This window comes from Lynx canadensis, chromosome A3, assembly GCF_007474595.2.
Source record: "Lynx canadensis isolate LIC74 chromosome A3, mLynCan4.pri.v2, whole genome shotgun sequence".
Classification (NCBI taxonomy): Eukaryota; Metazoa; Chordata; class Mammalia; order Carnivora; family Felidae; genus Lynx; species Lynx canadensis.
The window spans coordinates 55,639,539-55,711,627 of NC_044305.1; positions in this window are offsets into that span (position 1 = coordinate 55,639,539).

Below are 72,089 nucleotides of genomic sequence, written 5' to 3' on the forward strand. Positions count from 1 at the left end.
AGGTTTTTGCTTAGTGATTTAATCTCTTTACTCAATATTGGTTTGTTCCAATTTCCTATTTATTTATGATTCAATCTTGGTAAGTTGTATGTTTCTCAAAATTTATCTATTTTTCTAAATTATCTAATTTGTTGGCATATAATTGTTCATAGTAGTCTCTAATGGTTCTTTTGTGTTTCTGTGGTATCCATTGTAATGTCTCCTCTCTCATTTCTCATTTTATTTATTTGAGTCTTCTTCCTTTTTTTTTTTTTTTTTTAGTAAGTCTAGCTAAGGTTGTCAATTGATTTATCTTTTCAAATGACCAGCTCTTAATTTTGTTTATCTTTCCTATTGTGTTTCTGCTCCCTATTTCATTTATTTTGGCTCTCATTTTGTTATTTTCTTCCTTCTGTTTACCTTGTTTGTTCTTGTTTTTCTACTTCTTTGAGGTTTAAAGTTAGCTTGTTTATTTGAGATCCTTCTTTATCCTTAATGTATGCGTTTATTGTTATAAACTTTCCTTTAACACTTCATTTGCTGCATGTGATAAATTTGACTTGTGTTTGCATTTTCATTTGTCTTAAGATATTTTCTTATGTCCCTTTTAATTTCTTTTTGACACATTGGCTGTTTAGAACTATGATATTTCAGGGCACCTGGGTGGCTCAGTCAGTTAAGCATCCAACTCGATTTTGGTTCAGGTCATGATCTCATGGTTTGTGAAAGTGAGCTCTGCTACGGGCTTTGCACTGACAGTGTGGAGCCTGCTTGGGATTCTTTCTCTGTCTCTTTGTCTCTCTTTCTGTCTCTCTCTCTTTCAAAAAAAAATAATAAACATTTTTTAAAAGTATGATGTCTAATTCCCGCATATTTGTAAATTTTCCAATTTTCTTCTTGTTCTTGATTTGTAGTTTTATACAGTTGTGGTGGGAAAATCATACTTGGTATGATTTCAGTCTTATTACAGATGTTGCTTTCTTTGAGACCTAAAATATGTTGTATCTTGGAAAATGTTGTTTGTTGGCTTAAGAAGAATGAGTAGTCTGCTGCTGGTGGATGGAATGCTTCATGTATGTCTAAAGTTCAAAACCAATGTTTCTTTATTGGTATTCTGTCTGAATAATCTATTGATTGTTGAAAGTAAGATATTGAAGTCCCCTACTATTATTATAATGTTGTCCTCTTATCCTTTCAGATCTGTTAGTATTTGCTTAATATCATTAAGCACTCCAAGTTGGTGCATATATATTTACAATTGTTATATCTTCTTGGTGAATTGACACCTTTATCATTATATGATGACCTTTTTGGTCTTTTGCTACACCTTTTACTTAAAGCCAATTTTGTCAGTTGTAAGTACAGCTACTCTTGTTCTCTTTGGTTTCCATTGGCATAGAGTACCTTTTTACATTCCTCCACTTCAGACTGTGCATGTCCTTAAAGCTGAAGTATATCTCTTATAGGCAATATAGAGTAATTTCTTGTTTGTTTGTTTTTATCCATTCATCCACTCCATGTCTTTTGATTGAGGAATTTAGTCCATTTACATTTAAAGTTATTAATAGGTAAGGAATGCCATTTTTTTTGTTTTGTTTCGGCTGTTGGTAGTTCCTTTGTTCCTCTTTTGTATCTTTCTTAATCCTTTGATGATTTTCTGTAGTTTTATGCTTTGGTTCCCTAATCTTTAACTTCTCTGTATAGATATTTGCACTGTGGTTACCATGGGGCTCCCATGAAATATCTTATAGTTATAACAGTCTATTTGAAGCTGATAACAACTTAATTTTGAAAGCATACAAAAACTTTACGCTTTTATTTCTCCCCATTTCATGTTTTTGATATCATCACAATTTACATCTTTTTGTATTTTATCCAGGAACAAATTATTATAGCTAGAGCATAATTAATTAATCACTAAGCTAATCAAATTTAAATTGAATTAATTTAATTAAAAATTAAAAATAGTATTTTTTGTAAACTTTATACTAGATTTAAACGTTTAACACAACACCATCACACAGTATTAGATATTATGAATTTGACTATATACTTATCTTTATCAGTGTGTTTTATATTTGTGTATGTTTTAATATTGTTACCTAGACTAAATTCTCCTTGTTATTTCCCTTGTGCATACATATAACTTATATTTCTGAAGAGTTGCCTGTGGATTACAATTAAACTTAACACAATCTTTTTCAGATTAATACTAATTTAGCTTAAATACTTTACAGAAACTTGTTCCAAGATTGGTCCATTTCCCCTCCTTTGTGCTATTATTGTCATGTACGTTAGATTTATATATATTATTGACTATTTAAACCATTTTTAAAATTATTACTTTATGCAGTTGTCCTTCAAATTATATGAGAGAAAAAAATATTACCAAAAATAGAAACATAAGGTTTACCTAATTAGTTACCTATATTAGTCCTCTGTATTTCTTTCTGTGTATTTAACTTATTATCTGGCATTCCTCACATTATACTGAGCCTAAATAATTACCTTTCGTTTTTCTTGTAGGGTGGTCTGCTAGCAAGAAATTCTCTGTTTTTATTTGTCTGGGAGTATCTTAGTTTACTGAATGTGGTATTCTTGATTAATATTCTTTTTCTTTCAACACTGAATATATCACCGTATTGCTTTCTGTTCTCCATGCTTTTATAGTGAGAAGTAAGTTGCTGATTTATATTGAAAATCTTTTGTGTGAGATCAGGCCTTTATTTACTACTTGCAATTTCCTGAAAACATTGGGGTTGATAATTTTGCCAGTGTTTATGTTGCTTTTAATATACAGATAGATTTATAAAAGTCCTCACTGCACATTACTGGATATCCTGCCTCCAAGCTCTGTTTTACATGGATGTTTATCAAGTGTTTTCATACACATGAAGAAGTTACTGACAAATCTTTCAAAATTTCCAAGTGCAAATCAAGTGGCTACAACAAAAAAAGGTAGAGTGGACATGGAAAGATATATCCCTCAACTCTACAGATTTTGTTACTTGATTTCTACGTGGCTACATTTTTTTCTAAAAAAATGAATTTTATGATTTGAATTCTCCATTATTAAACATCTTTATGGAGGTCATATGTTTTTTTCTTTGCATTTATTGTACATTGTGATGGTGGGAGTATTTCTAATATATAAATATTATTTAGTTATTAACTATTAGTAGGCAAAACTATTTCACATCTCTTTCATAAAATAACTTAAAAGAAAAACGTACAGGGTGCCTGGGTGACTCAGTCGGTTAAGTGTAGGACTCTTGATTTCAGCTTGGGTCTTGATCTCAGGGTTGTGAGTTCAAGCCCCATATTGGGCTCCATCCTGGGCATGAGCCTACTTAAAAAATTTATTTAAGTCCTGTTTTATAATAGCTAAATACTTCATGTTTTGCTCTTAACAGAACGTTTTATTTGCATTCAAAGAATTTAATATCACTTATTAACAAATACGGGCCAAGGCTTTTTGCAATTACATGGTATATAATAAATAAAACTAGGGCAACTTTAAACTACTCAATCTCCTTTATATTGCTTTCAAGAGAAAAGATAGAAAGTAAGGCATCAAAATACTTACTCCTTTTTGCCCTTTTTTCTCATCTTATAAGTCAAAAAACAACTATAATCACATAAAGACTTGGTAAATCAATTTGAGTTTATGTTACATGTTTGGAGCTGCAGAAGAATGTCTGAAGATGGCCATATATTTTCAGAAGGCATGTGCAGTCGTATGTTTAATATGTGTTAACAAAGAGAAGACATTTGGGTGAAGCTTCTATTTAAAAACTATTGTATCTGTCAATGGATATTTGAGCTGTTTCCATAATTTGGGTATTGTAGATAACGCTGCTGTAAACATCGAGGTGCATGTACCCCTTTGAATTAGGAGTTTTGGATTCTTTGGGTAAATATCTAGTAGTGTGATTGCTGGATTGTAAGATAGTTCTATTTTTAACTTTTTGAGGAACCTCCGTATTGTTTTCCAGAGTGGTGGCACCAGTTTGCATCCCCACCAATAGTATAGGAGGGTTCTCTTTTCTCCACATCCTCACCAACACCTATTGTTTGTTGTGTAGTTAATGTTAGCCATTCTGACAGGTGGAAGGTGATAGCTCATTAGAGTTTTGATTTGCATTTCCCTGATGATGAATGATGTTGTGCATCTTTTTATGTGTCTGTTGGCCATTTCTGTCTTTGAAAAAAATGTCTGTTCCTGACTTCTGCCCATCTTCTAATTGGGTTATTTATCTTTTGGGTGTTGCATTTTATAAGTTCTTTGTATATTTTGGATACTAACCCTTTATCAGACATGCCATTTGCAAACTCTCTTCTCCTATTTTGCATGTTGCCTTTTAGTTTTTGATTGTTTCCTTCACAGCTTTTTATTTTGATGAAGTCCCAATAGTTTCCTTTTGCCTTTGTTTCCCTTGCCTCAGGAGAAAAGTCTGGTAAGAAGTTGCTATGGCTGATGTCAGACAGGGTACTGCCTGTGTTATGCTCTAAAAATTTGATGGTTTCCTGTCTCACATTTAGGTCTTTAACCCATTTTGATTTTCGATGACTGGATAAGGAATATGTGATTATATATATACACACATATACATATTTATTATATATTTATTAATAATATTATAAAGTTTAATTTATATTTTAAAATATATTTTATTAAATATTGTAATCATATATTCATTAATTAATATTAAAATTAATTTTATATTAATAAAATTAATTATATTAATTTATCTTAATATTAACTGCACTCTACCTATTCCACTTACTCCTCCTTACCCTTACCCTTCACCTTCATCCTTCCTCTCTCTCATTCCCTCTTTCTCTTCTTTCTCTTTCTCTTTCTCTTTCTCTTCTCTCTATTTCTCTTCTCTTCTCTTTCTCTTTCTATTCCCTCCTTCCCTCTTCTCTCCCTCCTTCCCTCTCTTTCTCCTCGTCTCCCTTTTCCTTTCTCTTTCCTCTCTTTTCTTCCCTCTTTCCTCCCTTTTCTTCTCTTTATCTCTTCTCTATTTTCCTCTTTCTCTTACATCTTTTCTCTATATATCTATCTTATCTCACACTGTAATATTACTCAGCCAAATAAAAGAATGAAATCTTGCCATTTGCAATGACATGGATGGAGCTACAGAGTTCTATGCTAAGCAAAATAAGTCATTCAGAGAAACACAAATACCATATGATTTCACTCCTTTGTGAAACTGAAGAAACAAAATAAATCATCATAGGGATGAAAAAGAAAAAGGAAAACCAATAAATGGACTCTTAACTGTAGAGAACAAACTGATGATTTCCAGAAGGGAGGTGGGTGAGGGGATGTGTGAAATAGGTGATGGGGATTAAGGAGGGCACTTCTTGTGATGAGCACTGGGGGTTGTATGTCAGTATTGAGTCACTATATTGCACACCTGAAGCTGATATTATGCTGCATTTTAACTAACTGGAATTTATATAAAAACTTAAAAATAACAAAAATACTCACAACAACAACATTATATCTTATGCTTTGTTCTAATCAGTAGGGAGAAAAATTTTCCAGAGACACATACATAAGTCAAACTCTGTGATTTAAGATCAGTGGCTCATTTTATCATCAAAATAAAAAAAAAATTGGAAGCGCCTAGGTGGCTCAGTTGATTGAGCATCTGACTCTTGATTTTGGCTCAGGTCATGATCCCAAGGTTGTGGGATCGAGCCCCATGTTGGGTTTCACACTGAGTGTGGAGCCTGCTTGGTATTCTCTCTCTCTCTCTCTCTCTCTCCCTCTGCCCCTTTCCCCAGCTCACATGCTCTATCTCTAAAAAAAGTAAAATACGGAGAAATAAATAAAAAATAAAGAAAATGATTCTTTCAGGAACAAGTCACCCAAATTTAGAATTATTACCACTGAGTGAGCACAATCTTTCTTTTTCTTTTTCCCATCAAATTTGTTTAGGGATGATTTTACAGTAGGTTGACTATATTGCAGTTTATTGTTTTTACTATTAACAGTAATATAAATATGTTCTTTGACAGGTTGACAAGTGGTGTGGAACCTACAGTTGTAATTACTTTTTTATTTTTGAAGAATGGACTCCTTTAAATATCAGGGATGGTTCAAGTTATGTGTAAGAACTAAAGTTTATTACGAATTTTAAGGAAGAAGAATGTAAGAGAGATTGAGCAGAACTCTGGGAAATCTGGCTGCCATTTTTATGTCACACCAGCTTCATAGATCAAGGGTGGGTCTACTAGGTTAAAGCGTCATAAAAGTACAAGCACAAGTTCATTTGATTTTATGTTCATTCATTTTCATTGAATTTAATAGGTGTTCCAAAGATCCCATAAAGTATTTTCATAATATATCCCAATATATTAATATCAAATTTCATCATAATGTACTCTGTATCATGGAGGAGTCCTTGCTTTAGTAAATTTAAGAAGTTAATTCATAGAGAAAGAAATAATTTCCCTTCAAAATGTGACTATGTGGATCAGTGTGCACAAAATTCACTAAGTCTGTCTGATGTATACCGAGTGTTATAGTTGAATGGCCAATCTTATGTATAATTATAGGGTATCATCAAACAAGACTTTGGGATACATTATTGATTGAAAAAAAGAGACGAGACAAATTCTCAAATGTTAAGTAAGGAGAGAGAAAATACTATTGCTTAGTCTCCTGGTTCTTTGTGCAGAATATTTTCTGCTATTACATGTGAGTCTAAAGGCTTGTCCTCCCTTTATTCAACAGCACTTTGTTGTGGGAGGCACTCAGTGTGGCCAGGTTTTAACTGACATTATCACACTGTCAATACAGAAATAGAAGATAACATTATCGTTGCTTGGATGCTAGAAGTCTAGAGTGTAGGAATGAAATAAATAATTCATTGTAATCACTGTTATTATAGTGTTAAAAGGAACACCTTTTTATGGAAGGAGTATAGGGTGTGGGTAGATATATGTGACAGAACCCGGAAAGAAAGTGCCTGAATATGATGGAAAGCAAGGAATTTGATAAAATACTGGAATTCAGGTGAGCTAGCCATAAACATCTACAGGATGAGGGACCTGCTAACCATCCAAGGACTGATGTCCAACAGGCACTTACCTATGTACTTCCGAATGGAAAAGGCTTTGAATAGGCATCTAAATAAAGAATCCATTAGCACAGTAAAAATTCTGTCCATTAATTGTCTCCTCTATGGTGAGTACATTACGGAGAAGAGGGCAGAATTCTATAAATCCTCAGACTGAAGCAAAGAGAAGATAATGGTATATGGAGGCTCGGTAATGTAAGTTTCAAAGAAGAGACGATAACAAATAGAGAAAAACATCTGGTAGGTTAAGGACTGAGACAAATGCTTTGCATTTGGGAAGAGATGCATCGCAGGTTAGCTTTGGCAGAGCTGTTTTGGTGAGAGGGTTGAGTTAGAAGCAGTACCCTCAGGAAAAATGACATTGAGAAACCGGAGAACGTATTCTAGCTTCCTGTACCATATTCTGTTGGAACTTTTCCCGTTTTCCTCTTTCTTTGCTCCTTGCTTGTGTGCTGCCTTCCATCCCTCCCTCCTTTTTTTTCCATTTTATTCTACTTTTGTGCAAAGGGAGAAAGAGGTGGGTCACTTGAAAGGAATGTAAGAATCTTTAACCTTTTGAAGTTCACAGAGCTCTCTGAAAATATCATTCCCCCTCTACCAACAAAGAGGTACAAACACCCACAATTTTATCAGCAAGTTCAGGAAGTTTTTGACCACTTTGAAATCCATTCGTTAGGTCAAAAGTTTTCAGTGGATGCCCAGTTAAGAAGCTTTGCTAGCAAATCCTAGGGTCCAGGTGGTAGGGGCATGGATATATGGAGGTAAGTGGGTAGACCACTTTAGTATAAAGAAAATAAATTTCCTGCCATTCCTCTCTTTTTCTTTGCAATAAAATATAATGTAAATGATTTGGGCTCAGTAGATTGGGAACATGCATTCATTTATTTAACGGTTCCCAAGAACCAGGTGTTAGACTAGATGTCTGGAATACAAATGATAATAAAATGGCGCTATGCCCTCAAGATGCTCACAGCCTTACCAGGGAGATGAGGGGTCAACAAAGGAGGACAGTGCAACAGGAGGTGCTCTCTATCAAATCTACATATGGGATGCTTTCTCATACAAATGGAGAACTGTCTCATAGGATCACAAAGTTAGTTCTTTGATTTTGTTTTTTCGTGATTACAGTAAAGTTTTTAAGACTAACATTTTTGTAATACTGAAATGGTTTAAGCGTCAAAACTTGACCAAGGTCTACCTCTTCCCCCATGATCCAAGAAACAGGGTTGGGGTAATAGCTGTAGCTACCATCAGACCTGGATTCAAGCCCAGGAAGTAGGGTTGCCATCTGCATGACTTCGGAAAAACGTACTTTTTCAACACAAAATTCAGGTCTTTTACTTGAAAAGGAACGTTATTAACAGAAACATTGGTTTGCTGTGTATATTAATAAGCTAAATACATTTAAAGAACTCAACTCAGGATCTGACACAAAATCAAAAGAAGTTTGTAAGTGGTTATTATTATTATTACTGAGTATGTAACTGTGCTGGTTTTTAAATTTTTTTTAACATTTATTCATTTTTGAAAGGCAGAGAGAGACAGAGCACGAATGGGGGAGGGGCAGAGAAAGAGGGAGACACAGAAACAGAAGCAGGCTCCAGGCTCTGAGCTATCAGCACAGAGCCCGACACGGGGCTCGAACTCACGGACCGTGAGATCATGACCTGAGCCGAAGTCGGTCACTTAACCTACTGAGCCACCCAGGCACCCCTGTGCTGGGTTTTAAATTAGAAATGTTTGATATGGTTGGAAATCCCTAGATATATTATTAAAATACTCACATTATTTGAGAAAATCATGAAGCAAAATTAAGATGATGCCTTGTTGATAAGCTAGTTGTGAAATGATTAAGATTGTATATCTTTTTATAAGAGACAGTCAAGTGGAATGTAGGTTAACACCAGGACAGAGTGCTAAAAATATCAATGAAAATTAGAAAAATCCAAAAAAGTGCAAAGGAAAATAAGGAATTGTTTAAAAAGGCCATTATTTGGGGATTTTACTTTCAGCCAAGATGGAGTAACAGAGACTGGGTTTACTTTCCCCCTGAAGTAACTGAAAACAGAACCAAATATATGTAGCAATGATTTTTAGATATTGAACATTGGGCAACATAGGACAATGACTCCTGAGACAGGAGACAGAGATGAGGTGATATGAGCCCTATAACTGACTCAGGTACTGCCTAAAAAGCATTTCTAGGCTTCAGTACAAAATAAAAGAACCCAGTCAGAGCCTAGCAGACTACCTGAATTCAGGATCTACATAAACCACCTTATTGGACCACATCTTCACAGCATTTTTAATTGCCTTTCTGACAATGGCTCCTGTGCTCCTCTGATGGTGGCCATCTTGAAGAAAGAAGCTCATGTTTCCAGTGTGGAAACTTCATACCTGTTTCTGGATGGACTAAAACAGAAATTCTGTGCAAATTATTATTTGTCTGCTCTTCCTGGCTGGGGGTAATTGAAGGACTGATGCAAAACTCTTGACTATGGTTTTCTTAATTCAAAATTCAGTCAATGTGGAAAAGTGGCAAGCATTGCTCAAAGACATTTTTAGGGTGGATGAAAAAATCCTCCAGCTACTTGAAGCAAAAGACTATGGTTGAGAAAATAAATACCTGGCTATACTATAAGGCAAAATATAGATTTTAAGTCAAAAACTGTTAGAAAATATAAAGAAGAATTTTAGATATTTATAATAGTCAATTTCTCAAGAAGGTATGAAAATTATAACCATAAATGTACCAAACAACAGAGCCCTAAATACATAGGAAACAAACATTGACATACCTGAAAGGTAAAACAGAGAATTCTACTATTACTGCAGTTGGGGACATCAATACTCCACTTTCTGCAAACAGAACATCTAGACAGGACATCAGTAATGAAATTGATGATTTGAACATTATTATAAAGCAGACCTTACAGACATATATACCCACCCACCCAATAATAATAGAATACACATTCTTCTCAAGTGCACATGGAATATTTTCCAGGACAGAGCTCATGTTCAGCCACAAAAGTTTCAGCAAATTTAAAAAGATTGAAATCTTACAAACCTTCTTTTCTGGCCATGATGGAATGAAGCTCTAAATCGGTAACAGAAGGAAAAAAAAGAAAATTTACCAATTTTTGGAAATTAAGCAAGATACTCTTAAACAACAATGGGTTCCTGGGTGGCTCAGTCGGTTAAGTGTTGGACTTCAGCTCAGATCATGATCTGATCTCGTGGTCTGTGAATTTGAACCCTGCGTGGGGTTCTGTGCTGATAGCTTGGAGCCTGGAATCTGCTTTGGAATCTGTGTCTTCCTCTCTCTCTCTGTCCCTCCCCTGCTCATTCCCTGTTTTTCTGTCTCTCTCAAAAATAAACATTAAAAAAGACTAATTTAAAGTAAATAAACAAATGGATCAAAGAAAAAAAACAAGGGGAATGAGAAAATACTTAGGGATAAATGAAATGAAAGTCATATAAAACTTATAAGATGAGATGAAGATCGTGCTGGGAGGGAAATTTATAGCAATAAATGCTATAGTTAAAAAAGAAGAAAGGTCTCAAATTAACGACCCAACTTTACATTCTGAGGGACCAGAAAATTAAGAGAAAAGCATACTCAAAGGTAGCTGATGGAAGGAAAAGATACCAAGTAGAACAGAGATTCAATGAAATAGAATAGAAAACAATAAAGAGAATGAATGAAATTAGCAGCTAGTTCTTTGGAAACATCAACAAATTGACAAAATTTTAGCTAGACTGACATAGAAAAGAGAGAAGACTTAAATAACCAAAGTCAGAAACATGTGTAGAACATTACTACTCATCTTACCAAAATAAAATGGATTATAAAAGAATACTATGAATAATTATATGCCAACAAAACAAGATAACCTATATCAGATGGACAAATTTCTACAAACATATAATTTACCAAAATCAACTCAAGATGAAATAGAAAGTCTGAACAGATTGATAAAAATTAAAGACATTCTATAAGTAATAAAAAGCTTCTCAACAAAGAAAAGTGCAGAATCGGATGACCTTGCTTCTGAATTCTATCAAGCATCTAAAGTGGAGTTAACAAAATTCTTTTCAAAGTTTTCTGAAAACGGAAAAGGAGAGAACATTTCCTAACCCATTTTTATGAGATCAGCGTTACCCTGATACCAAAGGCATTTAAAGATATTACAAGAAAGGGGATATCAGAAATATCCCTTATAGATATATATGGGTATATATGCAAATATCTTCAGCAAAATGCTTGCAAACAGAATTTCAGAACGTATTAAAGGATTATACTGCATGACCAAGTGGGATTTATACCAACAACTCAAGGGTGGTTCAGTATAATAAAATCCATCAACATAATACATCACATTAACATAACAAAGGGGGGAAACACTTGATATCTCAAATGCTGCGTACAAGCATTTGACCAAATCAAAATTCCTTCCATAATAAAATACACAGAAAAATGGCAATAGAAGGAAAATTCCTCAACATGATAAGGGACATTTGTGAAAAAACCACAGTCCGTGTCATACTCTGAAAGTGGAAACTTTTCCTCTAAGGAGAGGATGAAGACAAAGGGGTCAATTTCAACTGCTATTCAACAGTCTAGTGAGACAATTCGGCAACAAAAATAAATACGTGGCTTCCAGATTGGGAAAAAAAATTAAAACTATCTCTAGTTGCAGATGACATTCTCATATATACAAAATCCCAAAAAGTCCCAAGCCACTAGAGAAAATAAACGAAGTCAGCAAAGTTTCGGGGTAGAAGTTCAATAGACAAATATTTTTTAAAAATTTTTTTTAACGTTTATTTTTATTTTTGAGACAGAGACAGAGCATGAACGGGGGAGGGTCAGAGTGAGGGAGACACAGAATCTGAAACAGGCTCCAGGCTCCGAGCTGTCAGCACAGAGCCCGACGCGGGGCTTGAACTCACGGACTGTGAGATCATGACCTGAGCCGAAGTCGGCCGCTTAACCGACTGAGCCACCTAGGCGCCCCCAAATAGACAAATATTAATTGCTGTTTCTGTGTACCAACAAAAAACACTCTAAAAAAGGAATTAAGGCAATTTTGTGTATAATGATTTCCAAAAGAACAAAATGCTGGGAAATAAATTTAACAAAGGAGGTGGAAGAGATGTGTGCACAGAACTACAGAACATTAGTGAGTGTGACTTCACATTGTTAAGATGCCAATACTACCCCGAATGATCTATTTACATATTTGATGCTATCCCTATAAGATCCCAACAGCCCTTTTGCCAAAATGGAAAACTTGATCCTCGATTTCATATGGATTTGAAGGAAACCCAAAGAGCAAAATGAATCTTCCAAAAGAACAACGTTGAAGGACTACCTTTTAACAGTTTTAAAACTTGCTGCAAAGCTACAGTTCTCTAGATATGGACACCAGTGGAATATAATTGAGAGTTCAGGATAAATCAATATACCTATAGCCAGCTGATTTTCACCAAAGATGCCAACATCCTTCCATGGGGTAAAATAGCCCTTCAACAAATAATTCTGGAACGACTAGACATTCACATGTAAAAGATCACAGTTGGACTGACCCTCACCTCACCATGTACAAAAAAAATTGTAGTGACATCATAAATACACAAGTGAAAATTATAAAAATCTTAGAAGAAAAAATATGCATAAATGTTCATGACTTAAATGGCAATGAACTCTTAGAGGCAACACCTAAAGTATGAGCAACAGAGTAAAAACAAGAGACTTCGGCAAAATTAAAACGGTTTGTACATCAAAGAGCATTATCAAGGGAAAAAAAGACACCCCACAAAATGGGAGAAAAGTTTTTCAAATCACATGTCTGATAAGGGTCTTATCAACAGAATACATAAAGGACTCTTACAATTCAACAATAAAAAGAGAAATTACGCCATTAATACACAGGGAATAAATAAATATTTCTCCAAAAATTGGATACGAATGACTATGAAATACGTGAAAAAATTCTCACTGCCACTAGCGATTAGGCAAAGGCAAATCAAAACCGCAAGGTAAGTTTGTGCATAATTTTTTCATTAAAATTCTTGTTTTGAGATCATTGTAGATTCACTTGTGAAAAAAATGACACAGATTTGCTGAGTACCATGTATATGGTTTCCTCTGGTGGTGCATGTGGACAACTATGGTAAAATGTGAATAATAAGATACTGGCATTGTCATGATCCACCTGTCTTACTCAGATATCCATACTTTACTTGCACGTTGTGCGTGTGTGTGTATGCGCGTGCGTGTGTGTGATGTGCATTTATGTGAAATTTTATTGGAAGTGTGGGCTCATGTATCCATCAACATGGTAAAGTTATAAAACAGTTACTTTCCCACAAATATCCCTCTTGTTATCCTTTTACAACCACATCCACCTCTCTCCAGCTCTTCCCCGCATACACATCCTAAATCCTTGACAACCGCTGGTATGTTCTCCAAACTCTGTAGTCTGCCTTTTAAAGAATAGTATATAAATGGAATCCTAAGAGTATATAACCTTTTGGAATGATCTTTTTTCCATTTAATATTATTTCTTAGAGATTCATCCATGCTGTTGCAAATAATAAGAATTCATTGCTTTTTCTTGCTGACTAGTATTCCACGGTAAGGGGATACCTAAATGCTTCAAAACATTTCCTTCTTGAAGGATCTTTGGGTTGTTTCCAGGTTTTAGCAATTAGGAATTACGTTGCGAGAAACATCCGTGTTCGCATTATAAGAAAGTGCCAACCTGTTTTCCAGAGTGACTGCTCCCGTTTATTCCCACCCACAATATATGCGTGATGGAATTTCCTCACATCCTGTTCTATGCAAATAAATACATAAATAAATAAATAAATGAATAAATAAAAATAAGTAAGACAGAGAATTAGATTACTTAGACATGATATCAAATGTGTTTCTAGAAAATACGAATTTGATAGATTTGGCTCCATCAAAATTTAAAAATAACTTTTCCTTTGCTAAATACATGGAAGAGACTAAAATAACAGTGTGAAAACTGCACATAATATTTACAAATCGCACATCCAACAAAGAACTTCTTTCTGGAATATGCATAAGAACACTCAAAATGTGACAGCAAACAAATAACACAGTTCATCTAGTTATGCTTTATCGAAGTATAAAAGACACTTGCCATCATTAGTCGTTAGAGAAAGGCAAACTTAAAAACCTGATGAGACAGCACTGTTCATATAGTCGAGGAGCTAATGTGAAAAATACTGACCATTCAAGTGTTGGTGACAATCTGGAGTAACTAGAACTGTCATACATTGCTGGTGGGATTAAAAAATCGTACAACTTTTCAAATATTGGGCAGTTTCTTAAAATGTGAAGCAGACATTACCTGTATCAGCCAGCCATTATATTCCCCGGTAATTACCCGAGATAAGTGGGAGATGTGTTCACACATCGTAATTGCCAAATGGCTCCATAAATTGTGGTGTATCTATACAAACAGCAGTTGGTAATAAAAAGGTGTGTACTACTGACACACATAGCAATATGAATGAATTTGAAAACCACTATTTTGAATGAAAGAACCCAGAGTCGGTAGTCTGTGATCTCGTTTTGCATAAAAATTAAAAAAAAAAAACCATGTAATCTGATCTATAGAACAACAGATAAATGTTTGTCATCTAGATACTAGATAAGCGGTTGCCTGGGGATAGGATAGGGAGGTTGAAGAGGGAGGGATTACAAAAGGGTGATCAATATATTCCTTATTTTGAATGTGTTGGTAGTTTCATCAGTGTGTGTGTGTGTGTGTGTGTGTGAGAAACCTTATCAGATTATTCTATACTATCTCTCTTTCTATCTCTCTTTCTATCTCTATCTCTCATTTCTATCATGTATATTTATATCTATTTGTATCATATATATCGATATAGATATAGATATCGGTATCGGTATAGATAAAGTGTATGTCAATTTTGTCTCCATGGAGCTGTGTATTAGAATTTACCAGAAGGGTAGGAGTGGTTAGTGAAGAAACTAATAAATATAAAATTTACACAGGCAATATGTATATGGCAGTAAGCATGGACATCATTAAAAGTGCCACTAGACATCAACATGTTTTATTTTTAATTTTTTTAAAAAAATTTTTTTAACGTTTATTTATTTTTGAGACAGAGAGAGACAGAGCATGAACAGGGGAGGGGCAGAGAGAGAGGGAGACACAGAATCCGAAACAGGCTCCAGGCTCTGAGCGGTCAGCCCAGAGCCCGACGCGGGGCTCGAACTCACGGACCGTGAGATCATGACCTGAGCCGAAATCGGACGCTTAACCGACCGAGCCACCCAGGCGCCCCAACGCCAACATGTTTTAAATCAATGATACATAAAACGGGTAACAGCAACAAAATATTACTAGTGGAAGAAGTGCTTGAATTATTTCACTCATCTTCTGAAAAGAGTAGTAATTAAGGGGAGTGTTACAAATGGTTTCAGAAATTACAAATGAGGGACGCCTGGGTGGCTCGGTTATGTGTCCAACCTCAGCTCAGGTCATGATCTCGTGGTTCATGAGTTTGAGCCTGTGCTGGGCTCTGTGCTGACAGCTCGGAGCCTGGAGCCTGCTTCGCATTCTGTGTCTCCCTGTCTCTTCCCCTCTCCTGCTCACACTCTGTCTGTCTCTCAAAAATAAATAAATATCAAAAAAAATTTTAAAACAGAAATAACAAGTGAATATGTTTTCAATTCAATGGAGACAAATAGTCTTTGCAACAAATAACACTGGAACAACTGAGCTTCTATATAAAACATAAAAAGAAACCTAATTCTCACATCCACTACATGCAAAAATTAACTTAAACCTCATAGTCATAAGCGAAAAGTTAATTCTTCTAGCAGAAAACCTAAGAGAAAAACTGAGCGAGGCAAACATTTCCTAAATATGAGAAAAAAAACACAATTCATTAAAGGGAAAAAAAATGAATTTGTGAAAATTAACATCTCCTAGTAATTGAAAGACACTGTTAATAACATGGAAAAGCAAGCCATAAACTTGAAGAAAACACTTCAAAGTACATATCTAAAAAGGGCATGTATCCCGAATGCATAAAAGAATTCTCATAACTCGATAATTAACAAATGAACAGCCCAATCAAAACAGACAAAGTATTTGAACAAACCCTTCACCAGAAAAAGTTCTGTGCATGGCAAATAGCCATGTGACAAAATGGTCAATATCGTTCCTCATTAGGGAAATGTAATTAAAAGCATAATGAAATATCAGTACATACCTACTAAAAAATAACGAAAACTGACAATATCCTATGCCAGTGGGGATGCAGAGCGAATGAAGCTCTCACACATTGCGGGTGTAAAGGCACTTTGCAATACGTTTAGGCAGTGGTTTATACAGTTAAACATGCACCTACCATATGACCCAGAAATCCCACTCCTAAATATTTACTTAAGTGAAATGAAAACCTGCGTGCACACAACATTTCTTCCAATGGGAACTCATCATCTTTAGGGTATGGCTCAATGGTTTCCAAACTTGCCTATTAGAATCATCTGGAGATTTCTTAAAAAAAAAAAAAAAATCCAAAGCTTAAACCACATCGCTGACCAATTAACTCAGAACCCCTGGACTTGAGATACAAGCAAGAGTATTTTTTGATGCTCCCTGTGTGAGTCCAGGGTACAGACAAACTTGGGAATCACCGGTAGAGCTTAAAAGGCATAATCACTATTTAATATGAATTATTTTACTGCAAATTATTGGCACTGTAACAGAATGAAAGTTAGGGGACAAAAAAGGAACCCACACAGAATTCCTGATGAAAAATATAGAAGGGACCAACAGATGCTTGAAATATGATGAGGCTTTGGGGTAAAGGGACAATACTCAATAACTGACAATTTAATTCTTAATAAATGATGACGTAATTCCCCTGCCTTATCACGATCAGTGTTTGCAATCATTCCTCAAGTCTATGGAAGTTTTATTTGATTGTTTGAAGTTTTCTTTGATTTTTTTTTTTTGGACACTCTCCAAAATTAGCACAGTAGAATTTACAAGATATGTTTAAAAATTAATTTGAACTTATCCCCTTCTTTTCACTCTAAAACAGCACACACACATGTATTATATGCTTTCACCTAGACACACTCATGATTTTTTTTAATGTATCAAACAGACACCTTTTAGTTGTAATTCATCTGGCATTCAGCATCACTGTTTGCATGATTTTGGCAATGATCAGTATTCCTTAGTGAGTGTTGCTTCTAAGCATTCTTGGAGACTCCATCCAAATCAACATACTGTTGGATATAAATACATCCTTGATCCTATTTTATTATTGAAATAGACTAGCCACAGAGATAACTGGGGGAGTCATTTCCATGAATTTAAGAGTGAGGTCATTCACAAATTAATTCTGCAATTTCCCTCTGGCCTGTCTGCAAAATACAATAGGCAGTCTAATACATTTCAGTTTTATTTCCTACCACCAGCTTTTATTAAATCGGTTTTCTACTTCTTTTCACTCAGAGAAGTTGAGCTGCTTCTTTCTTATATTTCTGCTCCCCTGGCCAAAGATTTTGGCTCTCCAACTCTTACAAAACACGCATGCACACACACACACTCGCATGCACACACGCATGCACGTATGCACACACTCACACATTCTCCCTCCAATCCTCCTCTCATAGCACTTCTAATAATACCCACTCTGCAACATCTGCCTGCTTGTAACTCTACCTCAGCACTCACATGAAGTACTTCTTTACCTTGCCTCCTCGTCTCCATTGTGATGGTTCATGCTATGTGTCTCAGTTTAAATTAATTTCTGTATAGTGTATTTATCACAGCAATCACCAGACGCCGTCTAAACCCTGAATGTAAAATGTCACCGATAGTTTATAAGACACATAACATGAAAACGTCATTAATCTACATTTAAAGAGCAAAGTGCTTTCTGACTTTATAGTGAGATCAGTTGAAGATATTTCACTATATGTATCGTATGTATCAAAAACTATATAAATATTCCCTGACGTCTGGTCTGTGCAGCTTAAACATTTATATTTTTTTAATTTTTTTTATTTTAACGTTTATTTATTTATTCTTTTTTGAGACAGAGAGAGACAGAGCATGAACGGGGGGGGGGGCAGAGAGAGAGGGAGATACAGAATCTGAAACAGGGTCCAGGCTCTGAGCTGTCAGCACAGAGCCCGACGCGGGGCTCGAACTCACGGACCGCGAGATCATGACCTGAGCCGGAGTCAGACGCTTAACCGACTGAGCCACCCAGGCTTCCCTTAAACTTATATTTTTAAGTTACTTTTTATATCTGTATACCTGTAAATATGTTTGTAAAGTAGTTTGAGTAGTTTGAAAATAAACCCAAGTTTGCATTTTTAAAATATGGGGGAGTAATTATGGTGATAACTAAGTCAATTAATTTGATATCATTGCTGAAATATTGGGGCGGAACCTGCACGTCTTTCTATGGATTGTATTTTATTGAATAGGTGAATTGGATACTATCTCTGCCATTAAGTAGAAGGGAAAAGATCAGGATAACTTTAAAAGGGAGAAAATCTTATTGGATGAAATGAGTGACATCCTTACCTAACTTACTCCACTTTGGAATTTTCCAGGAAAATTGTAACTGAAAAAGTCAATGTTGGATAAACATGTTCCTGTCATTTAAGACACCACTCTACCCTCCCTCCAGCTCCCTAAATACTTCCTACCCCTGGTGCATCCTGCCGTCCCTCAAATCATGACTGTGGCATGATCTTGCACAACCACTCCCAGTAGCGGTGACTTCTGATGCCGTCATGAAATGTCAGCAAACATGATGACTATGGGAATGTGTCAAGCACTAAATAAAGACCATGGACTGAATAAAGCACCTGGACACAGAAAACTATACATCATCTCCTTTGCTTCCTTTTTGAAAGTTGTCACATACAGGGTATTTTTAGCTGGAAGGGAATGCAATGATTTTGCTTAATGCTCGACAGCTGCTCATTAGGCAGATCAGAAGGAGATAAGCGGGATGAGATATTGGTTAAAACTGCAGCGTAGATGCTAGGGATGTTCGATTTCAAGTTGTGCTCACTGACCTTGAGTGACCTTGAAGGCTTATTTTCCTCTTGCTATTCCTGGCTTTCCCAGCCTTCGAGTTGGGGCAAGAACACTCTCCCAAAATCTCAGTAGCTCTGATCGGAATTTGTAAAGCCTTGGGATTCCTCAAGTCATAGGTTCCCCTTAAAACCACCAACCAAAAAAGATACCTCTGTCATTATCTCACTGAGATGCGATTCTCCTGAAATACAAAGCATGAGAGGCGTGTTGGGATGGCAGTGTTGAGAGAGCAAAGTTTGTTTGGTGAAAACCTATCCTTGGTGAGGTTAACGTTATTTTTAATCAAAGTGTCTTCATGTGGTTGGTTACCTTGTCATGAGTTAATTCTATTTCAGATCAACCAAATTGAATGTATCTGAATAGGAAAGGTACAATCAAATGCAAACATATACTTTGGTCAAATGAAGTAAAAGCAGGCAGTTGCCAAGTTCCTAACTCATGGTCACCTACAAATCTAAGTTTTTCAGTTAGTAATTTGTTCTGAGGGGGAAAGATTATGATTTCTTTGTTTTAGGTCGTGGGTTCTGAAGATAGTAAAGTTTTTGCTTATTAAATAATCTCAGGTGAGCAGACATGAATAAATGGAGATGTCAGTGTTTTCAAATATTTTTGGTCTAGGGGCACCTGGCTGCCTCAGTTGGTTAAGTGTCTGACTCTTGCTTTTGGCTCAGGTCGTGATCCCACAGTTCTTGAGATCGAGCCCCACGTCGGACTCTCTGAGCTGACAGTGAGGAGCCTGATTGGGATTTTCTCTCTTCTCTCTCTCTGCCCTTCCCCCAGTCGCTCCCGCTTGCTCTCTCTCTCTCTCTCTCTCTCTCTCTTTGAAAATAAATAAATAAACATTTAAAATAGAATAAATAAAAGAAAATACTTTTGGCCTATACAGAGTGAGTTTCCTTTCTGGGCCTTCGACCTCTAAGATGATAAGATAATAATAAGATGAGGACCCGCTTCTTCCAAAGGAATTACTTTGTGTTCCAGAAAAACCCGAGTTCCTAAGAATCTTGTATTGGTTTCACTAGCGATCACTGGGGTAAATGTTTCATGTTGGCCTAAATTCCTTTACAGTGCAATGTGATACTGATAGTATCAATTTAATTGCTGCAAGAAATGCAAAATTTGATTTTAGTTTGTTGGCCTATATTTTTGCAAGAGCTTTGGCCTCCGTCATGCTATTGATTTGAGTGAGATATATATATATATTTTTTAAATCGTAGTAATGAAAGCATGATACAGCTATAGCCTGGTCCGCCTAAGTGAGCTTTGTGAGCAGTCTATCACCTGGGGAGCCATGATGAGTCTGAACAGTCAGCCATGCTGATTATGGGCCCACTGAGAATAGAGGAGGGAAATACCCAGCCAACATTAGCTGCGGGTTTCCACAAATAAGTTGCCTATGGTCAGCATTTCTGATTCCAGCAAGCCTCTACTGCCAACGTTTGAGATGCCATGGGTCCATGCCAACGTTCAGACCGAGTCTGTGCCAGAGCTCCTCAGGGCCGTCCATGGCCAGATCTTTCTGTCAAAAGATCTGACTCACTGTATACATTTCCATTACAATGGGTGATAGAGGAATAAATCCATTTCCCCCCCGAATAGCTATGTTTGTAGAGCCTCTCCAATAAACATTTATAGTATAAAAATGCCCACGCATAACCAGTCTCCAACTCTGGAAATGTTTCCCCCAAATGCAGTTCAGTTTCCCAACTCACGTGAAGACAGAGGAAGAAAAAAGACTGAGAATTGCATGTGACGCACGGCTGACACGCAACCACCTGGTGGAAATGGTGTTGGATACATCGTCCTAGCCTGTGAATAAGTCATGGGTCAAATCCATTTTATCTTTAACTTCAAAGAGGTTTCGACTACTCAAGACCACCAAGGAGAAGCGCTTTAAAATTCCTAGCCCAGGGCCATATCATTTACTAATTAAGAACATTTGAAGACAATAAAATCTCTATTTTTGACAATATACTTTTTCTCCCCCCTCTGAGATCAAGTCAGTTAATAATTTGGAAATATTCAAGATTTCTCTAAAATGTTGAGCTTTATCTGATCTCAGTAAACGAATTCTTGCTGCAACAAGTCAGGCATTATCATGTTTTGCTCAGAAAAATCACATAGGATGTAAGCCAGCTTCTTAATGAAAATCTGGTTGTAGCTAACCACAGAGGGCAAAGGGGCCATAGGTAACATGAGTTAGCTCGTCTCTGCCAGATCCAGCTGATTTTTTTTTCTTGGACATGCAGACCCTACTACACGGAGCACTCTTCTCTCTGAAAATGGCTTCTCTCCAAGGCACAGTAAACTACTTTTTCCTCAAGATGAGCGCTGAATTATGTTTGGACTGAGGAACTTTGCTCTTCAGGGCAGACGTGATGGGCAGACAACACGTGGCCCAGGATGAGTCAGTTCATTGGCTGACCACATGTTAGTCGCCTAGAAGGAAGTCTCAAAGCCATTCCATGGCTCCAAGATATGGAGTTTAATTGTGTTCCTCTTGAGTGTGGTTGGGTTTGCCAACTCTCTCTACTGAATGGCACACATGACTTCTGACACTGATGAGATTAGGTCATAAAAAGCCTGTGACTTGGGTCTTAGAGTCTCTCTCTCTCTTCATCTCTTTCTGTCTCTCTGTTTCTGTCTCTGGGATATATCATTCTGGGGGAAGCCAGCTGTCCTATCTTTAAGCAGGTCGATTGTCAGGCTATGGTGAGGTCCTGAAAGCTCTGGTCAACAGCCATGAAGCAATGAGTCTGCCAACATCCATGGTAGTGAGCTTGGAAGCAGATTTCCCACCCTGGCTGAACCTTAAAGATAATTGTAGCCCTAGCTGAGAACATAACTGAAATCTTGTGAGAGACCCTGAGCCAGGACCACTCAGATAAGAAGCTCCTAGATGCTTGACCTTCAGAAACTATGTGAGATAATATATGCTTGTGATTTTAAGATGCTACCCTACACAAAATTTGGGGGTTATTTGTTACATGGCAATAGAAAAATAATACGGTTGGCTTCAGTGATGCATCATGGTAGGAGTACAAAATTTGCACCCTCATTTCTTGCCTGTGTTTTACCAGACCCTTCTGAAGTCCTCCCTATACCTTCCCCGACTTTAACAATTAGAATTTTTTAAGGCTTCATCCTTTGTCCTCTCTTCCTCTTCCTCTATAATCTTAGAAGATCTTTTCTTGACTCTATATCCTCAAATACCAGTAAAGAGCGTACACATTTATATATACTGTTTTATAGACTCGGGTTTTTCAACCTTGGCACTTTCAACATTTTGAATAGGTTAAGTCTCTGTTGGGAATAACCGTTCTGCGCATTGTGGGGTGCTTAATAGTATCCCTGGTGTCTACTTTCTAGATGCCAGGAACACCCTCCCCTCCCACAGTACTGAAAACTAAAACTATCTCCAGGCATTGCCAAGTATTCTTCCTGGGCTGAGAGATCACTGATGTGGCCAGCTGAGGACGACTGTTCTAGACCTTCATTCAGATTCAGATCCATGTATCCGACCACCTATCTAAGATTTGTCCAACGTGTCCACTTATAGCGTATAATCTCATAGGCTTCTCATATTTTTATGTTAAAATTTTAATTCATAACACCCATCTTTTCCCCCAACTTTTTGAGGAAAACCTAGTTACCTTGTGTCCTGTTTCATTAGCTGTCTACTCATCCTGCCAGCTGTCCTAAAAGGCAAACTCTTCACCACTGTCAACTGGGCTTTATGTACTCTATCACTCTTATGCACTCGGACAACCCGGCCCTTCCAACATTGCCCCGTAAATACTTTATTGTTAGAGCATCTTCTGTGCCAGGCTTCTTCCCATGGCATTGCCTTTTACATGTGTCTCCCCTGCCTGGAATGCAATCACTTTCCTCTTTACCTTGCCAATTCAAAAGGATCTCTCAAATGTCAGCTAAAATGTCACTTCTTCAAGGAAGCACTCCCTGATTGACACAGACTGGGGTTAGTCTTCTAATTATAACCTATGTCTCCTTTTCAGCAATTGTAATCACTTTTTAAAATTTTTTTTAATGTTTATTTATTTTTGAGACAGAGAGAGACAGAGCATGAATGAGGGAGGGTCAGAGAGAGGGAGACACAGAATCTGAAGCAGGCTCCAGGCTCTGAGCTGTCAGCACAGAGCCCGACGCGGGGCTTGAACTCACGGACCGTGAGATCATGACCTGAGCCGAAGTCAGACGCTTAACTGACTGAGCCACCCAGGCGCCCCTCAGCAATTGTAACTATATTTTGAAACTTTAATATCCCCCTCCTCCCATCATCGATAGTGTTGGCTTCATTTAGGAAGGTACCATGTGTGGGTTCCTTCGTCTCTGTATGACTTATACCTAGCTCAGTATCTGTCAAAAACAGACACTCAGAAAATATTTGTTGATTTTAAAAATAAACGGTTAAACTGTTAGTGAGAGGTAACAGGAATTTTACTATTCATTCTAGTCAGTTCTGGAGATGACTCAACAAGATTTGGTGAGGTCCCACGAATCTTTTAAATCTTTTTTGTACAAATATCTCCCATTTTTTTGTAATTTGGGAAATGTATTCTAAAACTCTAGGTATAAGCTTCGCTAATTCCTATAAGAGACAAAGAATATTATTGAACGCTTAATTATAAAACTGTTATTAGAATTCATAATAATTAATAATTAAATTTTAATATATTAATACAATAATTAATATATAATATACATACCATAAATAGTAATGTATAAATGGAGGGAAACTTTATTTTGAAATGTGTCAAAATACTTCAATTTTCTAAGTGTAAATGAAAATGCTCTCTTTCCAGAAATTATAATTTAACACAGATATACCTGAGCATCTTAAAAATTTCCTATATGGGTGAAAGTGACAATCATGTTTTTAACAGTTTAGAAAGCTGACAAATATATAGTAAAGTGTATTATATGCTTAAGCATCCTCACAAATTAATAAGAAGAAAGGGAAATAATTTGATGGAAATAATTGAGGACGAAGAGGCGTTTACAAAATTCGAATGGACAATAAATATCATTTGAATAAACAATAATGCATCCTGGTTTATAATAGTGACACACTGGAAACAAACTCTCTATACAACAATAGAGAACTGTTTAACTAACTATATCTTCCTAAAATAAGTTTCTATTCAGAAAATCAATGGGGATATAAATCTATATTTATTGATGAGGAGGTAAGTATGCATTTATGAATGTACACTCCTACATGTGATTTTCTTTCACATAAGGGAAAAAAGGAAGGTTACAGAATACAGACATCATGATACCGTTTTCATAAAAACGTGTATGTTATGTGTATGTCTACGGAATAGGCTGGATACAAACAAAATAGTGTGGTGATTATTTTTGGATGATGGAATTTTGTAACCACTTAAGCAATATGTTTTGGTCTGAATTGTTTACAATTCATATCTCTTTCTTTTACAATCGGGACAAAGCTATTTGGGGAAAATAATCCGAAAATTGACTTTAAAGATCTTAGATGTGGCCCCAGGGAAATAGAATATATTTTGAGAATTTTAGCTCTGTCTTTGGATCTGTTTCCTGGAAATAAAATTTATTTTAAAAAGTGTATCTTTGCCACCATAGACCATCTAAAGCTCTCTTCCACAGCTTCAAAACCTGATGTTAATAATATAATTAACATTTGATATTAATACAATTTTGCATTTTTAATGCACCTATCAAAATGGAATTTAGAATTTTAAATCTTCCAAAAACTCGTTCATTACATTAATTAGTAAGGAAACTTGGGACATGTCTTACTATCCCAAATGAAAATTAAAGCCATCTGCTAATTGCATACTTCACCTAAATGTTTTGCAAAATCTTGTTGTAACTTGAGTAAAAGCTAAAAAAAGAAGTGAATAGGGCCTCGGATCTTCTTTAAACTTTGGCTGAGGACCGTGCGATGGGGACCATGCCATCCGTGGAGGCATGGAGGGGAGGGGCTCCTTCATAAAATAAATTGTCTTGTTTGTTCCCAAGTTCTGATTCAGCTTCGTAATGGCTAGCAAATGAGCCGGGCTCCTCTGTTCGCTCGGAGGAAGGCTGGTAAAGCACGGTGTTGTCTTTCTTTTGCCACAATTTTGTGTTGAACCCTAAGGGCCAAATTTAGAAATGTAGGTAAACCAGATGCGCTCATAAAATTGAATGCATACCTGTGCTGCTTACCGAAAGCTCCCAAAAGTTTCCTCTTGCACGGTGTTGTGATTTCCTAGGGCTGCCTGTAATGGGTCCAGCAGGCAAAGTTTCCTCCCCATGTTCTGAGCAGGTTGGCGCCCCACCTCTGAGAAGCTAGTGATGAGGCCTTTGCACATAAGCACAAAATGCATTATGTCTACCTCAAATGAAGTCATGATGCAAAAACAAAACATTCATAAATTGATAGAAATTATAGAGCATCACATGAGACACAAGAATTTTATCTCCTCATTTGTATATTCTTGTCTCCCTGTCTATAAACATATGTTTGCACATGCTGTGTATTGACAGATTAACATATAAAATTACAACACTGCATTTGCAACACTGTAGTTAAGGTTGTCTTACATTTATATTTCTGAGGTTTTATATCTGAACCATAAACATCCTCTCTGGGCTGGAGCTTGGCATCTAGTGCAAAACTAGAAGAGGGTGCTCATCTTTGTCCCAAACATGGGGCACATTTCACAGAAAGGCTTAGGTCTTTTTGAACATTTTTGTTTTCATCGGCCTGATAAAACATCACTTTGAAATTTGACCTAGGGGCGCCTGGGTGGCTCAGTTGATTAAGCGTCGGACTTCGGCTCAGGTACTGATCTCACAGTTCTTGAGTTCAAGCCCCGCGTCGGGCTCTGTGCTGATGGCTCAGAGCCTGGAGCCTGCTTCAGATTCTGTGTCTCCCTCTCTCTCTCTGTCCCTCCCCTGCTCACACTCTGTCTCTCTCTCTCAAAAATAAGTAAACATTTTAAAAAATCTTAAAAAATGACCTATAAAATTGCACAAGTTAGAATTCCTCACAATGATTCAGAGCAGAAAATAGACAGAAAATTTATTTTCTATACTAAGGAGAATGGAGTAGGGTTTTTTTTTTTTTTTTAAATCTAATGATAACTTTAAAGTATTTTATGATCTTTGGCTAGACCAAAGTATTTAATGACGTTTCAAATTAAAGAACTAAAAAACCCAGAACAACATAAGAAACCTACTTAGCTTTTGGAGAGATGATGAAATATTGTGACATAGTGATTTAAAGTTGTTTTCTAAATGATGCTAACAAGATAATTATGGAGCCCATTAAAGTATATATTCACACTGAAAAATTATTTGAAATTATTTTTGAGGAAAAGAATTATTCAAGTACTGAGGGTATTAACATTATTTTGAAATTGAATTAGTTTAGTATTCTGCTTTGAAATGAATTTTTCTTTTTTTTTTTTTCAACGTTTATTTATTTTTGGGACAGAGAGAGACAGAGCATGAATGGGGGAGGGTCAGAGAGAGGGAGACACAGAACCAGAAACAGGCTCCAGGCTCCGAGCCATCAGCCCAGAGCCTGACGCGGGGCTCGAACTCACGGACCGCGAGATCGTGACCTGGCTGAAGTCGGACGCTTAACTGACTGCGCCACCCAGGTGCCCCTGAAATGAATTTTTTAAAAGATTGGTAAATTTGGAACAAAAATAAAACTTGAAAAGTCAAATTTATTTGCTGGTGAGATTATTTCCTGTACGTTACTGAAATTCTCATTATTGTCCTGGTGGTTCTGGACACTGATTACTTTAACCAAGCTGCTGTTTTGTTTGCATAGACTTGGCTTTCATTTATTAGAAAAGCATGTTTGGAAAATTAAATCTCTCTGTCATGACAATGGGTTAAATACAAGGCAAACGTTTTTCAAATCACATGTGTGTTTCATAAGTTAAAAATACCTTTAAGTCCTTTTTTAATACCTTCAAACCATTCTTAGAAGACCTTTCCTTTGCTTTCCTTCCCTTCCCTTCCCTTCCCTTCCCTTCCCTTCCCTTCCCTTCCCTTCCCTTCCCTTCCTTTCCCTTCCCTTCCTTTCCCTTCCCTTCCTTTTCCTTTCCCCTTTCTTTTCCTTTTCTTTCCCCTTTCCTTTCCCCCTTTCTTTTCCTTTCCTTTTCCCTTTCCTTTCCCTTCCCTTCCTTTTCCTTTCCCCTTTCTTTTCCTTTTCTTTCCCCTTTCCTTTCCCCTTTCTTTTCCTTTCCTTTTCCCTTTCCTTTCCCCTTTCTTTCCCCCTTTCCTCCTTTCCTCTTCTCTCCTCTCCTTCCCTTCCCCTTTTTTTTTTTTTTTTTTTTACATTTTGGAAGTGAGAAAGGTGAGTATTTTGTGGAGTGTTGGGTGTATGTTTACTCAAAATATGGGATACATTTCTCTTAGAGTACACACTTATAAACGTGCAGATTGGGAAACACATGGCTGAAATGCTTTGGGCGCTTGCACACTGAACTGGGCACACTGGTCATGATAATTAATGATCCTGATGTCTTCAGTGTTGACCACGAACATATTCCTGCAGGATACCAGGACATGGAAGATGAAATAAATGAGCGATTTTCCAGAGTTGGAAACGTGACCTTTTGACTCATTACCCTAATGTTGTTAAGTTGTGCACTCATCCCCAAAGGCTCTGTTTTCTTTTTTCCTAACTTCCACTACTGCGGTCTCCTGGGAGTTGAGAAGTTACATGGGCTCCACTGCCCTTGAGCCTACAATGTGTATGATTTCGTTAACTCTCCATTCGTTGCCACTCATCATGTTAAGCATTTGGACTCACTTACACTTCACTGCCTAGTAGCAAATGCTTCGTGTCATTCCCTGTGGACCGAATCAGAATAAGTCACTCACCATTCAAGTGGGAAAGCTAGTGATGGGTCTGTACCAGGAAGAACCCACAACCCTCATGCAGGGCAGAACAGTGATAGTATTCAAAATTATAGACCTAGACTTTATTTCCTATTCACTAAAATACACACTTAACACTCGGACCATTCCCCATGGGACACAAACATTTCTTTTTTCTGACTTCTAGGTAGCACTTTCCAGACGCAAATGACTCCAAACCTGGCATATTCATACCCTGAAGTTTTCAATAGCAAAAGTAGATGGTTTCTGGAACGTTTATTAGTCTAGTAGTAGTCTATTCTGCTGGTGGGGAAGAAGATATCTCCTTAAATGTAATAGGCTTGAAGTGCAGAAAATAAAGATCCTTACTCATTTTTTAACTTACCCTTCTACACCTGGTGAGATAAACAGATATCTGAAAACTAATGGTTGAATCCATTTCTCAGGAAAGAGTAATTTACACGGATATCCTTTCATGGACAGAGGATAAGGATTAATGATGTATCATGCTAGCTGAGGGCAGCACTAAGCGTATGTATAGTGTTTAACATGGTTCTTAGCACATGGACCCTCTGGTAGTAATTAAATGAGTGCAGGAATGAATCGGTAAATGCACAAATGAGGTATTGTTTGGGGGGAGATAGGTGGCCCCTTTACCTGTTAGTCTCCTGTAAATATTTCCGAGGCACACATCTTCAGGCCTTCAGACCATCATCCCCATTTTTCGTTGGAAGCCCTGAGGTTATTAGATGGTCGATGACAGATGAATAACAGTTGGTTCACGTCTCAACGTGCTGTCTCTTGTGTGGAGAACAGATTGCCTGGTCTCAGTTTATTTCTCATCACATCACTGCTGAACTTGAGGCGTGCAAATTAGCCCTCCCTGCTCTCTCTAACTCCTGGTCACTTCACCTGTTGACCCCAGACCCAGCTGCCTGTAGCATTGTTCATATTTAACATAGTACATACATTATCGCATTGCGTCATGGTTTACATATGCTTTATATTCACGTATTACTTAACATACTATATATGCGCTTGAAGGACGAGTCATGCCTCACGTATAGGATCATGATGCTGTCAGCGTCCCTTAATACCAATGATGGAAGTCATATTGTTAAAGTGGATCGTCACAGTGTAGCCATCCTCGCCTATGCCAGTCCCATCTTGCTCCCGCAGGAAGCAAGCAAATGAGTCTACTTGCTGCCTCCGACATCTTGAATTTACAGGTGGCATTTGTGAAGGCTCAGGGCAGAGTCCACATTGCGCTCAGCCCATCTCTGTCCCTAAAGTGGCAAACATGGTGGCTCCTATGGGGAGGATTTTCATTCCGCCACTAAGGGACAGTCGGTCTTAATGGCACTGTCCAGGAAAAAAAAAAAAAGAAGCCAAACAAATTCAATATTGTTCACAACTCAGTCTAATAGCGACTTCTTTCTTTTTTTTTTTAATTTTTTTTTTCAAATTTTATTTATTTTTGGGACAGAGAGAGACAGAGCATGAACGGGGGAGGGGCAGAGAGAGAGGGAGACACAGAATCGGAAACAGGCTCCAGGCTCTGAGCCATCAGCCCAGAGCCCGGCGCGGGGCTCGAACTCACGGACCGCGAGATCGTGACCTGGCTGAAGTCGGACGCTTAACCAACTGCGCCACCCAGGCGCCCCATAGCGACTTTTTTCTATTGGATACTGACCGAAGGCAGTCTTGATGCCTGGAGAGACTCCACACTGGATTCAGTCCCCAGTGGAGTTTCCGGTTCAAAGAAAACTGGAGACGATGTTACAGAAGCAAACCACCCAATGCAGTTCTCAGTCTTGGTCTTTGCTGAGGACGCGTCCTTCCCCCCCGAGCCAGGAGAGGGGACCTCCACAGCCCAATACAGAACTCCTCGTCTGGTGAGGATGAACTCCAGAAACCAGTAGAGCAAAGAAGAATGTGTTTTTAAAGGAACTTTGGATGTCTTATAATAAATCTGATGTGCTTAAAAAATCCCCGAGGAGTTTAAAAAAGTCTGGATGTGTTTCCTCAAATAACTATTTAAAGCATATTAGAGTTTTTTAATTGCACTGGGGACTTTTCAAAGCATATCAGGACAGAACAGTAGAGTATAGGCCCCAATATGCTAATTAATAGATAGCTAGACCCCTGAAATAAAGCTGCAACACTCCATTAATCAGGCAGTAATTGAATTGGCACAGTGCTTTTGTGCAAACTACATGATAATTGAAAAACCAAACCTGGCAGCAGTGAGGGTAAGGTTCTCCACAATGGCGGATCCGGGGCATTCAGCTTCTTGTCATCAGTGGGCAGTTGGCCTCACTGCCGGGGGGCGGGGGGGGTGGTGTGCAGAGGGAGAAAGTTGGCTGCTCTCTGAGTCCAGTGTAACTTTGCGTCCTGCCGAGACGGTCTTTTAGGTGTGCGATATCCAGTGGTCACAAGCATAACCCCACGGAAGTACGCGTAATGGCTAATCCGCTTCTCTCTGTTACCTAAAGACATCTGCCAATTAATGTGATTATAAAATAATAGTGAGGAACAGATGTTTCATTTGCTAATTTTATATCTGACTGTTTGAAAGCTAACTACCTGGGGATTCAACTGGCAAATAGTACTTTGCTTACGAAAAAAGAAACAATGCATGCGTTTTTTTTTCCCCACACAGCTGATGTGGTCTAATTCTGGATATTGGTTGCCTATACTCAGCACTCAGTGAGAGGGAGACTGATTGCTTCCAAATGAAGAGAAGAAAAATAGCATTTTAAACCCTTTTTTCCCTACAAACAAAACATTAAGCATATCGCCATACCAAAAAAAGGCTGTTGCAATAAAAGAGTTTAGCTTGTCATACTGTGATGCTAATGGGTGGGAAAGATGTGGATAAAATGAAGATTGACGTGAGTTTTCCATCGAGAACTTTAAAAGAAAATCATATGGAAAAGCTGGAAGAACTTTTACATTTGCCAGCCCCTCAACTGTACAGGTGGAGCATAAGGAATGGGAAAGAAAAAGCTTTGGGGATCTGGTGAGAAAGAGTGTAGGAAATTTAGCAGTTTAGAAACAAATACTTAAGTCGTGTTTTAATTATTTTCATTCTCATTCACTCACTTGCTTCCCCAGAGAAGGTGCGTAGGGTGGGAAATGTACCTGAGATGTGTCTTTCTTAGGCGGGTCTCTTATCGGAGTCAGACCCTTCCCACAGTCATGACCCTTTGCTGTCTCTGTGGAAAGAGGTCATCTCTGGGTGGGAGTTCCTTTTACTGCCTATGTTATTAACTAAAACCTAATAAAGAGTCAATAAGGAAAAAAGAAACACCCTTGGATTTGGGTACTGGATGTGCCCCCGACTATGTGATGTTAGGTAAGTTCCCTAACCGCTCTGACTTACTTCTGTTTATCCGTCCAAAGAGGAATCTGTCTAAGAGTAAAGTTTCAAATCCTTTCTAAATTTGTGCCCCCTTCCAAAAGTAGTACCTCAGTTTTCCTTTAAAATTTTCATATTCAGGGGCACCTGGGTGGCTCAGTTGGTTAAGCCACCGACTCTTGACTTCAGCTCAGGTCACAGCCTTCGGGCTCCCGGGATCAAGCCACGAATAGGGATCTGCGTTGACAGCGTGGAACCTGCTTGGAATTCTCTCTCTCTCTCTCTCTCTCTCTCTCTCTCTCTGCCCCTCCCCTTTCTCATGCTCATTCTCTCTCAAAATAAATATATAAACTTTAAAAAAATAAAATAAAATATGTCGTATTTATATACGTCGCACGATGTGAAGAAATCGCAAACCAAAGTTACACCCAAAAAGGGCTTTATTTTCAAACCTCAGCTCCTCCCAAGTTTTGGAGAAGTAACTTACATACTGAGACCCCGGCTGCCAGCCTTCTTGCCCGTGGATCAGGCATCGACAGAGCAAGCCCTAGAGCCAGCGTCAGGAGGGTTTGCACCGTGCCAGAGTGCCTTGTCCTTACAACCTCTTGCTTGCAAAGTGAACTTTGTTATCAGTAAATGCATGTAAACTTTTGCCTTACTTTGTATGTAATGTGATAGAACGTGAGCTAGCGTCCCCTCCCGACCATCAATTAAAAAAAAAATGTGCCAATACGCCATGGCTTCCTTCTGTAAAACAAATTTATACACCTGATGGTTGCTGTTCTTATTTGGAGCTCTTCTGCAGCCCCCAGGTGCGTGGTTTTACTTTTTTATCTCAAGGTTTTACACAGAGAGCTTTTATCATCCTGTGCTAACAAGCTTGTTTTGTCTTGTTTTGTTTTTCCCTCCGGTCGCAGGCTTTATTCCTCAACATCTGCTCCGGATCCCTTTTCTCTTAGATGCTGAGGGCATTCCCAGTCCTGCCGAAGAAGTTGCATGACTTCGGAAGGACTGTTCCTTCTCTAGCTTCACTGTTTCCAGGCGCCGCCAGGGCTGAACCTTCCCCACTCCTAGCCTTGACTTTTATCTCAAGATTGCCTTAGAATAGGTTTGGACTCGATTTCAAAACCTTGATTTCTCCTTTCGTGACTCCTTTGTTTGATTTCATTTTACAGCCAAGACCCCCAGCTTTACCTCCACAACATAACTCATATTTTCCCACTTCTCACCGTCTGTCTAGTCCCTACACTTCTGCAGTGGCTGCCCAGGGACTCCCTGCTTCCACTCGTGCAACCACTCAGGTAGAATCGATGTACAAACATAGATAGCCCTTTTGAAAATGTAATCATATCTCACCCCCTCATGCACCCTGCCCCCCACTGAAAAATCTACCACTTGTAGGGCGCCTGAGCGGCTCAGTCGGTTAAGCCTCAGACTTCTGCTCAGGTCATGATTTAATGGTTCCTGAGTTCCAGCCCCACATAGGGGCTCTCAGGGCAGAGCCCGCTTGGGAGCCTCTGTCCCCTTCTGTCTGCCCCTCCCCCGCTCATACTCACTCTCTCTCTCTCTCTCTCTCTCTCAAAAACAAATAAGCAGTAAAAAAAATAAAAATAAAAATATACCAGTTGCTTCCCATTGTGTTTAGAATACAATTCAAACTCCCCACTGTGATGTGAAAGACATTGAGTCAAGATCCGGTCCCGATTTTCCTGTCTTATCTCTCCTGTCCCTCTTACCAGCCTCCCTCTCAACAATGAATCTTGGCTGCATTTGCTTTTCCTTAAATGCCATCGGGCTCTGTGGGCCTGCAGATCTTGCATTAACTATGCCCTGGCATGCTTTTCTCTGGGCTTTGTGCATGGCTGATTTCTTCTGCCCTTCAGGCTGCAACTCAAGGTTCATTTCCTTTTCTCTCTCCATGCCTATCCACATGCCTCCCAACCTATACTGATTATATACATTATTGGTTAGCACAGTCTCAATTCTTTCGCTGCATCGGTTTAACTTTGTATTGCTTGTCTCCCCTTTCAAGAAGGTACCCTCCATGAGGACAGGGACTTTGGCTGTCCTTTATCCTGCCACACTCTCCATGCCTGGGACAATGCTCAATAAACCCTTGCAAAATGGATAAGAAAATAAGGTTCCCACTGCAAGCATATGCTTGTAGTCTGTGCAACTGTTGAGGAGATACTGGCCCAGTGGTAGACACAAACTAAGAATCTGGGTCTCTTCCAAGTGTTTTCAGGAAAAGAAAAATCAATACCTGCCCCCAAATTATCATTTCTTTGGCTAAAAAAAAAACAAATTCAATTTTTAACGCAAGTCTACGTCAATCAAATTCGACTCCGTGGGAACAGATAGAGGGAAATCAATCTATTTTAAGACAAGAATAAAAGAAAAATAAAGAAGCTTCTGTTTCGAGGGCTGGGCATAAAGGGCCAGAAAGTAGTAAATATTTTAGGCTTTGCAGGCTATATGTGGTCTCCGCTGAAACTACTACTCAGTTCTACCGTTGAAGTCAAAGAGCAGATGTAGATACATGGATGGGTGTGACCGGGTACCATTAAAACTTCATTTGTTCACACCGAAATGTGAATTTCACATAAGTTTCAAGTGTCATGAAATACTATTCTTGTTTTGAATGTGAAGCCATTCTTTCTTCACTCAAGGGCTGTCGTAAAAGCTGGCAGTGGGCCAGATCTGACCTGTGGGCTATCGTTTGCCAATCTGTCTTTTCAGAAGTGCTGAATGTCCCCAACTCCTTCTTGTTTAACTTGCTGAGAATTGATATTTGCCTTAACTCTGAGTTTCTAGTTGCTCAGTCTGTGCGTAGAGTCTGGGCCTTCCGAAGCCATTTGCATCTGTGACTTTGTTGGCTAAGAATCCTCTGTGAGTATCAAAGTCATTAATCCCTTGAAAAGCTAAAATGACTTTATTTCCTGATAACCCCAGAGAGTCTCCCTGGTGTAGGAATGGAAGAAATGCCCTTCTCTGTCCTCGCTTTCTCAATGGGAGGCATCTGTTTTCTGAAGATTATTTCCATAAATCAATATTAGCCGGCATGCATTCTACATCATTCTACCCTATGTTATTCCACACCATATCACACCATCTATCCTATTGTTCCTTCCCTCCTTACCTCTTTCCATCTGAGAGCAAGTTTACTCCTACTCCTTTCCCTGGCTAAGTGTGCCACCTGTGTTCTAGATCCCATCCCATCCGACAGTGTCCCCTCCCTTTCATTGCCTGAACAGCAACTGCCTCCCACACACCCTCAGTCTTTCCCTCTCCTGTATCTTCCTGCACATCCTTGCTCAAGACCCCAAATCCTGACAAACCTCCGTATCCATCCTGCCCTCCTTTCAACCGTTGTCCTATTTAAGTCATCCCTTTCATTCCCAACCTACTTAAAAAGATGTCATTTTATCACCCACTCTTTCCGTTACTATTGCCGCATAGCAAACCTCCCTGAAACCGACAGTCTTGAAAAACAAACAAACAAGCGTTATGTATCTTGCTTATGAACTTGCAATTTGGGCAGGGCCAAGGAGGGACATCTCCTCTCTACTCCATGGAACACCAGTTGGAGTAACTAAAGTAGCAGCTGGAGGGTCTGTCTTTAATGGCCAGGAAGTCAGAGCTTGGCATTCTGTGGGCTTCTTGGGTGACCACAGCTTGGTGTCTGTGTGCCAAGACCAGACATCCAAGAGACAGGAAGGGACGCTGCCAGTCTCTTAAGGCCTACAGAGTGTGAATACTGTGACGGGGGCAGCGTTGGGGCCATGTTTAAAAACCTCTCCTTAAAGTTCCTTTGGTAACAGTACTATTAAACACCAACTTAACCAGATCCAGTGGCTTCTTCTCAGTATTTCTTCTATGTGAGCCCTTCTCTTAGGGGATAGTCTCAGGCCTCTTCTCTCTCTGCGTCCTCATTTCCTTTAGAACATGGGATACCATTTCATCCTTACCCTCTTTTAACCCTGGATGTGTTTCCCCGCTTGTCAATTTCACTTCCCTTCCTCGGTCACGTATCTTGAATATCGGAATTCTCCTGCGTTCGATTTTCGTCTTCTTTCTAGGTGTTCTTATGGAGTCCCATGGCACCAGTTAACTTCTACCTTCTGGTGACCTCTGAGTTCTGTTTGAAATCCGCCCCCCCCCCATTTTGCTGTGCTCCAAAACTTCTTTTGTAAATGTGCCAGGCGGTGCAAGTATTCATATTAGGTACGGAAATTCCAGAGCTAACTCTCTGGCTATGTGGACCTCTCTGCAGTTGGAACACTGCCCATCTCTGAATGACCCTGTGCCCTCACTCATGCTGTGCTCTATACCCAGATCACCGCTTACCCATTTGGATACATTCCTACTCATTCTTCCAAACCCAGCTAAGGGACGCCTGGGTGGCTCAGTCGGTTAAGGGTCCGAATCTTGATTTCAGTTCAGGTCACGGTTTCACGGTTCATAGGTTCGAGCCTGGCATTGGGCTTTGTGCTGGCAGTGCAGAGCTGGTTTGGGATTCTCTCGCTCCCTCTCTCTCACTCACACAAGTTCTCTCTCTTTCTCTCTCTCAAAAGAAATAAATACACATTTGAAAAAAAAAACAGCTAAAATAGATTGTACTGTGTGAAACCTTCTTGATTCCTAGGCAGAGTAAATTGCTCTGAGTGGGTGCCCATAACACTTTGTTCTTTGAACATATGAGACATCATCTTAGTTGCAATTTTATTTGATTATAACCTTCAGCTCTTCTCAAGATGCTCAGCCCCTGCTCATTCACTGCTTATGCAGCATAATTAAAGGAATAAAATATGTCTTTAACTTAAAAAATGTGGAGTATTCATTTTCAGAAAAATCCAGATATGGATTAAAGGGAGTCAATTACTTTGGTATGTTTTCACTTGTGTGAAACTAAAACTGGAGTTTTATTTTTGTTTCATTTGGACAGGGAGTGGGGGTGAATTAACCTTCAAGATGTAGAGCAAACTCTATTTTTTAGACTTGAATAATGTGTCTTTTCACTTAGCAACAAAAGTGGCCCAAACAGATTTATCCAGACAAGCTTCTTGATTCCCTATTTGACTCTAACTAATTTTTGAGAAACGTGGAATGCATCAATCGGTCACTATTCCACCTCAGACCATTTATAATTAGAAGCAAAACTGATAAACATCCTGTGTCCTTTATTGCCTGCTCATGTTGTCATGTGGCCCACTCCTGCAGAGACAGGTCTTAACCCAAAATGTTGGTGAATATTTTGAAACTGTCATTATATGGCTTCACCACAATCTGAATCACATTAGCTACACAAAGGACTCTGAGGTAGCAAAGAGCTATTATGGTCACAGAATGTATCAGAAAGGGGCGCCTGGGTGGCTCCGTCAGTTGAGCGTCCGTCCGACTTCGGCTCAGGTCATGATCTCAAGGTTTGTGAGTTCGAGCCCCGCGTCGGGCTCTGTGCTGACAGCTCAGAGCCTGGAGCCTGCTTCAGATTCTGTGTCTCCCTCTCTCTCTGCCCCTAATCCACTCGCATTTTGTCCCTGTCTCTCTCAAAAATAAATAAACATTAAAAAAATAATAAAAAAAAGAATGTATCAGAAGAAGCCGGGTTCTTTGATTCAAAAGACAAAGAAACCTACTTAGCATTTTTTTTTTTTTCATCAGTTTCATCCTCTTAAGTATGTTGAACTCCCAGACTTATACAAGGAAACTCTATACTTAGAGTTGGGCTGTTTTTTTCTTTTTTTTTAAATTTAGTAACACATTGGGTAATATTTTCTTGAGCTATCCTGTGTCTTTTAATCATTGTCCCCACCCCACCCCTCCTTCACTGGAGAGTTTCCCATTATTCGGCAACATATGGATGAAATATTTTTTTTCAGTAATCATGTCTGAACAAAGTAATCATTCTCTCGTTAACCAATTATTCTTCAAACTCCAATGGAACAGACGTATTTGCTAAGACAATTTACTTTAATAAACCCTATGGAATCAGATCTCACATATCTTCTGTTCAAATGGTTCAATTCGAAGATTACAGTATAGATAACAGAAGTGTTTTTTTTTTTCTTTCCTTCTTTCCTTTTTTTTTTTTTTTTTTTTTTTTTTTTTTTTTTTTTTTTTTTTTTTTTGTGGTGCATTGACCACATTTGCTTTCAAAAAACCAGCTAGAGATGGGATGAAAACTAGGTTTTTAGAAGGGGTAAAAATAAAAGAGCGAGAATGCTTATGTGCAGAAATCCTTAATCCATCCAGCTCCAAAAGACTTCTGCTTTCTTCTCTCTTGTATCATCAGAAGTCTGTGATTTATTTCAGCTCTTCTACTTTTAGATGTTGGATAAACCGCCTGACCAAGGAGATGAAGGGTGTGTGCTTTGCCCAGATGTGTTTTCCAGAAGGATCCAACACAGTCTTTGGGAAAGGTAAATTATCTCAGAATTTCGGCAACCTCTCTAGTTCTGAAGGATATCTCCAAGCACAGGGAAAATGAAAAAGCATTTTCAGTGTGTCATTGTGGGGGGGGGGGGTGGGCAGGAGAGAAAGGAGACCTACGTTCTGTTGTGTTTTTACTCCATGATATTTTGCTGGTATTTTACGGCATGGTGTTCTATGTGAGTTTTTTATTCCAAGTTATCCTGATGGTTCACTTTGTGTATTTGCTTTGATACACAAGAGGCTTCTAGCTCTTGTTTCATTTCTGTTTGTGACTGACTTTCTGGGGGTCTACTTTGGACATTCAGTTTTGCAGTATATTTTCTTTTTTTTTAATTTGTTTATTTTATTTTTGAGAGAGACACACACACACACACACACAGAGAAAGAGAGAGAGAGAGTGAGCGGGTGAAGGGCAGAGAGAGAGGGAGACACAGAATCATGAAGCAGGCTCCAGGCTCTGAGCTGTCAGCACAGAGCCCCACACAGGGCTCGAACCCACGAACTGTGAGATCATGACCTGAGCCGAAGTCAGAGGCTTAACTGACTGAGCCACCTAGACATCCCCAGTTTTGCAGTTCCTGATGTTTTTTGCTGCGCAAGTCAGAATGCACACCAATAGGATTCTGGGTTTCCTGCCAACATTTAAGGAGCACCAAATATTTTCAGGTAAAGTACTAACACAGTACAAATTAAGGTGAATCCTGAGAACAAAAATTCTTAAGTCTCAGTGTTTGCTCCAGGTATCAAAAATAATATTTAGCTCACTACCAGACAAAACATTGAAAGCTTGCAGCTCTCGTCCTTCCTTGACAACTAATTGGTCATGGAAGTATAAGCTAGATATCTGTCTTTTCTCTGTACCTCAGTTTCCTTTCCTGTAAAACCGGTTATTCTGCTCTGAAAGCCTATGATTCTTTGCGTTCATCATGATGCAATTTCGCATTTTCCGAAACGGCAAATAAGGACAAGTCTGCCAACGTCAAAAGTAACAAGAACAAAATACACAATGCCTCTAATTGAAACTTTACCTACTCACAAGTGGGAAAGACACACAAAAACCACACGATAATGTCAACGTACAATACGTTAGGTAATTATCTGAAGGATCTCATATCCTCACACTGGTTTATCCATACCAACGGGGCAATGTTTTACTTCCAGTAACTTTTTAAAAAAGTCTCTGGTCCATGCTGTTAAATGCTGTGACTGAATCTCACGTTTAAGTCATTACTGACTGCTGCCACAGTTCTGTGCACCGGGTAGATTTGGGGTGACAGCTGTCACTGCCGCAGGATGCATTTTTTATAATAGTTTTATGATTCACCCTTTGAGATGAAGATTTGGACACCTGATACCAGCCTGTGATTTTCCCCCTGTAATTTGCAGAATGGGTAAAACCAAATAACAGCCTCTAGGACTCACGGGTCTTATGCCAAGTGTTTCAGAAATGACATCGGTGGGAATCGAAAACCATATCCATTTTTTTTTTTCTAGCGTATGCTGATCACTTTCATTTGCTAGCACTAGTTGATGGGAATGGGGTGGAGGCTGGCTTTTCTTCAAAGGCATAGCAAAGCCATAGTTTTTCTCCCCATGTCACTTCCACATGATTATGGAGGTGTTGACCAATGTTATGTCAGCTCAGCGTCAGCAATTTTCATGACAAATATGTGGTCTGAAAAAAAAAAAAAGCATCTATCCAACAAGATACTGAGGGTGCTCTCCTTAAAATCCAGAACATCCTCTCCATACCTGGCCTCTTCCATCAGCATGCAGGCCTCCTTCTTCTCCTCTCTCGCCAGTTCCCTGAGACCAGCCGACTGGTGACCGGACCGTTCTGAACAGCTCTCATTGAAACGTGTAAACGTGGGCACCATCATCCGTGTCCTGGCACTGAAATCAACAAGGAGAGCATTTAGCCACTTGCAGGCGCCTGAGATGACAATCGTCTTACAGTCAGCGTCGTGCAGAAGAAGATAGGCCGGCTGCTGTGAAAGCAGGGACGGTTTTACCCAGAGCGGGAGAACCATGGCCTGCATTACTTGTGTCACGAGGTCAAGGACAACAGCCCGTGACGTCTCTGTAGGCTCCCTCCCAGCCAAATGAACTTAAGGAAGCTGGAAGAGATGTTCTAAAGTTCTCTGAGCCCAGTGGGGGGAAAAAACAATTCAGCTCATGGGTTCCTCAGAGGCTAACCAGGCCTCTCAAAGGCAGGAGGCATATCCTGGGATGAGATCCTCTGGTCGCACGGTAGTGTTGGGACCGGTCCGGGTGAAAGAGAGGCGTGTGGGGGAGACAGTGCAGGAACCAGGCTGTGAGGGGAGGCTGACTTCCCGTGTCTGGGAAAGGAGCCTCCCAAGATTTGTGAGATGCTAAGAGACACAGGAACTTAGTCGTATCGTCTCAAGGAAGAAGAGAGAGAGCACAATTACCGAGTTTTGGGAGTAGCGACAGGAGACATTGCAACGGTCTATGTATAAGAGCATGCAAATGAAATCGAAGGGGCCCTTAAAAATAACACCTCCTAAGCCACCACGGCTGCGGGCCAGGGTTCCGCAATGGCGAAAGGATAAAAACTTTTGGCAGCTAAAAATCCCCAAACCTAATGGTTCCTTTAGGTTCCTTTATGGACCCGTGCTGTGAAAGTAAGCTACGGGAGCTGGTTGAGTGGCGGATTTCAGCTCAGGTCATGATCTTAAGGTTTGTGAGTTCGAGCCCCGCGTGGGGGGTCTCTGCTGTCATTGCAGAGCCTGCATTGGATCCTCTGTTCCCCTCTGTCTCTCTGCCCTTCCCCTGCTCGCGCTCTCTCTCAAAAATAAATAAACATTAAAATAATAAATAAAATAAAATATAAGCTAGGGAAGGACAATTGAGAATATCACTTAGGAAGATTAGAGATAATGTAATTTGAAATTGATTTCTCCTTAAAAAAATCTAAGGCATTTGAAAACCTTAGAAATAATACAACTATTAATCTGCCATGTGAATGTATAAAGCACAAGGGGGCATTGAACTACAGAGCCCTCTCCTCCATACAATTCAAAATAAATGCCAAACGGAGTGTTACCAACTTCGAAGGTCTCCTGTATTCTAATCCTGGTAAAGACAGTGGGATATATGGAAACAACTTGGGCTTGGAGTCTAAGTATCTCAAGTTCACATTCCATCTGCACTGGCTGTGGACCTTGAGTGTGCTGCTCAACTAACCTGAACTTGGCTCGTTTATTCTTCAGAAAGTAGAGATAAGAATGCATGCATCACAAAGCTGATAGGAGGATTAATTTCCATGGCATTTTAACTGGTTTGTGGTCCCGTCTTTGCTTGGAGCAGATGTGGAAAGAATTGACCTTTCTCCAATCAATATTTCCAACATTGTTCTTGGACCTCTGCTCCTGGTCCCTCAATGAAATCTTGGGTAGATCTCTTAACTTTTTGATTATGTTGAGTATTAAAACACTGTTTGATTTAAAACTTGAGTCTGAAATTTGATTTAACTCTGTCCTTAGCCCAAATGCCCAGGCCAAGCTAAGCTAAAACATTGACTACCTTGAGTATGGTATGATCTCTCTCTGGGTGACCTCTCTTCTCCCCTCTCTCTTCAAGGACTAGTTATGCCCGTGTGTTCAGAAGGGATGGAAAGAGAGGGAAAGGAACTTGTGTCTGTAATTAGCTGGCTTCTTTAGTGGTGTTCTTCCTGTTAGTTAATGCTGCTTCTCGGACTCTTACTGACAGAGTGCTGATATGCTCTGTGCCAGGCATCTAAGGAGGCCTCATGTAGAAGTTTTCCAGAGCGGTTATGGTACTGCCCAGTGGCTGATGTGAGAGGTGCAACTCTAGTGTGCATCTCCCCACCCTCCTCTGGCTCCGTGTTCTAAAGCCTCTTGGGGGTAGTACTACAAAGATGTCTCAAGCCCACCTACTATCTACGGTGGGCCAACCCCTTGACCACATGGTCCATAAAAATGCCTGCCTTGTCGGAGAGACATGAGCTGTTCAAGCACCACAGCTTTTCAGTTCTCCTCCTTTCATCCACGTAGGCAAGACCACATGCTAACAGGTTCACTGGACTTCTGCTGGACCTCTAGACGGGGAACAAGAACGCAATGTCGTCATCTTGCGGGCACCTCCAATACTGAACGAGTAGATCTCTTGGAACTTTGCTTCACGTGTCTTGGGTGAAGGGGGTCTCCTTCTGCCAAAGAAACTCCTCTCCCACAGAAGAGTCCTCCACGACTCTATGGGGTCAGCAAGGACTGCAGCTAGATATCCAGGGGAATGATTGGATGGCAGCACGACTGTTGTTTTCACTGTTGTCAGTAAGACCTCCACAATACTGTGGGGTATGAATGGCTTGCTTTCTTAGAGTTTCCTTCTCTCTGTTTCTATCTTCCATCTATGCTTTCATGTTGCCCGCATTTTCCATTAGTGCCCAAAAGATGTCAATCATAGTTATCTTCAATTCCTGGTCTGATGATTCCAAAATCTCTGTCATATCTAAGTCTGGTTCTTAGACTTGTGTTGTCTCTCCAGACTGTGTTTTTTGTCTTTCATCAGGTCTTGTGACATTTTTTTTTTTTCTGGAAAACCTGACAGGATATACTAAGTACAAAGAACTGGGACAGACAGGCTTTTCGTTGAGGTTTCATGTTTACCTGGCTAGGGTTTAGGCTGTGTTTACTGTCTTCCATAGATATGCTGTCAGAAGCTAAACTTTCTTCACGTCCTTGGTTTGTCTTCTCTGTCATCTTTTGGTTTCCCTAGAGATTCCTTCTTAAATAGGATCTGAACCTTGGCTCTCTTTCACTTTAAACCCCAGGAGCCCTATTGATGTGATAGTAATGTGGGGGGAGGGGGGAAGGGAAGGCATTGTGTAATCCTGTGATTAGGTCCCACTAATTTAGTGAGCCCGAGTTAGAATGTCTTTTACCATGCATTGAAGACTAGAGGGGGCCAGAATTGGACATTTGGTATTAGGTACAACATTGGGTAACCTCATGTTGGTTAGACTATGGTAAAAGAGTTTCCCTTGAGGGAGGGCCTTTGTTAAGGAGAAGAGAAAGCTCTCAGTATATTTCAGAGGATTCTTTTTGTCTTTCCATGCCAGAATGGGAATTTTCTCTAATTTTCATACTGAGAACCTAAGTGGACTCCTACAGGTAAAACTCATAATATTTGGGCACCTCCCAAAGGCTGGGATCTTTCAAGCTAATGCCCGGTTTCCAGCAATTAGTCCACTACCCTGTGCCTACCAGTTGCCTACCAGTTGCTGGCTCCTGCGTGGCTTCTGCACCCCATAATCTGTGATTCCTGTATCCACCTGTCTACCCAACTTCTGGGCTGGTGGTTTCTTCTGTGACTTCAATCATCCGATGGATCTGGAAGGAGTTGATTTTCAGTTTGTTCAGCTTTGTTCTTGTTGTGAGAATGGTAGTGATGTTTTCTAAGATCTTTAATTATTGAACCAGAAATCACAAGTCAATAGCTTGCTCTTAGCTGTGTTTCCTAGTGCCAATCATTTATAGAAACCACTTGGTATCGGGCCACCTGCTATGCAATAAGGAAGCCATTTTGGAAAAAAAAAAAGTTAGCTTTGTTTTACAAATCCTTTAATCTTGAAGTTGTGAATGTAGGAGTCATAGAAACATTACTCTGGATGCAAAGAACCATAAGAAATACTAATGGGGCAAGAATCAATATCTGTAGCCAAAACCATGTGGTTTTTTTGTTTTGTTTTGTTTGTTTGTTTGTAAGATTTATGATTTCTCAGTTTTACTGGATAAAGACTAAATATTTATCTTCCAGGAACAAAAGTAAAAGGCTGACAGGAATGGACGAGAATACTGACACATCACTGAGACAGTTGTATTTTTACGGCAGCCCCTTTTGAACAGCAGAACAGCAGCACATGTGAAGAGCCCTCACCTATCACTTCGTTTTGGTCCATCTCTGGGCAGAGTGTCTGTCCAAGCCAAAATGTGGCCTCAAAGAGAAGAGGTGGAACGCTCTAAACCTTGTCTATTTCCACCATTAAAGAGCAAACAGGATCCGTTTACTATCTATCTATCTATCTATCTATCTAGATTCTATCCATGATGTTTCTGTTGTGTTCTCCTACATGAAAACTGCTGGTGTTGTGACTACAAAGTGGATTTGAGAATGTTATGTGTATGGCCCCCCATCAGGGTGACTCATCACTTGAACGTCTAGAGAGTTATATAAAATGTGCCTTGGGACCAACTCGTGGGGGATAAGAGAGGAAGAATTTATTCATCAGCTTGTGTCTTCCACTGGTCAAAAGTTACCACGCGAGCATTGCCCTCCCTCCCCCTGACTTCTGATTTCTGTATGCTTGAGCACCCAGGGGATGCCTCGCTGAGCCTGAGGTGTCAGAGAATCGGGGCAGGGAGCAGCATGGTTGGGCATGAAGCTGACCGATGTGACATTCATTTGAAGCTGGTCCTAGCAATGTTTGGGGTTTACGTGGATTTGACAGTCAGGCACGAGATAGTGTGACGGCTTGGGTGATACATACTGTACGGATCAACCCCACTTCCTGGGAGCCCAGCAGTGATTACAGGTATCTCGAAAATCCGAGGAGTCAGCCATTTTGCTTCTATTTTTTCTGAATACTAAGCCTTAAAAAAAAAAAAAAGTCTATATTCATTAGGGTCTCGAGCCACGGGATGGACCTTCTTGTAACCAGGTCGTTTTTTAGATAAAATGTGTTGACAAAATAAGCTATCCAGAACATTTCCCTGACAAAAGAGCAGAAAACAGTATTCAAATTTACTTACTCAAATTACTCAAATTGCAGAGTACGTTTAGATGAAGAGAAGCAGTTTCTTGGTCAGTTGAATTTAGGTATGGTTTTATTTCCAAATAGAAATTCACTCTCCTCTCTCTCTTTCTCTCTTTGTATATAGGTATATATATTGGTGTATGTATATGTATTGAGAAAAATATGTATATGAGAAAAATACATAGTATATATTTGAGAGAAATGTATATATAGTAAAACCTTGCTTTGTGAACATAATTTGTTCTGGAAACATGCCTGTAATGCAAATCTCTTGTATATCAAAATGAATTTCTCCATAGGAAATAATGGAAGCTCAGATGAGTCTTTCCACAACCCAAAAGTATTCACATAAAAATGATTAAAATACAAAATGATAAAGAAAATACAAAATATAATGAAAAATAAACAAACTCAGCTGCACTTATCTTTGAAAACCTTTCTGTGGCTGGTGTGAGGGTGACAAGAGAGGGGAGGGTTATTGTGTAGGGCGACTTTCACTATCACCAACAGAATCGCTGCTATCCATGGGCTCAATGGAATATTTTTCTTTTTTTTTTTTTTTTTAAGTTTTTTAGTGTTTATACTTTTGAGAGAGAGAGAGAGAGAGGGAGAGACAGAGCATGAGTGGGGGGAGGGGAAGAGAGAGAAGGAGACTCAGAATCCTAGGCAGGCTCTAGGCTCTGAGCTGTCAGCCCAGAGCCCAATGTGGGACTTGAACCCACGAACTGTGAGATCATGTCCTGAGCCGAAGTCGGACGTTTAACCAACTGAGCCACCCAGGAATCTCTTTCTTTTTGTGCACCTTTAACAATAAACCTATCCAGTGACCCCTGCTTCTGCCTCCTTTTGAGGATTTCATGGAAATGTGATACTGCATTGTTGTTAAAACAGATTCATCGCTCCCACTGCTACAGCCTTATCCGGGTGGTGATTTTCTACAAGATTTTGCACTGTTTCCCACATTTTACACATCTCCCTAATCTCATTTGAAGGGAGGGATCCCTCCTCCATTTTCTCCTCCTCCTCTGCAGATTTGATGCAGGTGCAGACTTCTTATAAAATCTCGGAATTTCGGCTACTCACATACATGATTCAGACTTCTCAATGATTTCCTTCTTAACTTCCACCATAATCATCTCCTTCTTACTGCCTTTCTGTTCACCCTTTTTCGGCATAGGGGCCATTGTATACGTTCATACCGATGTATATGCTCATACTACATTACAGTATTAATAAACTTTTGTCATATGTTGTGTTTAATGTAACTGGCAATAAGGCAGCAGAGGAAAGGGTCTACATCCGCAGGCAGTCTGACCTAGAATGAAGCAAAACATTCTTAAGCTTACTTCTGTAATGGAAAAGCAAAGGACTGTCCATAGGTGCTTTCAAGTGACAAAAAATACAGGGAGTGCCAGTTTGGGGCACGTTCAAATAATCTGAAAAATCACTGATTTCTGCCAAACCCTGTGGCCTGAGACAGAGCATCTGAGCATGGGAGACAACCACTCGCCATCCTGCAGACAGAGAGAGAGAGAGAGAGAGAGAGAGAGGGAGGGAGAAGAAGCATTGGCTCAGTTTTGATCATGTGACATTCAGCATCATGTACTTCTTGTATTGCAAGACATCGCTCATTTATCAAGTTAAAATTTATTGGAAATGTTTGCTTTTCTTGAAGAACACTCACAGAACAAGTTACTCACAACCCAAGGTTTCGCTGTATTTGAGAGAAAAGCATATACACATTTGTATGTATATAATTGAGAAAAATATGTGTGCGTCCAAACCTATATATATATATATATATATATATATACATATATATATATATATATACATATATATATATATGTATTTACACACAAACAGAGAGAAAGAGATTTTTTCCCCTCAAAACAGGGTATCTCAACTCAAGTATAAGAAACATAAACAGGGGACACCTGGGTGGCTCAGTCGGTTCAGTGTCCGACTTCGGCTCAGGTCATGATCTCAAGGTTTGTGAGTTCGAGCCCCGTGTTGGGCTCTGTGCTGACAGCTCAGAGCCTGGAGCCTGCTTCAGATTCTGTGTCTCCCTTTCTCTCTCTGCCCCTCCCTTGCTCATGCTCTGTCTCTCTCTCTCTCTCTCTCTCTCAATAATAAATAAACGTTAAAAAATAAAAAAAAAGAATAAAAAAAAACATAAACAGAATATTAACTTAAGTCATACTCTAAAGGTGAAAATACAGGAAATTGAGATTTCTTTTTAGACATAGATTTTTCCTGTGGTGTTCTCTCTGATAACTACGATTTAACATTTACTGATGTCCTTTTGGTAAAAGGAAAAAAAAAATAAAGCATCTTCTTCACTTTCATATTTCCTAATTCCTTGATCAACCTTTCAAACACATCTAATTTCATCGAGGGCCACTTAAATTCCCTCACGGGCACACCTAGCCTCTTATCCTTTTTTGCAAAATAGATGAAAGAATACATTTAATTCTTAAGATTACATCATTTTGTCAATAAATTGCCTCTCTCTGTCTTTCAACATTCAACAGTCCCCTTTGCTGACCCCTCATCTTTGAAAAATGTTCTGATATTTATCTAAACTTTTCTGTGATTTTCCTTTCATTTTCCACCTTTGCTTTTCTGATGTATTTTTTACACTTGAATTCCTTCCATAATCTCCTCACTTACTTCTATACGTAGTGTTTTGTATTTCCTATATTCGTCTCTCTTACCCTGATTACTATCTGCACCTCCTTAAGTATTCCTGTTGACCTTGAACCATTCTGGATGTATTTATTGGCATGTGACATTCCCAACCCTTGGGTATACATTAATTTGTCATCTAATATTTTCCATTTCTCCTCTCTGGTCTTTGTAGAATTCCATTATTTTATCCCACTGGTTGCTCCCACCTCTTATCACACTTTGGCAAAAATGTACACTTCTTCAAATATGGCTTTTTTTTTCATTCAGTATTTGGATCCAGACCAGGATCATTTCTTTGGTAGGAGTCACTATTTTGTGTGGAGGGTCCTAAACTGGGTAGAATGTGTCATATTTTTTAGTTAATTTTCTTCAGACAAGAAACATAGATCGCGGCATTTAACCAGATTGAGTTTCTTTTAAAATAGAGGAAGTGGGGGGCACCTGGGTGACTTAGTTTGTTAAGCGTCCTACTCTCGATTTCAGCTCAGGTCATGATCTCATGGTTCCTGAGTTCAAGCCCCACCTCAGGCTCCTCACTGGTAGCATGGAGGTTGCTTGGGATTCTTTCTCTCCCTCTCTCTCTTCTCCTCCTCCACTCATGCTCTCTCTCTCTCTCTGTCTGTCTCTCAAAAGAAATAAATAAACATTAATTAAAAAAATAAATACACCTAAAAAAAAATAAATAAATAAATAAATAAATACAATAGAGGAAATGTGATAACCAGGTTCATCACCTTTAAGTAGTACCAGGTGCTTGCAATTTGACTCATTCATGTAAACAGCAGGCTCATTGCCAAATAAATGCATATACTGCTTATTTCTCTCCTATCCTGCAGTGACTTCCTGCTCATGATCAGCCAATGTTCTACTTCACCATTTTCCGTCGTTAACATACAGCGCAATATTGATTTCAGGAGTACAGTTCAGTGAGTTATCATTTACACTCAATCAATTTGCATTTTTCTTGTCATGCACGTATCTTCACCAAAGTGGTGAAATATCTCTTCGTGTCATTTGTACATTTTATTGGATGGCTCATTTTTTTACCATTGACTTTTGAGAATTCTTTATATAGTCTAGATAGGAGTTCATTATAGGGTATGTGGTTTGCAAGTGTTTTCTCCCAGGTTGTGGTTTTTCTACATTTCTCTTAGGAGGGACTTTCCCAGCACAAACGTTTCTGATTGTCCTAAGGCCCAACTTGTCAATCATGTCTAAGAATTTTGACCAAATCATAGAACCTGAAGATTTATTTTTTCTCCCTAAACCTTTTATCGTTTCATGTTTTACATTTATTTATTTATTTTTTTTTCAACGTTTTTTACTTATTTTTGGGACAGAGCGAGACAGAGCATGAACGGGGGAGGGGCAGAGAGAGAGGGAGACACAGAATCGGAAACAGGCTCCAGTCTCTGAGCCATCAGCCCAGAGCCCGACGCGGGGCTCGAACCCACGGACCATGAGATCGTGACCTGGCTGAAGTCGGACGCTTAACCGACTGTGCCACCCGGGCGCCCCATGTTTTACATTTAAATGCATGATCCATTGTGATTTTTAAATAAGGTTAAAGTTCAGGTAATTTTTACAAATTTTTATTGTTTGCTTATGGATATCCAATTGCCCTAACACCATTTGTTAAAAAGACTTTTTTCCCCATTGAATTATTTTTGCATCTTTGTCCAAAAAAGTTGGTCTTATTATAGTGGGCTATTTTTGGATTTTGTATTCTGTTCCATTCATCTGTGGATAGATTGCCAATATGGTACGGTACTGATCATGTCTTCACAAGTGGAATGATTTGCCCTATTTTACCTGTATTTTTTCAAAATTGCTTTATTCTAGTTCCTTTATAAGTTTTTCTATATCTACAAAAAATCTTGCCGGGATTTTGATGTGAATTGCATTAAGCTATTTTTTTGAGGGGGGGTGGTGAGGGGAGGAGAATTCCCAACTTTACTGTGTTCCAATCTATGAACATTTTATGCCTCTTCATTTATTCATTTCTCTTTGTTTTTTTTTTTTTTTCCCCTTGGTGTTTTGTACTTCTCAGCATCCAACTCGTGTATGTGAGATTTACATCTATGTATTTCAATTTTTTGGATGATTGCAAAGATTTTCTGTGGAAATCATTAGGCCATTTGCAATTAGGGGCAAATTTATTTCTTTGTATTCTCTATGCTTTTTTCTTGCCTTATTATGCTGGCTGGAACTTCCAGCACTATGTTGAACAAGATGGTAAAAGAGGACATTCTTGTCTTATTCCTGATCTTTGAGGGAAAACAGTTACCCTTTCAGCATTAGGTATAGGGTTATTTATAGCTTTTCTGTGATTTTTTTTTTAATTGAGTGAACAAATTCTCCTTTGTTCTCAGTTTTCTGAGGGTTTTTATCTTGAACACATGTTGCATCTTGTCAAAATCTCTTCGCTTATTAAATTGCATTATCATTTGATTTTATTTTATTTAGGCTGGTAGTATCATGAATTACATTGATTGACTTTTACATGTGTACCAGCCTGACATTCATGGAAGAAATCTCATTTGGTCATTGTGTATGTATATGTATATGTATATGTATATGTATATGTATATGTATATGTATATACATACACATGCATATTAGCAATTTCTGTCTCTATATTTATGAAAAGTCTGTAGTAGTTTTCATTTTTGGTATTTTCTGACTATGATATCAGAGTCATACAGCCTTCATATAATGAGTTGGGAAATATTTTATGGAATACATTGTGTAAAATTAGTCCTGATGCTTCTTTAAATACTTGATAGAATTATCCAATTAAACTTTCTGGATCTGGACTTTTTTTTTTGTTTTTTTAATTATGAGTTAAGTTGTCCAACTAGTAATAGGGCTATTCAAATTATGTATTTTATATTGTGTGATTGTGTGTCATTTTCGATTTTGAAGAATTAATCCAATTCCTCTAAGTTGTCAAATTTATGTGGGTAAAAGTGTTGGTAGTGTTCCATACCAACATTTGGACTTCTGCAGGGTCTGTAGGGATATCTCCTGTTCCATTTCTCTTATGGTTAACTTGTATCTTCTCTCTTTTTTCTTTTTCAGCCTAGCTGGAGGTTTCCGTTTTATTGGTTTGTTTTAAAACATGAGCTTTATGTTTCATTGACTTTTCTGTATTCTCCCATTTTCAATTTCATTGAATTTTACTATTATCCTTATTATTTCTGTTCTTTTACCAGATTTATGTTTACTGTGTTCTGATTCTTCTAGTTTCTTGAGGTGGGGTTTTAGATTTTGATAGAAGACTTTCTCTTTTCTAATGTCAGTGTTCAGTGTTAACAACTTGTCTCTTAGTACTACTTTAACTATATCCCCCCAATTTTATTTATTTTTATTTTCATTCTGCTCAATGTATGTGTAAAATTTCCTTTAAATTATGGGGCGCCTGGGTGGCTCAGTCGGTTAAGCGGCCGACGTCGGCTCAGGTCATGATCTCGCGGTCTGTGAGTTCGAGCCCCGCGTCGGGCTCTGTGGTGACAGCTCAGAGTCTGGAGCCTGTTTCAGATTCTGTGTCTCCCTCTCTCTGACCCTCCCCCGTTCATGCTCTGTCTCTCCCTGTCTCAAAAATAAATAACAAAAAAAAACCGCTAAAAATTAAAAAAAATAAATTGAAATTGAAATTAATTTAAATTAATATACATTTTCTTTAAATTTGAATTTTCTTTTAAATTTATGTTTGCTCTGTTTTAAGACATTTTCTTGGACCCACGGATATTTAGAATTATATTTTTTAGTTTCCAAGTGTTTGGTGATTCCCCTTTTATCTTTCTATGATACTACACTATGTACAATTTCAATTATTTTTAATTAGTTGAGGTTTGTTTTATGGCCTATACCATACGCTTGGTATCTATTCTGTGGGTACTTGGTATAAATTAGATCCTGGATGTGGATGGTGCTTTTGTGTTCCTCTGCATCTTTGTTGATTATCTGTGTCCCTGTGTTAAAATTTGTTGAGAGAGGCTTGTTGAAATCTCCAGTTGTACGTGTTGATTTGTCAAATTCTCCTTTCAGTTTTATGACTTGGTTTCAAATATTTTGCAATGTTTTTGTTTCATTCATGCATACTTGGGATTGCTGTGTTCTTATTGGTTAACTTTTGTATCATTATTTAATCTCAGTCCCTGGTAATATTCTTTGCTCTGAAGGCTATTTCTTCTGACATTAACATAGCCACTCCTGCTTTTCTTTTTTTTTTTCATCCTTTTACTTTCTTAAAATTTTTGTCAATGTTTATTTAGTTTTGAGAGAGAGAGAGAGAGAGAACGAGTGGGGGGAGCGCCAGAGATAGAGGGAGACAGAATCAGAAGCAGGCTTCAGGCTCTGAGCTGTCAGCACAGAGCCCTACGCAGGGCTCAACCCTATGAACCATGAGATCATGATATGAGCTGAAGTCAGACGCTTAACTGATTGAACAACCCAAGCACCTCATCATCCTTTTAATTTCAAACTGCCTATTTTGTTCTATTTAAAATAAGCTTGTTATAGACAGTAGATAGTTTGGTTATAGTTTTTTTTTTTTTAATCAATCCTACCAATCTCTTTTAATTGTCATATTTAGACTATTTAATTGAATAAATTAGGAGTATATCAGAGCTTAAATCTTTCATTTTATTTTGTTTTATTTTATTTGTTCTGTTTTTTATTGTTCTGTTTTCTCTTTTATTCCTTCCCATAGGTCTCCTGAGCTTTTTTTTTTTAAATTCTATTTTAACTTCTAGGAACTATTTTTAGTGTATCTCTTTACATAATAGTGGTTTCTTTCTCTCAGTATATATTTGCCCAGTTTGCTGTGTCAATATTTTACCACCAAGCGAAGTGTAAAAAAATATACCTCTCCTTTTTGTCCTTTATTCTCCCCATTGAATTTTTAAATATTTATTTATTTTTGGGAGACGGGGTTGGTGGGGGGGGCGGGGCGGCGTGAGTGGCAGAGACAGATGGAGACAGATGATCCAAAGCAGGCTCTGGGCTGACAACAGAGAGCCTGATGGGCCTCGAACTCACGAACAGTGAGATCATGACCTGAGCTAAAGCCAGACGCTTAACGTACTCAGCCACCCAGGTGCCCTTCTCCCATGCAATTTTTTAAAAGTTTGATTATCCTACGTGTGGGGCATAGATTTGTTCAGGTGTAACTTCTTTGGAGTTTATTCAGCTCTTTGAATCTACAGGTTGATGTCTTTTGCCAAATTGGGGAGATTTTCTTTAAAAAAAAAATGTATTCAGCTCTACCCTGTCTCCTCCTCACTTTTGTACTCTGAGGACATGCATATTCTATCTTTTGTTACAGTCTCAAATGTGCCTGAGTCTTCTTCCTCTCTCTTCTGCTATTGAGCCTATCCATTGAGGTTTTTTATTCTATTTGTCTTTTTTTTTTTCAACGTTTTTTTTTTTTTTTTTTTTTTTTTTTATTTTTTTTAAGACAGAGAGAAACAGAGCATGAACGGGGGAGGGGCAGAGAGAGAGGGAGACACAGCATCGGAAACAGGCTCCAGGTTCCGAGCCATCAGCCCAGAGCCTGATGCGGGGCTCGAACTCATGGACCGCGAGATCGTGACCTGGCTGAAGTCGGACGCTTAACCGACTGCGCCACCCAGGCGCCCCTATTCTATTTGTCTTTTGATCATCTCCATTTGACTTGTCTATCTTCTATTGACTTGCTTAGATTTTCTATTTCATTTCTGAGACTTTTTTCATTTGTTTCAAGTGTACTTGTAATGGGGCATTTGGTCATTTTTATGACGCTTTCTTTCCTTCTTTATTTAAAAAAAAAATTAATGTTTGTTTATTTTTAAGGAAGAGAGAGATTGTGAGTGGGGGAGGGGCAGAGAGAGAGGGAGACACAGAATCCGAGCAGGGTCCAGGCTCCGAGCAGTCAGCACAGAGGCCGATGTGGGCCCCCAAACTCCCAGACTGTGAGGTCATGACCTGAGCTGAAGTCGGACACTTACCAGATTAAGCCTCCCAGGCGCCCCTATGATGCCTTCTTTAAATCCTTGTCAGATAATTCTAATACCTGTGTCATGTTAACATTGGAATCTGTGTATTTTCTTTACTCATTGAAGTTGAATCGTCCTGGTTGTTGGTCTGATGACTGACGGTTGATGTAATCCTGGGCATTTTGGGTATTACGTGATGAGATTCAGAATCGTATTGAAATCATGTGTTTCAGCAGCTCTGCTCTGATATCGCTCAGTGGGATGGTGGGGTCTGAGGAAGTTGATCACCTCCTTACTGACAAGTGGGGTTGACGTCCATGTTCTCTACTTACCCTTCATTGATTTGTGGCCGGAACCTTCTCATTACTTTTGGTGGGGGTGGGGAATTCAGTCTCTCCACTTGACTTCCATTGACACCATAACGGCAGGAGGTTGATAATGGCTCTACCACTGTGCTGGAAACTACGACTCTCTACTAGGCTTCTTTGATAACACTCCAGCGGGGTGTGGGTGGAAGTCCACGCTCTGTACCAGTTTCCACTGACATGGCAGTGGGGTGTGAGGGCCGTGTGATAAGATTTGTTTCTGCTTGGCTAGAAAAAAAAATGACTCAGCTCCCTACTTAGCCTTCTGAGACACCCAGGGAGTATGATTGGGTCACCTCAATGCAACCTCTCACGGTAGAAGTTTAGGCGCCCTACTAGGCATCCAGTTTTCTGTTTTTTGTATGTTTAACAAAGTAGAACAATTACTGTCTAAAAGTTTTCTGTCTTGCTAAGGTGTCTTTTTCCTGGTGTTTTGGTAACAGAGAGAAGCTTGCCTTGGGGCTCTTTTTGATCATACCCTAGGTCTTTAACTTTACCGACTGCCAGGTTCTCCAGGATGTAATTGGAGATATAAAAGGGATAAAGAAAACCTAAGGAGCTCACCACTGTTGTCATTCCTGGGACACTAGAGTCCCCAGCCACCCTTCTGTTTGTTTTGTATTTTATATCCGCCTCTGACAAACGGTGAAAGTCATGTTTATTCAAACTTTCTGCAAGAGTTATCTTTAACAATTTCTATTGGTCTTTTTTTTTTTCCCCAGAATTCTGTACAAATTGTGCATTCCTTATAATACCGTTGCATTGCCTTTGCATTTAATGGGGCAAAGACAGTTGGCAAGTGTTAAGAATATATGACAGCTAAAGAATTTCTCACCATGACTCCCACGAAAACATTCAGACAGCCATCATCCTAACTTTTCAACAATTTTTACTCATTTTGAATATTATGGCATAGACCTCCTAGCTAATCTTAGCGTTGATTTGTTCCGTTTCCTGTGTTTTAAAAACAACCTTTTTTCAATGTCAAATTGTGCATATTTCCATACTTTTTCAGGTTTCTGTTAGGTGTTTATACCTCTTTCTTTTCTAACTTCTAAACTCCGGATGCATTTTCTCTGGTCAGATTTTATTTTTGACCTTGGTCCTCTAAGTTGTCTCAAAGATGGGAAAGATGGGGGCACCTGGGTGGCGCAGTCAGTTAAGCGTCCGACTTCAGCTCAGGTCATGATCTCGTGGTCCGTGAGTTCGAGCCCTGCGTCGGGCTCTGTGCTGACAGCTCAGAGCCTGGAGCCTGCTTCCGATTCTGTGTCTCCTTCTCTCTCTGCGCCACCCCCCCTCCGTTCATGCTCTGTCTCTCTCTGTCTCAAAAATAAATAAACGTTAAAAAAAATTTAAAAAAAAAGATGGGAAAGATGTGAGATCTACTTTACCAATATTATTTCTTCCCTGTTCGCCCACTTCTTTACTTACTACAGACTTTTGTACTCGTGACGTATGCCTTTGAAAGATGTGCATGAATCACAAGTGCCAAACAGGAGTAAAATGAAATGGGGAGGATGATCATACAGATTCACCCCACGTCACTATCTGAGCTTGCCCTCAACTTTTTTCTTCATTTTGCCACAGTTTCTGTCTAGAATTCAGAAAACTCTTGAAATTCAAGTTTGTTGCTTGAAGATACCTCAGAAGACACAGAATGCTTTTCCATAAACTATTCTAACGATGTTGCATACATGTTTTCATGTCTTAATTTTGCATTTAAAATTTTTTTAATGTTTGTTTATTTTTGAGAGAGAGATACGGCATGAGCAGGGGAGGGGCAGAGAGAGAGGGAGACACAGAATCAGAAAGCAGGCTCCAGGCTCTGAGCTGTCAGCGCAGAGCCTGACGCGGGGCTCGAACTCACAAACCGTGAGATCATGACCTGAGCCGAAGCCGGACGCTCAACCGACTGAGCCACCCAGGCGCCCCTTATTCTTGCATTTTAAACGGTTCTCGCCCTACCAATGTGCGCAAAGTTCAAATTCTCTTTTTCTCTGTGTGTGTGTGCATCCATAACCTGGCCATATTTTGATGTACCATTTATATACTGTTTCTGTATATGTACCCAAATATTGTTTATTTTATTTAGAAGCCTGATCCTCACTAAACACTTATAACTATTGCCCTTCATGCACAGTACCCTACAAATGAGATAATAAATACTTTTTAATGATGATACCTTTATGTGTTTGGAAAGAGCACAACGTATAACTCTGTAGCAGTACTTTTGGAAAACAGGCATGTAACAAATCACTTGAATCTTCTTTTGGTAATTTCAGCAACATAGAGAATAAGTATAGTCACAGTGGTACTTAGAATTCGCTGGAAGGGAAATATGTAATCTGGCATTACTAACAGAATGGTAAATGTACTTGAAAATTTTGGTGGGTTTCCTCCCAGTTTATGAACACGATTTCTACAGTGACATAGAATACCCAGAAAAATCAACTTCTTCCAAGGGAACTAAAATAATCTGTTTTAAAAATTTTATTATTTTTCAATGTGTATTTATTTTTGAGAAGAGAGAGAGACAGAGTACGAGCAGAGGAAGGGCAGAGAGAGAGAGAGAGAACAGAGCCCGAGGCAGGGCTCAAACCCGTGAATTGCGAGATCATGACCTGAGCCAAAGTCAGAGGCTTAACTGATTGAGCCACTCAGGCACCCCTAATCATTTTTTAAATGTTCATTTATTTATTTTTGAGAGAGAGAGAGAGAGAGAGAGAGCGAGCAAACGGGAAAGGCAGAGACAGAGGGAGAGAGAGAATCCCAAGCAGTCTCTATGCTGTCAGCACAGAGCCCTACGTGGGGCCTGGACCCATGAACCTTGAGATCATGACCTGAGCCAAGGTCGGACACTTAGCCCACTGAGCCACCGAGGCGCTCTGGAAAGTAAAATAATCTTAAAATAAGAGGCTAAAAGAAAAAGAGAAAGAAAACTCATGTCCTCATTCAATTTAGTACGACTTACTGTTTATTCATCAGATATCTTTCTCCCTGGTCAATATGATGGAGAATTGAAAAAGTTTTATTAGTTGCAGTCCCAAAACCTAGACAGGCAGATCAGCAAAGAGGGTTTGTCACACCTCCCATCAAGCACCGTCTTGGTAAGAGTTGTTCAACGGTGATTGCTGAGGCATTTATATATGTCGATTGTCAGCTTTGCAACAGATAACGGGAGAATGTCTGCATGGATGTAGGATTTGTTGCAACAAATGCATACTCAGGAAGGCTAACTCCTGGTTAAATCGTTTTTGTTAGGATTTTTAGTGGATGAAGAACTGACCACAATCCTCAAGTCTTTGTGAACCAAACTACCGGTAAGAGATTCCATCCTGTGTCCGTCCTCAACCTGATATCCCTGTTGTACGTTCAGCACTAATTTTGCTGGGCCAGTTCTGTATCAGGTACTCAGTCAGAAGGCCACAGAGAACACATACCCAATGAATAATGACAATGATTCACTCTGAACTAAAGAAAGATATGCTCCCATGGGGCCCCCGGGTGGCTCGGTTGCTTGAGTGTCCGACTTTTGCTTTCAGCTCAGGTCACGATCCTAGGGTAGTGAGATCGAGCCCTGCGTTGGGCTGCACGCCAAGTGAGGAGCCTGCCTGGGATCTCTCTCTCCCCTTCTTTCTCTCTCCCCTGTCGCACACACTCTTTTTCTCTAAACAAAACAAATCAACAACAAACATAACAAAAAAAACTTCATGGACCAGAACTGACCCAAATGAGAATATATATATATATATATATACACATACATATATATATGTATATGTATATATATATGTATATTCTCATTTATATAAACCCCATATATATATGTATGTATATATATATATATATACACATATATATGTGTATATATATATACATATATATGTATATAACAGTATTTCTATTTCTTGCTCTGTGTGTGTGTATATATATATATATACACACACACAGAGCAAGAAATAGAAATACTGTTAAGAATTCACTGCATAAGCTGTCTTAGTTCTATTTTATTTTCATTAGTGATCTGTGGTGTTTTCAATGTATTACACTCTTCTAGGCATTTACCATAGGAATCCAAATATAGAAACACCCCAAATTCTCATGAAATCAATAGAGTTTCCATACTCTAAATACATAACTGATGAGCCATTTTATCTTTGAAAAAAATCAATTAGTGCTTTATGATTTTTTCTATTTAAGAAGGGTTTTTTTTCCCCTTTTTTGGTAAGAGGAACAGATTATTCATGATTCACTTTAAAAATAGAATATATATATTCAGAGTATACAAATGCTGAGTACACAGATACACACACACACACACACACACACAGAGGTCTCAACAAATTTAGAAAAAACAGCATGAGAGGTGTCCAATTTACAAATACGAAAAATAAAGTAAGAAAGCTTTTTGAGGGTGTTCTCTATTTATTAAATAGCTCACATTAACATACTTGAAGCAGTAAGTCATTACTTATTATTTTGTAAGTAAGTTTTTGATACATGTCATGTTAATGACTGACTAGTCTCTAAAAATGATGAAGGAATGGAAATAGACACGGACTACCAACTTCCAGTGGTTCAACAGACCTGTGAGACCTATGTTGACCCACCCATGTTCTGATTTTAACCCAGCATTGTCCAGCACAACTCTCTGGGATCAGGAATATGTCACCTCTCTGCCCTAAGACTAGCCACTGGCCACATGTGACTACGGGGCACTTGAAATGTTTCTTGTGTGGGTGGAAGAGATACAACTGTCACTTATATAATTTTGATAAGTTAAAATCTAAATGTAAATGACCACACATGGCAAGTGGTTACCATATTGGATGGCACAGATGTAGATAAATGCTGAGTTTTAATTATACGCTTCAGGTTGTTTTTTTTTTTTTTAATTTTTTCTTTAATGATTATTTATTTTTGAGAGAGATAGAGACCAAGTGCAAGTGAGAGAGGGGCAAGGAGAGAGGGAGACACAGAATCCGAAGCAGGCTCCAGGCTCCGAGCTGTCAGCACAGAGCCCGACGCGGGGCTCGAACTCACCGACCGTGAGATCATGACCTGAGCAGAAGTTGGATGCTCAATTGAACCACCAAGGCGCCCCACCCCCACGCTTCAGGCTTTTTTTTAAACAAAATTTCTTTCTGTGAACTACGGAAGTTTCAGAAGAATATTAATGCTTTGTTAAAACCCCAAGGTGAGTGCATAGGAGTTGTTCAGGAGGGGTTATATTTTTTTCCCTGCCTTTCCTTTATTGCATTATATGATCACAGTCCATATAGGTGATATTAAAGCAACATTTAAATTTGGTAGGGTGTTTAGCATGATAAGGAAGTTTGCAAGAGTGAAAACAAGATCTTGTGAATCAGATGGGATGGATTCTTTTTAGAGATCCATCCATGACAAGCTATGAGAAGGAAGAACTCTTCTGTGTCTTTTTTTCCCCAAAAGTGAAGTTGGAATGTCACCACCTTCTTCCCATCGAGTACTGTGATTTCATTAAGTTAAGCAAAATGAAATTGTGGTTTCGTTGTGTTTAAACACAGTTGGCTACTGGCTATTTTGTCTAGTTCAAGACATCAATTAGGAAAAATATACGGTGGGCTGAAGGAAGTGCAAATCCCATTTTAAAGTGTAGTCACCTTCAAGTTATTGTGTGCTTATTATTTCCAGGAAGTATATTTTTGGGAAAAGGAAGCCAAAACGAAAATGTGTGTCTGAATATGTATATATGCCATAACTTGCCTTCAGACTGCGACCTAGAGACTGCATCTCTGTACCCTCCAACAAGAATATGACTTTAAAAAATTCCAGTGTCTTCTCACGGTTAACGTATAGCTTACATTTGCACATAGTTGGTACAAATTACGATTCAAAATCTCCCTTTTGTTGGAAAGGATTTAGGGTCCAATTGTACTCTCACCATCTACCTAACCAGCTCTGCAGCCCTTGGAAGAGTTGGCGTCAAGGTCTTCGGCAGCCCATCACCCTGACTGCTTTTTACCGTGGAAGGCATTCTCCCGTTTCCAAGGGTCTGGAAGTTCAAAACTGATGATGCTTGTCTACAGGTAAAGGGATTTATAGATGTGGAAGACACAGAAACCAGGGGCAAGGGCGTGGCATTTGGGCTACTGATTTCAAGGAGGAATAGAATAATTAGTTGTGCAGAGAGGAGTCTTAAGATCTCTAACCAGCTGCTTGCAGATTCCCTTTTCCCTGTCTTGGTGGGTGGAAAACCCAGGACCTGCCACCCAGAAAGTGCCTGTGAAAGAAAAAAGAAAGAAAGAAAGAAAGAAAGAAAGCAAGCAATGTGACTGACCTGAAGCCGTTTGCCTGGGAAATGCTGCTTTGGCCTTCTTTGGCCTGCTGCTGAGAACCCAGGAGGAAGAAAATAGTCATAAAAAGGTGATGGTGCCCCAGGGTGTGTAGGGAGGCAGCGGAGGCAGATTTGACGCACTGTGGGGGCTCCTCAGGCAGGGCTGTGCCCACGAGCTGCACCCCCACTGACTGCACATATCTGGGGGCTAAAACCTGGGCTCAGCCTTCATGTGGCCAATGAAAATTGACGTTTCCCATATCCCAAGGTTAGCTTAACAGTAATTAAAGCATCACATTGCACACGATTCTTTCCATTATAATTTAAGTGGATTTTATGCTATTTTAAAAACCATTCTAGTTCCCACTGTGAATAATGAATACAAATAAAGTTGAATGTCAGACCTGGAATACAAATCGAATAAGAAAACCTATAAGTATCCCAAACATCGGCCCCCGCCATCCCCAAGTCTCAGGTGCTCGGCTGCTGGCCCAATGTCCTCATAAACGGTTGTTCTGGTTTGCTTTTGATGTCAGGCCACCGCACTGGGCCACTCATGCTCCATTAAGAGTGATAAGGCACTCTCCACCCTGAGACATCTTTCCAGCTTCCATGGTGTTTCGAGCAATTCATTCATCCTTCTAAGCAGCTATATGAGACAGTGCCAGGAGGATTTCTGAGGAAATAGACAGACACACCTACCCTGAAATCACAAGGTCTTTCAGACATGATTGTTTTTTCTTTTCTTTTCTTTTTTTTTTAAACCACTGAAAGGATGGGGATTTTGCTCAATTCATTTTCTACACCTTCAGTCAGTGTGCTTGAAAATGTCCCTGGCTCTCTGAATCTCTAGGAGGGGCTATTTACAGTTATATTCTCCTCCAATTGAGGTCGTGATGTTGTCGTGTTCGGACTCGAAGTAACACAACAGAAGGTGGACATCAGCACATCGCGCTCGTCTCCTTGTTGGTTCATGAAATAGGAAGAGAAATTGGACACAGAGCTCCGCACGGTCCAGCTTGAAGGATAGTGCGAAAAAGCTTGTGATCTCATAACTTCATTTATAAATGCATGAGGGGGAACAGATTTGGGGGTCTGCTGCCTTTCACCACAGGTAACCAAGCGGCGGAAAACCAGGGAGAGGTGCGGGTTGCCCTGCCATCGCTCATCGTAATGCGCAAAAGCCTGGAAATGGGGAGTTGTTTTAGTTTTTTATTATTACTACCCCCAAAAGCATTAATATTGTCATACAGATGGTCACCTATGTTGGAAGCTTATGATAGAACTCTAAATTGTGGAAAGATTACTCTAAATTTAGGAAAGCACCGACTCCCTAATGCTAAAGGTGGAGCCGTGCTGCTAAACATATTAGTATTTCTTAATTCAAACACCTGTTCTGCCCGTACGATACATAAAAAAGCTCTTATTTATTGCTTGCATCTCCGGTTCAGATTTAATCTCACTATAAATTCATCTCATGTTAATTTATGTGCAAACAAAGACACACACATTTTAAATATCCGAAATGCTGGAAATAAACTTATTTTTAATTTTGTGCTTGTTTTCCATTTGTCAACCAGCAAATGAAAGGCCTGAATAAATCATGCACTAATTGCCAGCGGTGCTAAATTTAGTGTGAGATCTGGAATCCTTTTGATCAAAACCGCTGAATATGAAATCATCCTCAGCTCTCTAGGCAACTTTATCTGCCTTTCTATTCTCCATCTGTCAGTCACCTGGGAATTTGTGAACTATTCCATATGTCAGGCTTGTCAATCACAATGGGATGTGGGAACTATCTGCCTACTGCATAGGAATTCTTGTTAAAAAATTAATCTGCATTTAACTAGTAGTTCTATATTTTGAACGCCATATTGTTTGGTGTGTTAAAATTTTTTTCTCTCCGTGGAAGGTTAATAGAAATAAATTTTACTTCAGTCGTACAGATCAAAAGTCTTCATTTAAATAACACTGACGAGCAGGTGACCCTTACACTTATAGCTCACGTTGTATGTAGCCCGTGTAATGTACATGTGCAATATAACAGTTAAAATAGAATGTCCCTTTTATGGGATCACCGAATCAGACAGCAACCTCTCTTAAGCACTTACATTCTAAATATATATAAATTAAAAACTAGTAAACACATGGACATCTCACTTTTCTGAGATCCATGAATTTATCAAGGTGGTTCTGAGGGAATATGCTTTATGCAAGGTGCTTTACTTTAAATTTAAACATACCTAAAATATTTAAATATCTCGTTTAAATAAAGACACAAGTAAACTCAAGTTCGCCACCACATCAGGGTGTCCCTGTGATATTATTATTCTAACCCAATTAGGAAAATAGAGGGAAAATACAGAAACCCTATACATCATCTATAAATATAGGATGTTTCAATAGCCACCTCATTTCACTTGAAATGCTTACATATTTTAACTCCATTTCCTTCCGATGGAATTTGAGATTGAATAAAGCAAAACTCATAAAATACTAGAAAAAGATCAAAACAACACCATGGAAAACATTATAATGGTACTAGAAATCCAAATGAATGTGCAGATGCTACGGCTGTGTGACCTTAGACAAGTTACTTAGCTTTTTGTGACTTTTCGGTGCCCGAGTTTCCACACATGGGATATGTGGGCATGAATAGACGCTGATCTTTAAGGTCTGGGGAAAGTTGAAGTAATATATGTAAAGCACTTAAGAAAATACTCCAGAGATAGATAACACTGAGTAAATGTTACCAACTGCATCAGAAGGGTCCATATCCATTTCAGGTAATTTGCAAGAGGGAATTTAATGCAGGGTGCTAGTTACAAAGATGTTGCAGGACTTGAGTCCATTTGCCACTTTCTCCCACCTAGAAACCAACCAATCGTTTCCCTCCACATTAAATGCCCTTGAGGCTTTTCCAGTTGTTCTAAAGAAGGAAATCCTGAAAATAGCCCACAAATCCCCAAAAGCAAACTTCTTCCCAGTTTTCCAAGTGTTATTGTACACATCCACCCTTAGAGGTTCCCCACATTTTTTACCCTAAATAGGATCAGATACACCTTGCAATCTTGGAGAATCTGGCTGGCTCAGTCGGTGAAGTGTCCAACTTCAGTACATGTCATGATCTCACAGTTCCTGGGTTCGAACCCCGTGTCGGGCTCTGTGCTGACAGCTCAGAGCCTGGACCATGCTTAGGATTCTGTGTCTCCCTCTCTGTTCTTTCCCTGCTCACACTCTCTCTTTCTCTCAAAAATAAAAATTTTTAAAAATGTAAAACAAAAAAAGAGACACTTTGAAATCTTGCTTTTAAATTTTTTTAATGTTTAATTTTTTGTTTTTTGTTTTGAGAGAGAGAGAGAGAGAGAGAGAGAGAATGAGTCGGGGAGGAGCAGAGAGAGAGGGAGACTGAATCCAAAGTAGGCTCCCGGCTCTGAGAGGTCCCACTGTCAGTCTCAAACTCATGAACGGGGAGATCATGACCTGAGCCGAAGTCTGCTGCTTAACCAACTGGCCACCCAGGCGCCCCTGAAATCTTGCTTTTAAAAGAACGAAATTATTTCATTTAATGAAAGTTAGCAAAACTGTGGAGCTATTGTGATAACTGAATGCAGCTCTTAAAAGCCAATGTTATACATGGCAGTGCATTTGCCTATGTTGCTATTTATGCAAAAATAGCATAAAAAGCAGAAAAGAGTAAATCAGAAAAATAAAAAGATACATTTTAAAAATTATTTTGCCCTATCATTGTTTATTTTCTCAGATATGGCTACTATTCGGTCTAACCAAGGATGACACCTAAAATAAGTAATAAGTAATGTGATAAATAAGTAATGTGATAAATAATTATAAAAGTAAAGCATACAGATTTATTAAGAGTGTCTAATCTTATGCTAGAAATACAAAAGAAATTCACCAGAGATTTTTTTGCATGACGTCACAGATTAAAATATTAAATAATATTAATAAATACATGAAGGGCAAATATTCATTTGATTTCTTTCCAAAATGAGCATACTTACATAGTAAAAATAGAAAACATTTAATTTGAGTAAGATGGCCTTAAAATATTCACCAAAATCATACATAAAGTTTAAATTAAAAATAGTTTTATTTTCAATGTTTATTATTCTTTTAACAAGCACAAAGCAGTTTCTTAAAGCAAAAAGTACACTCTCAAGGCAGTAGAGCAGGCAGGTTCCTAAAGGTGGATCCAGCAAAATAAAAATATTACAAAATATTTTTAATGTTTATTTATTTTTGAGAGAGAAAGAGAGAGACGGAGTGAGAGTGGGGGATGGGCAGAGAAAGAAGGAGACAGAGAATCCCAAGCAGGCTCCAGGCTCCGAGCTGTCAGCAAGGAGCCTCATGCGGGGCTTGAACTCACCATCTGTGAGATCGTGACCTGAGCCAAAATCAAGAGCCGGTCACTTAACCGACTGAGCCACCCAGGTGCCCCAGAATCAAAAATATTTTTAAGTAAAAAAAGAGAAACATACGGATGTTATTGTCACCAGTGCTGGTCAACATTATAGTGGATATCCTTGCCCATGAAAATGATAAGAAAAAAAGAAATGATAAGAAAGAAAGAAGAACCATGATACGAAAATTGCAATGAAAGAGACAAACTGTACTTTGGACCATATGACAAGCTAATCTCAAAAAGTAAAAACTTGAAGAGGAACCACTAAAAATCTATTATAATAAAGGAAATAAGCAAGTAGTTCCCATAGAATTCAACACTAAAAATTCAATTTTCCTAGGGATAACTAAGTAAAAAATTTATGTATAAAGGATCTGATTTACTGGGGCAACACAAGCTACAAAATACCTGTAGATAAACTTGATTAGAAATGCTCAAAAGATAGTTAAAGCAGTCGATGTGTTATTTGAAAGGATGTTATAAAGTAATCCAGAGACCTACTTTATTAGAAAACAGAAAAATTCAATATTAAAAAGTCTTCATTTCTTAAGATAATCTATAAATTCAGCCAATACAAGTAAAAGTTCTATCAGAAATATTTTAATGCAACTGATAAACGAATTCTAACTTTCATCTGGAAAGAAAATTCATGGAAATTGTAAAAAATTGGGAAACAACAAAGATATTGGGCTTGGTCCAAAAATTAGAAATGTATTATAAAGCCAGAGAATTAAATGAGTAGGATATCGGTATAGAAATAAGTAAAAAGTCAATGGAACATTATAGACAGTATTAAAATTGATCCAAGATGATAAAAGGGCATTCACATTAATGGGGAGAAATGAAAGACTATAATAAATGCTTTTGGGAACTTTGGCTATCTTGTGGATAAAAAATTTACATCAAATCATATAAAAATTAATTTTTAAGAAAAGGTATGAATCATTAGAGTAAAGGCTGACCTGTGAAATGAAGGTCATACCATACCTAGGGTTTTTGAGGTTTAAATGAATTAATACTTGCCATGCATCCAAAATGTAGCGAAAATTTCACTGTTCTATTATTTTTTATAGTATCTTGGTTTATGTCTTGCTTAAGAATATGGGGCACCTGGGTGGCTCGGTCAGTTGAGCGTCCGACTTCAGCTCAGGTCATACTCTCACAGTTCGTGGGTTCGAGCCCTGCATCGGGCTCTGTGCTGACAGCTCAGAGTCTGGAGCCTGCTTCCGATTCTGTGTCTCCCTCTCTCTCTGCCCTTCCCCGCTCATGCTCTGTTTCTCTCTCTCTGTCAAAAATAAATCAACATTAAAAAGAAATTTAGAAGAATACCTACTGCCACATGTCTGGGAGCAGTTTTCTCTGATACTGTAAGTGAATACTTACTCCACTTAGCTAAAGACACTAGGACTTGAATGCAGTCAGTCTGATCTAGAACTTTCTTCACAGTCACTAGTCTAAGCTACCTTCTTACGTTGACTACATAAATTGTAAAGAAAAAAAAAACTTCCATATAGAAAAAGTTATAATAATCAAAAGCTAAAAAATTAGTGACAGTCTTGAGAAAAGTGTTTGCAAAGTATGAACAGTAAAATAATAAAAAGTCACAATATATACCAGGCACTTATCAATCTAAAAGAAAAAAAAAACTTGAAAAATGGACAGAGCATACAATTTAAAGGGTTAATATAAATAGAATTTCAAACTTATTTGTAGCTGGGACATGCCAATTTACATATTGATGAGATTCTATTTTTCACCCAAGTCATAAAACCAATTAAAATTAATATCACACGCTGTTGGTAGTGTGGTCAAATAGATATTTTCATATATATTTTTTTGAAATTTAGTGTGATGAAGTGTTTTCAAAGTGCAGCTTCTACTACTAAAATTTTGAAGTGTATATATCTTTCAAATAATCAATACTAAGTATCTATGTAATATCAATAGCATATGTGTATAGCAATAGACAACATTTATTTAAAATTTTTTTAACATTTATTTTTGAGAGTCTGACACTCGGAGCGAGTTGGGGAGGGGGCAGAGAGAGAGGGAGACACAGAATCCAAAACAGGCTCCAGGCTCTGAGCTGTCAGCACAGAGCCCGACGTGGGGCTGGAACTCACTAGCCGTGAGATCATGACGTGAGTCGAAGTCAGACGCTTAACACCCAGGTGCCCCTACGACATTTATTTTTAATGCTTTCTTTGGAAAAGGGAAAAAATCAGAATTATCCATCAATAGGGAAAAGATTTTATGTCACTTAAGGTATTAAAATATTATTCAGCACTACCTATCATTTACAGAAATGGAGGTAAATCTATATGTACTAAAGCACAAAGTTCTCAAGGCATATTGGTAAATATATGTGCATTGAGAATGGTTTAAGATGTGTGTAATTGGACTCAATGGGGATTAAAGACTTGAAAGTAAGACCTGTAACTTTAAAACTCCTAGGGAAAAACAAAGAAATAAAAAACAAAGAAACAAACAAATAAACAAACAAACAAACAAAAACAGAGGGTAAACTCTGCAATATTGGTCTTGGCAGTGATGTTTGGTTTTGATGCTAAAAGCAAATGTAACAAAAGCAAAAGTAAACAAGTAAGACTACATCAAACTAAAAAGTTTCTTTCTGTAAAAGGAAACTCAACAAAATGAAAAGGCAACTTAAGGAACGGGGGGGGGGGATGTTTCAAACCGCATAAAAACAGTTCATATCCAAATATTCAAGAAATTCATATAACTCAGTAGCAAATAATAATAATGATGATGATGATAAACCACTTAAAAATGGAGAAATAACCTTAACAGATATTCTGCTAGAGAAGACATGGAAATGGCCAACAGATATATGAAAGGATGCTCAATATTTCTGATCATCGAGGAAATGCAAAACACGATCACTATGATACATCACCTCACACCTGTTACAATTGCTTTTATCACATAGACAACAGATAACAAATGTTGGCCAGAATGTGTAGAAAAGAGAAGCTTTGTACACTCTTAGTAAACTGGTATAGCCAGTATGGGAAACAGTATGGAATTTTCTCAAGAAATTAAATATAGAATCACTCTCTGATTTGGCAATCTCACTTCCAGGTATATAACCAAAGGAAACAAAACAATTGCTAAAAGAAAAAGAGGAGGGGTGTGAAAAAAAAAACGATAAGGCAAACAAAACACAAATATCTGAAAGTGAGAAAGAGGCCAATACAAATTATAGCTGGAGATTTTAATACTCTCCTTACAGTAACAAAGAAAACAGGTAGACAAAAACAATAGAGATACAGAATATCAATACATTGCTATCAATCAATTAATCTAAATAATCTTTATGGAATGATGTTTGACATTACATAATATGCACTATATTCAAATGTACTTGAAACATTGTCATGATAGACTGTATGCTGGGCTACATAGATGAGATCCAATAAATACAAAACACTGAAGTTATACATGTATGTTCACTGATCACAATGTAATGAAATTATAAACAAATAGTTAAAAAATATGGGAATGCTCAAATGCTAAAATATTACGGAGTTCTAAACATTCCATGGGGGAAATATTAAAGATAAATTAGTAAAATGCAATGTATCAAAATTTGAGTACTGCAACTAAAGCAGTGATTAGAGAGAAATTTATGCTTATATTAAAAAAAATAGTTTAAGGGGCGCCTGGGTGTCTCAGTCGGTTAAGCGTCTGACTTCAGCTCAGGTCATGATCTCGCGGTTCGTGGGTTTGAGCCCCACGTCGGGCTCTGTGCTGACAGCTCAGAGCCTGGAGCCTGCTTCAAATTCTGTGTCTCCCTCTCTCTCTGCCCCTAACCCACTCGCATTCTGTCTCTGTCTCTGTCTCTCTCAAAAGTAAATAAACATTAAAAAAAAAGTCAACAATACTTAAAAGTCACCTATGTTAAGATGTTTTAAAATGAGAAGAAAATTAGCTAAAAATAAGTCACAAATTAACAGGAAGGAAACAATAAAGGTATTATTAGAAATCAGTGAAACAAAAAAAAATCACTGAAAATGAATAAGCAGTAGAGAAAAATCAATAAAATAAAAATTTGATTTTTTGAAACAGTTAAAATGATGAACTTCTAATCAGACTAAACATTAATTAGAGAGAGAGAGGAACACATCTAATATCAGCAAAGAACATTATTATAGATAGTAAGGCTGTAAGAAGAGATAACTATTATAAACAAATAATGTGGTAATTTAAGGAAATGGGCAAATTTATCAAAAGACACAAATTCCCAAATCTGTAACACTTAGAAGAAAGAAAAAATTTGAATGTATTAGTCGTTCTCAACCATAGATGATATTTCCTCCCTGAGGTCTATTGGCAATGTCTAGACATATTTTTGTCAAAAATGGAGGGATGGTGGGTGTTATTGCATCCAGTGGGTAGAGGCCAGGGATGCTACTAATTTTTTTTCATTCTTATAATAAATGGGATGGCCCTCCACAAAAATAATTATCTATCCCTAAATATTAATTGTACCAAGGTTGAGAAACATTTTAATATACCTATATCACTTATAATTTTATATTGGTAATCAAAACTTTTGACCAGGAAAAGTCCAAGTCCAGTTGGCCAACTGTTAGAGTCTACTGAATATTGGAGGAAAATTAATACCAACATTTAAAAAATATTAGAAGAGGCAATGCTTCTCAATGTTTTTTATTAGCCACCTTTCCCTCACACTGATGCAAGACAAAGAAAATACAAGAAAACTATAGACCCATAAGCCTAATGAATACTAATAAAAAAATGTTCAAAAATGCTAGCAAATATAATTTGGCAACTTATTAAAAGAATTACATGAAAAAAAATAAAGGAAATATATGACAGAACCAGGTGAGATTTATTCCCAGAATACGAAGATATTTTAACTTATGAAAATCAATCAATGTAATAACCACAAAGGGAAAATACTTACATGATTATCTCAATTGAAGCAGAAAGAGCATTTATAAAATTTCAGCATCATTTCATCGTAGGAACACTCAACAAGTAATAGAATAAAACTTCTCCAACATGATAAAGATCATATGTGAAAAACCCATAGCTACTGTCATACTCAACAGTGAAAGACTCAGCTTTTGCCCTTTTCCTCTGAGATCAAGAACAAGATAAACATGTGCCTACTTTTGTTACTTCTATTCAACAAAGTATTGAAAGATTTAGCAAAAGCAATGAGGCTAAAAACAAACAAAAATATCCAAATTGCAAAGGAAGGTGTAAAATTGTCTCTGTCCTCAGATGATATGATCTTATATGTGAAAAACCTTAAAGATTCCACACACGCAAAAACTTTAAAGGCAATAAACAAGTTTATCAAAGTTGCAGGATACAAAATCAACACACCAGTATCAGTTGCCTTCCTGTACAATAATAATGAGCAATCTAAATAGGAAATTATAAAAATAATCCATTTATGAAAACAAGAAAATAATAAACCAATTAGAAATAAATTTAACCAAGAAAATAGAAGACTTACACACTGGAAACTACAAAACATTGCTAAAAAAAGTTAAAGAAGACAAACAAATGGAAAGACAGCCCATGTTCATGGATAGTAAGACTTAGTATTTTTTCTTTTTCCTTTTTTAAAAATTTTTTATTTATTTTTTGAGAGCGAGAGACAGTGTGTGAATGGGGGAGGGGCAGAGAGAGAGGGAGACACAGAATTCGAAGCAGGCTCCAGGCCCTGAGCAGTCAGCACAGAGCCCGATGTGGGGCTTGAACCCACAAACCACGAGATCATGACCTGAGCTGAAGTCAGATGTTTAACCAACTGAGCCACCCAGGCGCCCCAAGACTTAGTATTTTTTCAGTGAAAGTTCTATCCAAAAAGATTTGCAGACTCAATGCAATACTTGTCAAAAAAACCCCCCACAATTATGGTTCTACAGAAATGGAAAAAACAATTCTAAAATTCTTATGGAATAAGAAGGAACAAAGTTGGAAAACTTCCTGATTTTAATTAAAACTTGCTACAAAGTTATGGTAATCAATACAATTTTGTATCGGCAAAGGACAGACATATACATCAGGAAAATAAAAGAGAGAGTTCAGGAATAAACCTTCACATATATGATCAATTGTTATTTGACATTCAATGAGGAAAGGACAGTCTTTTCAATAAATGACGCTTGGAAAACCAGATATTAAAATGTAGAAGAATCAAGTTGGACCAATCCCTTAGACCCTATACAGAAATTAACTGAAAAATGAATCACAGGCTTAAATTTAAAACTTTAAAATATAAAATTCTTGGAATAAAATACAGGGGGAAAGCTTTGTGATATTGGAGTTAGCAATGATTTCTTGGGTATAACACCAGAAACACAGACAACAAAAGATAAAATAGAAAAATTGAACTTCATTACAATTAAACATGTGTATCAAATGATCCTATCAAGTGAGTGAAAAAAACAACCCACAGAGGGGGAAAAATATTTGTAAATCCTATATCTAATAAGGAATCAATACCCAGAATATATAAAGAACTTCTAAGACTCAAAACCAACAACACAACCCAATTGAAAAATGAACAAGGTGTTATCAGGGGCTCGAGGGAGATTGGAATGGAGGGTGGTTTAATGGGTGCACTTTCTGTTTGGGATGATGAAAAGGTTCTGAAAATGTTGATGATGGTAAATAAACATTGTGAATATACTTACGTTCCTGAATTGTATACCTTAAAATAGCTAAAATGGTAAATATGCTATGCAATAGATATGCTATGCAATCTATATTTTACCGGAATGAATGAGGAGAAATCAACATATTCCTAGATGAATACAACTTGAGAGAGTTTATTCCTAGCTGACCTGCTTTACCAGAAATACTAAAGAAAGCTTTGCATGGCTTAAAGAAAAATAATACCGGGTGTTAATTCAAATATACAAGAAGGAAGTAAGATTATCAGAAATGGTAAAATGTGGGTAAATATAAAGTTGCATGTATGTACTTTTCCCTTAAATGAATATTTATTTATTGTTTTATATATATTAATTTATATAAAAATATATATATAAAGGTTATGTATATAGAGATATATATCCTTTTCATTAAAACAATAGATTATATAAAGCAATACTTATAACACTGTACGGTTGAGTTTGTAACAAATATGATGTAATCTATATTTATTATATAACAATAGCACAAAAGTGAGGAAAATAGGGTTATACTGCAGTAGAGTTGCTATATTTTACCAGATTTATTTGTTAATTTATTGATTGATTGATTGATCTGAAGTAGATTTTAGGAAGTTAAGAAATGTAATGTAATTCTGAGAGCAACCACTAAGAAAATAAATTTTAAAATTGTTAAAGAGTCAACAAAGGAATTAAAATTACATTTGAAATAGCTTTTTAAAAATTAAAATATCTCTCTAACACAAAACAAAACAATAAAAGGGAAGCAGAAAAACAAAATGATATGTAACAAATAGAAAATAAATAGTAAACAGGTTAGATGTAAACCTAACCATATCCATACCTTAAATGAGAGCGGAATAAGTATTTCAATCAAAAGCAGATTTTAGGCTGGTCATAAAGTAAAATACAACTATATTCTGTCTACAAAACAAATGTGAT